General features: G+C 59.3%; 7 protein-coding genes and 1 pseudogene across 7 annotated transcripts; all 8 read right to left on the bottom strand.

Moving 5' to 3' along the window:
- Window positions 1–23,460: 23,460 nt before the first annotated feature.
- LOC142929521 (histone H2B type 3-B-like) lies at window positions 23,461–23,995 on the bottom strand. Its single transcript, XM_076070943.1, has one exon. The coding sequence runs from the start codon at window positions 23,887–23,889 to the stop codon at window positions 23,488–23,490; it is 402 nt and encodes a 133-aa protein (XP_075927058.1). The 5' UTR covers window positions 23,890–23,995; the 3' UTR covers window positions 23,461–23,487.
- A 77-nt stretch (window positions 23,996–24,072) lies between these two features.
- LOC142929522 (histone H4) lies at window positions 24,073–25,844 on the bottom strand. Its single transcript, XM_076070944.1, has one exon. It carries the CDS (start codon window positions 25,249–25,251, stop codon window positions 24,940–24,942), a length of 312 nt encoding a protein of 103 aa, XP_075927059.1. The 5' UTR covers window positions 25,252–25,844; the 3' UTR covers window positions 24,073–24,939.
- A 650-nt stretch (window positions 25,845–26,494) lies between these two features.
- Window positions 26,495–27,289, bottom strand: LOC142929520 (histone H1-like). The gene has a single exon (XM_076070942.1). The coding sequence runs from the start codon at window positions 27,207–27,209 to the stop codon at window positions 26,553–26,555; it is 657 nt and encodes a 218-aa protein (XP_075927057.1). The 5' UTR covers window positions 27,210–27,289; the 3' UTR covers window positions 26,495–26,552.
- A 3,832-nt stretch (window positions 27,290–31,121) lies between these two features.
- Window positions 31,122–31,581, bottom strand: LOC142929595 (histone H2A-like; annotated as a pseudogene).
- Window positions 31,582–32,315: 734 nt separating this feature from the next.
- LOC142929517 (histone H3) lies at window positions 32,316–32,816 on the bottom strand. The gene has a single exon (XM_076070939.1). It carries the CDS (start codon window positions 32,775–32,777, stop codon window positions 32,367–32,369), a length of 411 nt encoding a protein of 136 aa, XP_075927054.1. The 5' UTR covers window positions 32,778–32,816; the 3' UTR covers window positions 32,316–32,366.
- Window positions 32,817–33,814: 998 nt separating this feature from the next.
- On the bottom strand, window positions 33,815–34,349 carry LOC142929518 (histone H2B type 3-B-like). The gene has a single exon (XM_076070940.1). It carries the CDS (start codon window positions 34,241–34,243, stop codon window positions 33,842–33,844), a length of 402 nt encoding a protein of 133 aa, XP_075927055.1. The 5' UTR covers window positions 34,244–34,349; the 3' UTR covers window positions 33,815–33,841.
- A 77-nt stretch (window positions 34,350–34,426) lies between these two features.
- LOC142929519 (histone H4) lies at window positions 34,427–35,721 on the bottom strand. Its single transcript, XM_076070941.1, has one exon. The coding sequence runs from the start codon at window positions 35,608–35,610 to the stop codon at window positions 35,299–35,301; it is 312 nt and encodes a 103-aa protein (XP_075927056.1). The 5' UTR covers window positions 35,611–35,721; the 3' UTR covers window positions 34,427–35,298.
- A 1,135-nt stretch (window positions 35,722–36,856) lies between these two features.
- LOC142929516 (histone H1-like) lies at window positions 36,857–37,626 on the bottom strand. Its single transcript, XM_076070938.1, has one exon. It carries the CDS (start codon window positions 37,569–37,571, stop codon window positions 36,915–36,917), a length of 657 nt encoding a protein of 218 aa, XP_075927053.1. The 5' UTR covers window positions 37,572–37,626; the 3' UTR covers window positions 36,857–36,914.
- Window positions 37,627–59,575: the final 21,949 nt, after the last annotated feature.

Raw genomic sequence — 59,575 nt, 5'->3', positions numbered from 1 at the left:
ACGGCAGATCTCTCCCTGGACGGTACTAATCCAGGGTGGAGAGAGGGGCCGAGAAACGGTGGTTAACGTCCGCCGCTTAAAACCATGGAGGGCAGCCCCGGCGGGGGAGAACCTCGCTGCCCGAGTACCGCGAAATCCCGGTGCCCCTGCGCCACCCGTGCTCGGGGGCCTCGCGCACTACATGGGCCCCGCCGTGCCCCCAGCCCCGAGGCGTCCCGGCCCAGCCAGAGGACGGCGGGGACGCCGCCCCTTAAACCCCGCTGCCGCGGAGTTTGTCCCCCAGCCCCCAGGTGCCGAGGGATCGGAGGAGCCACTGGAGTGGAGAAGGAGACCGCTGCAGGAAACCCCGAGGACGGAGCCACCTCCCCCGAGGCCAGCCACGAGATCCGGGCGGATCCCCCGGACCCCGCAGCGCTACCTCGTGGGCGCGGCCCAGGCGAGGTGCTCCAGTCAACCCGGGACGGGGACTGGCACCTCGGGGGGCTATGTGATGCCGCCGCCACGGAGCCGATCGGCGGGTGGCCCACCTGCGATCTCGCCGCTCCGAGCGGCGAGGCCGACATTGCTCCACCCCACCACCTCCCCACCCCCCCCCCCCCCACCGGAACACACACGCACGCACTCCCCCCCACCATTAGAGCGCGTGGGGAGACACCCTGGCCGACAGGTTTTCACCCAGAAGCCCTCGTAAAGGGATAATCTTCACGGTTTCCTGCAGCCAGGGAATTGGACGGTCTCCCCCGATGCTAACACCCACCGCGGCGCCGTGACTTTGGTTGTAATTACATGGTCACGACGGGGCTGCCGAGCCACCGCGGGTAGACAGCACACACAACACACACGGGTCAGCAGGCAGGTAGGAGGGCAGAGCCACGAGCGGCGGGAAAGCAGGGTCGCCCTCTGGCTGGAGGGTCGCTGAGCAGGTAAATTTAGATGCGGACGTCGCTGAAAGCAACGGCCCGGGGGATGCTGGGATACAGATGGGCCTACCGATTGGCGGGTGATCCCAGCGAGCTGATTGGCCCGCGAGTCGGCACCAGGTAGCCCCTTTGATGTAGAAAGAATAAAGCGGGTCAGGGCGAAGGAAAAAGGCTCTCTGGCTACTCGAGTCAACCCCAGGCCCGTCAACTCCCGAGTCCAGCCGCGCGAACGTCCGTGGGACGTATCGACGTGCCGCGAGGACCAGACGGCAGTGACGACGAACCGTGAGTAAGAGAGAGAGAGAGGGAGTTGGGACTTAGCTTAAGAGCAAAACCGGAGAGGGTAAAGGGGAGAAGGACAGTAGAGTGTAGTGCCGACTATCGAGAGATAGATCGGTCCTGCCCCGCTGATCACGACTGACTCGGTTAAATAAGGGCTCGCCGACGCGGTGGAATAAATCGTCGGCGGTTACATAACGGACTGGTGTGGTTTTTGCGGAAGCGTGGGTGCGCTTGCTGTCGCGGTGGTCGTTACATAACAGACTGGTGTGGTTATTGCGGAAGCGTGGGTGCGCTTGCTGTCGCGGTGGTCGTTACATAACAGACTGGTGTGGTGGTTTTTGCGAGGGTGTGGAAAGAGAGTGGAAGCGTGGGTTCGCTTGCTGTTCTCGTTGGTCGCCGCGTGTGTGGAGCGGCGCCGCGTGGATTGTGTGCGCTACGAACCGTCGGCTGCGGACTCCTGCGTTGCGAGCGGATACCCGTCTCGCACGCATGCCCATCGCATAGCCCTTTAAACCCGTTTAAACCAATCCCCCCAAGCGTCGGAGTGAGCACGAACGACGTCGCTTACCCTCCGACCTTTGACCCCCTGTTACCCGCGTGTGATTGGTGCGTGGGACTGCGCGGGCGGGGAGCGTCGCGTTTGGGTGCCGGCGAAGCGCTAGCGGGTCCCAGGGAGGTCGAGTGTGATGCCCCACCGGCAGGAGACCCGGACTCGGGGGGGGACGGCACAGGGGGGGGAACAGGAGCGCGACGACCTTTCCCCGCCAGGGGAGGAGTGCGGCGGCGGCAGCTCCCACACTAGTGGAGAGTCTGGGAGCGTCGGTACTTCGCGGACAGGGTCGCAGGCAGGGGAGATCCCGGGGGCCGGCGACCCTAACATTATGGTGTCAGAAGCGGTACGAACCCCCGCGTTACCCCACGCGAAAATAAGGCATATATTCACTGGCCGGGGTACACCTTCGTGGAGAGCATTTGCCCGCAACGTCCTAGGGGCTAAGGAAATTAATGGGTGGACGGACGCGCAGACGCTACGTCAACTTAATATGAATCTGGATGGGCGAGCAGCCGATTTTGTGGAAGCCCTACCCGCAAGCGCGCAGACACAGCTAGAGGAGCTGATGCGCCGACTTGATCTGCGCTTCGGAACGCGCGATGAGGAGGAGGCAAAAGCGGCCTTAGAGGCACGCCGTCGCCAACCCGGCGAGGACCTGCGCGATTATGCCGAGGATGTGCGTGAGCTAACAAAGATCGCACGCCCGAGGCACACCACGGAAGCGATTGAGGAGCTGGCCACAGAGAAAATCCAGCGATACTTAATGCGCACGGCGTGGTGGCAGCCAGACGTGAACTGTACGCGCCTCTCCTTTGATGCCCTTGTCGAGCGCGCGCTCAAATGTGAAAGAATTTCTAGCGAACGCGCACAGCTCCGAGGACTGGGACGGGAGCGCACCATCGCAAGTCTGTCCACCGAGGAGGAAGAGGAGGAACAGGAGCTCACCAGGATGGTAGGGGGTCGGGAAAGGGGGCCTCCGGTATCCCGCGAGACCACCCCGGGATGGGTAGCGGGGATACAGGCGGGCATCGGGGGGATCGACAACAACGTAACCCAAGTACGGGCACATGTGACTACGCTGCAGACTACGGTAGAGACGACTCAGACCGAGTTGGGAGGGCTAGCTGGGAGGGTAGCCCGACTAGAAGCAGAGTCTGGGCAGCGGCGCACGGGGGGGAGAGGGAGCGGGCAGGGTGCCCACTATGGAGCCGCCACCCCCCCCCGGGCGTGTTATATGTGCGGCCGTCAGGGGCATCTCATGAGAGACTGCCCACAGATCGCCCGCGCTAGATATACCGAAGGGTTAAAACGCCAACGCCCCCTAGAGAGTGGACCACCTAGGGGTGCAATCACCGAGGTCCCGAAACAAAACGACGATAATAATAATGGTAAGCAAGTGACACCCACACAGGTCACGGCCACAACACCCAAGGACGCGGTGAGGACGGGCGACTGGCTACGGGAGCTGGTGGCAGGAATCACGGGGGCCACGTCACTGGTGGAAGGACAGGTGAACGGGCAGCGCACCCGGATCCTACTGGACACGGGGGCCGTAGCCTCACTCGGGAGCGCCGCGCACTGCAGCGTGCTCGGGGTTGACGTGAGCCGCCTGCCGGCCCCGGATTGCGCGCTGCACACAGCGAGCGGAGCCGGGATGGGTTTGCTGGGAAGGATCTCCCTCGAGGTCCGTCTCGGAAACCAGGTCTGCACTCAGGAGTTCTACGTCTCGAGTGTGCTGTGCCACGAGTGTATCGCAGGTACCGACCTCCTGGAAAAGTTGGGGCTCAACGTGCAGCCCCGACAGCGGTGCGCCACCGTGGAAGGCAGCGGGGAACGGATTCCATTCCTGGGACGGGAGCCGAATCGCCCCCGCTTCACACCTGTGGCCGCTACCCTGACGACGGCCGTCACCATCGGGCCGCTCGCCGAGATGCTGGTACCTGTGGCGACACCCTCCACCGACCCCGCGCACCGACCATCGGGGGAGGTAATGCTAACTCCTCACCCGGAGTTGGCAAAACGATACGGGGTTGTGGGGTCAGCCACGTTGGTAAACGCCGATGGGGGCCGATTGTTCATGCGTGTGTTTAACCCCCACGGCACCCCAGCAATACTACGACGGCGCACCACAGTAGCCACCGTGCACCCCCTACACGCGCGCCACTCCAGCGACTCGGTATTCGCACTCTGGGCGGAGGACCCCGGTCGCCCCGAGGACCAACAAGACCTGGCCTGGCGAGTCGGCCCGACTCCCCACGCCGAGGTCGTCCCCCTTCTTGACGCGGTACACGTACCTTGGGCAGATTTACCCAAGGGAGAGGCCGATCAGCTACGCGGGTTACTGCGGGAGTACGCCGACGTGTTCAGCGAACACGATTCAGACGTGGGTCGCACAGATCTCGTTAAGCACCAAATCGACACCGGGGCCGCCCGACCCATAAAACTCCCCGCGTACCGCGTGGGCGCACCCGAACGCGCCCAGATCAAAGAGGCGGTCAGGGACATGCTCCGCGATAACATAATTCAGCCCTCGGCGAGCCCCTGGTCTGCCCCGGTGGTGCTAGTAACAAAAAAGGACGGGTCAACCCGGTTTTGCGTCGATTACCGCAAACTAAACGCAGTCACCCTCGGCGACGCCTTCCCCATACCGCGCATCGACGACACCTTTGACAGCCTCGCCGGAGCGCGGTATTTTTCCACCCTCGATCTCGCGTCCGGGTACTGGCAGGTGGAGATGACGGAGGAGGATCGGCCAAAAACCGCATTCACCACCCCGATGGGGCTATTCGAGTTTCGAGTACTCCCGTTCGGGCTCACCAACGCGCCCGCGACGTTCCAGCGGCTGATGGAGTTGGTGATGCGGGGCTTGCAGTGGGAGCAATGCCTGATTTACCTGGATGATGTGATCGTGTTCAGTAGATCTCTGTCTGAGCACTGGTCCAGGTTACGGGAGGTGTTCCAGCGACTGCGAGCGGCTCATCTCAAGCTCCAGCCGCGTAAGTGTTACATCGCACAGCGCGAGGTGGGGTACCTCGGACATCGCGTCAGCGAGGCGGGGGTGAGCACCGATCCGGACAAGGTACGCGCCGTAGTGGATTGGCCACAGCCAAGAAACCTGTCGGAGATAAGGTCATTCTTGGGGCTCGCCACCTATTACTGTCGATTTGTAAAGGGATTCAGCGAGATTGCACGCCCCCTCACCCAACTCACTTCCCCCAAGAACCCCTATCAGTGGACGGAGGCCTGCCAGACGGCCTTCACCACCCTCAAAGACCACCTCACACACACCCCCACACTGGCTTTCCCCGATTTTACCACCGACTTTATTTTGGACACCGACGCCTGCAGCAGCGGGCTGGGTGCGGTGTTGTCGCAGGTGCAGGAAGGGGTGGAACGGGTGATTGCGTACGCCAGCCAGACCCTGAGCGGGGCCGAGCTGAACTACTGTGTGACCCGTCAGGAATTGTACGCTGTGATCTTCGCGTGTAAACAGTTTCGGCCGTATTTATACGGCAGGAAATGTCGAGTGCGCACGGACCATTATGCTCTGCAGTTCCTCCTCACCTTCAAGGAACCGCGGGGACAGATGGCCCAATGGCTGGCGCAGCTGCAGGAGTACAACCTGCAGATCGAATACCGGGCGGGGCGGACGCATGCAAACGCGGACGCATTATCACGGCGACCCGCGGTGTGTGCCGAGACGAGGGCGGAGGTGGCCTGCGCGTGCTTCACGGGGGGACGTTGCCGACAGGCAACGGACCCCCGGGAACCCGCTGAACCTAACCCCCCCCCGGCGAGAGAGAGTGCGGTATGCGCCACAGAGACCCCCACAGGTGGAGGCGCGAACCCAGTCGGCCGCCCGGCGAGCGCAGGGCCCACGACTCGGGACCCCGTGGACCACCCCGCCCCGATCGGACGGATCCAGGAGGACGTCGGCTGCGCCTTCCCGGGCCTGAGCGACGAGCAGCTGAGGCAGACCCAGCAGCGGGATCCGGATCTGGCGGCGGTGGAAGCGGCCCTGCGGGAGGGGAAAAGCACCCTACCAGGGCCCTGGAGCGGTTTGTATGCCCGGTTGTGTGTGCAGAACGGGGTGGTACGGGAGTTAACCGAGGCCGGCCAGCAAGGGTGCATCTGTGTTCCCGCCCAGGTGCGACCCCAGCTGCTACGGCTGGTACACGACCACCCGCTCGGGGGCCATGACGGGGAACGGCGCACTCGGGAGACTCTGCGTCGCCAGTATCTCTGGCCCAAATTGACGCAAGATGTGGCCGCCTGGGTACAGGGCTGCCGCGCTTGTCAGCAGTGCGGGCCGAAACCGGCACGATGCCAAGTACCCCTAAGGCCGTTCCGCGTCAGTCGGACTAACCAGCTGGTCGGCATCGATCTCCAGGGGCCATTCCCACGATCCCACCGGGGCAACCGCTATATCCTCGTAGCGGTGGAATACTTCACCCGCTACCCCGTGGCGGTGGCCATCCCCGATAAAACGGCCCTGGTAGTAGCCCGGGCGTTCGTGGAGCACTATGTACTTAAGCACGGGATCCCGGAGCGAGTCCTTACCGACCAGGGTAGCGAGTTCGAGGCCGAGTTATTTCAGGCGCTGTGCCGGGAGTTCGGGATCCAGAAAGACCGAACCACGGCGTACCACCCCCAGGCGAACGGTATGGTTGAACGTATGAATCAGACTCTGGCCGGAAAGCTCAAGCGTATGGCGGCCGCAAACCAACGGGATTGGGACGAACACCTCCCCTACGCCCTGTTCGCCTACGCCACCACGGTGCACACATCGACGGGACAAACCCCGTTCCTAATGATGTTTGGTCGTGAGTCTCGTCTACCCGCAGACTTGCTGTTCGGCATTCCTCCACCCCAAACGGAGGAAGGGAGTCGCCCCGTGGAACATCTGATGGAGACCCTACGAGGGGTCCGGGACCGGGCCTACCCGCAAGGGGAGGCCGCGCATCGGCGACAGGAACAGAGCACCCGACCCCGCGTGGAGCCCCCACTTTTCTTGACAGGTAGCAAGGTGTGGCTACACACCCCTCGCGTCGGGGCCGGACAGGTGGGGAAGCTGACCACCTAGTGGCGGGGACCCTGGACCGTGGTACGGCAGATCTCTCCCTGGACGGTACTAATCCAGGGTGGAGAGAGGGGCCGAGAAACGGTGGTTAACGTCCGCCGCTTAAAACCATGGAGGGCAGCCCCGGCGGGGGAGAACCTCGCTGCCCGAGTACCGCGAAATCCCGGTGCCCCTGCGCCACCCGTGCTCGGGGGCCTCGCGCACTACATGGGCCCCGCCGTGCCCCCAGCCCCGAGGCGTCCCGGCCCCGCCAGAAAACGGCGGGGACGCCGCCCCTTAAACCCCGCTGCCGCGGAGTTTGTCCCCCAGCCCCCAGGTGCCGAGGGATCGGAGGAGCCACTGGAGTGGAGAAGGAGACCGCTGAAGGAAACCCCGAGGACGGAGCCACCTCCCCCGAGGCCAGCCACGAGATCCGGGCGGATCCCCCGGACCCCGCAGCGCTACCTCGTGGGCGCGGCCCAGGCGAGGTGCTCCACCCCACCACCTCCCCACCCCCCCCCCCCCCCCCACCGGAACACACACGCACGCACTCCCCCCCACCATTAGAGCGCGTGGGGAGACACCCTGGCCGACAGGTTTTCACCCAGAAGCCCTCGTAAAGGGATAATCTTCACGGTTTCCTGCAGCCAGGGAATTGGACGGTCTCCCCCGACGATAACACCCACCGCGGCGCCGTGACTTTGGTTGTAATTACATGGTCACGACGGGGCTGCCGAGCCACCGCGGGTAGACAGCACACACAACACACACGGGTCAGCAGGCAGGTAGGAGGGCAGAGCCACGAGCGGCGGGAAAGCAGGGTCGCCCTCTGGCTGGAGGGTCGCTGAGCAGGTAAATTTAGATGCGGACGTCGCTGAAAGCAACGGCCCGGGGGATGCTGGGATACAGATGGGCCTACCGATTGGCGGGTGATCCCAGCGAGCTGATTGGCCCGCGAGTCGGCACCAGGTAGCCCCTTTGATGTAGAAAGAATAAAGCGGGTCAGGGCGAAGGAAAAAGGCTCTCTGGCTACTCGAGTCAACCCCAGGCCCGTCAACTCCCGAGTCCAGCCGCGCGAACGTCCGTGGGACGTATCGACGCGCCGCGAGGACCATACGGCAGTGACGACGAACCGTGAGTAAGAGAGAGAGAGAGGGAGTTGGGACTCAGCTTAAGAGCAAAACCGGAGAGGGTAAAGGGGAGAAGGACAGGTAGAGTGTAGTGCCGACTATCGAGAGATAGATCGGTCCTGCCCCGCTGATCCCGACTGACTCGGTTAAATAAGGGCTCGCCGACGCGGTGGAATAAATCGTCGGCGGTTACATAACGGACTGGTGTGGTTTTTGCGGAAGCGTGGGTGCGCTTGCTGTCGCGGTGGTCGTTACATAACAGACTGGTGTGGTTATTGCGGAAGCGTGGGTGCGCTTGCTGTCGCGGTGGTCGTTACATAACAGACTGGTGTGGTGGTTTTTGCGAGGGTGTGGAAAGAGAGTGGAAGCGTGGGTTCGCTTGCTGTTCTCGGTGGTCGCCGCGTGTGTGGAGCGGCGCCGCGTGGATTGTGTGCGCTACGAACCGTCGGCTGCGGACTCCTGCGTTGCGAGCGGATACCCGTCTCGCACGCATGCCCATCGCATAGCCCTTTAAACCCGTTTAAACCAATCCCCCCAAGCGTCGGAGTGAGCACGAACGACGTCGCTTACCCTCCGACATTTGTCCCCCTGTTACCCGCGTGTGATTGGTGCGTGGGACTGCGCGGGCGGGGAGCGTCGCGTTTGGGTGCCGGCGAAGCGCTAGCGGGTCCCAGGGAGGTCGAGTGTGATGCCCCACCGGCAGGAGACCCGGACTCGGGGGGGGACGGCACAGGGGGGGGAACAGGAGCGCGACGACCTTTCCCCGCCAGGGGAGGAGTGCGGCGGCGGCAGCTCCCACACTAGTGGAGAGTCTGGGAGCGTCGGTACTTCGCGGACAGGGTCGCAGGCAGGGGAGATCCCGGGGGCCGGCGACCCTAACAGTATCATTTCAGAATGCCGCATCACAATGCAGTAGTACCTTTGAGCGGAGTTGATGTCTTTGTTAGGGTCGCCGGCCCCCGGGATCTCCCCTGCCTGCGACCCTGTCCGCGAAGTACCGACGCTCCCAGACTCTCCACTAGTGTGGGAGCTGCCGCCGCCGCACTCCTCCCCTGGCGGGGAAAGGTCGTCGCGCTCCTGTTCCCCCCCCTGTGCCGTCCCCCCCCGAGTCCGGGTCTCCTGCCGGTGGGGCATCCCACTCGACCCCCCTGGGACCCGCTAGCGCTTCGCCGGCACCCAAACGCGACGCTCCCCGCCCGCGCAGTCCCACGCACCAATCACACGCGGGTAACAGGGGGTCAAAGGTCGGAGGGTAAGCGACGTCGTTCGTGCTCACTCCGACGCTTGGGGGGATTGGTTTAAACGGGTTTAAAGGGCTATGCGATGGGCATGCGTGCGAGACGGGTATCCGCTCGCAACGCAGGAGTCCGCAGCCGACGGTTCGTAGCGCACACATTCCACGCGGCGCCGCTCCACACACGCGGCGACCACCGAGAACAGCAAGCGAACCCACGCTTCCACTCTCTTTCCACACCCTCGCAAAAACCACCACACCAGTCTGTTATGTAACGACCACCGCGACAGCAAGCCCACCCACGCTTCCGCAATAACCACACCAGTCTGTTATGTAACGACCACCGCGACAGCAAGCGCACCCACGCTTCCACAAAAACCACACCAGTCCGTTATGTAACCGCCGACGATTTATTCCACCGCGTCGGCGAGCCCTTATTTAACCGAGTCAGTCGGGATCAGCGGGGCAGGACCGATCTATCTCTCGATAGTCGGCACTACACTCTACCTGTCCTCCCCTTTACCCTCTCCTGTTTTGCTCTTAAGCTAAGTCCCAACTCCCTCTCTCTCTCTTACTCACGGTTCGTCGTCACTGCCGTCTGGTCCTCGCGGCGCGTCGATACGTCCCACGGACGTTCGCGCGGCTGGACTCGGGAGTTGACGGACCTGGGGTCGACTCGAGTAGCCAGAGAACCTTTTTCCTTCGCCCTGACCCGCTTTATTCTTTCTACATCAAAGGGGCTACCTGGTGCCGACTCGCGGGCCAATCAGCTCGCTGGGATCACCCGCCAATCGGTAGGCCCATCTGTATCCCAGCATCCCCCGGGCCGTTGCTTTCAGTGACGTCCGCATCTAAATTTACCTGCTCAGCGACCCTCCAGCCAGAGGGCGACCCTGCTTTCCCGCCGCTCGTGGCTCTGCCCTCCTACCTGCGTGCTGACCCGTGTGTGTTGTGTGTGCTGTCTACCCGCGGTGGCTCGGCAGCCCCGTCGTGACCATGTAATTACAACCAAAGTCACGGCGCCGCGGTGGGTGTTAGCGTCGGGGGAGACCGTCCAATTCCCTGGCTGCAGGAAACCGTGAAGATTATCCCTTTACGAGGGCTTCTGGGTGAAAACCTGTCGGCCAGGGTGTCTCCCCACGCGCGCTAATGGTGGGGGGGAGTGCGTGCGTGTGTGTTCCGGTGGGGGGGGGGGTGGGGAGGTGGTGGGGTGGAGCAATGTCGGCCTCGCCGCTCGGAGCGGCGAGATCGCAGGTGGGCCACCCGCCGATCGGCTCCGTGGCGGCGGCATCACATAGCCCCCCGAGGTGCCAGTCCCCGTCCCGGGTTGACTGGAGCACCTCGCCTGGGCCGTGCCCACGAGGTAGCGCTGCGGGGTCCGGGGGATCCGCCCGGATCTCGTGGCTGGCCTCGGGGGAGGTGGCTCCGTCCTCGGGGTTTCCTGCAGCGGTCTCCTTCTCCACTCCAGTGGCTCCTCCGATCCCTCGGCACCTGGGGGCTGGGGGACAAACTCCGCGGCAGCGGGGTTTAAGGGGCGGCGTCCCCGCCGTCCTCTGGCGGGGCCGGGACGCCTCGGCGCTGGGGGCACGGCGGGGCCCATGTAGTGCGCGAGGCCCCCGAGCACGGGTGGCGCAGGGGCACCGGGATTTCGCGGTACTCGGGCAGAGAGGTTCTCCCCCGCCGGGGCTGCCCTCCATGGTTTTAAGCGGCGGACGTTAACCACCGTTTCTCGGCCCCTCTCTCCACCCTGGATTAGTACCGTCCAGGGAGAGATCTGCCGTACCACGGTCCAGGGTCCCCGCCAGTAGGTGGTCAGCTTCCCCACCTGTCCGGCCCCGACGCGAGGGGTGTGTAGCCACACCTTGGTACCTGTCAAGAAAAGGGGGGGGCTCCACGCGGGGTCGGGTGCTCTGTTCCTGTCGCCGATGCGCGGCCTCCCCTTGCGGGTAGGCCCGGTCCCGGACCCCTCGTAGGGTCTCCATCAGATGTTCCACGGGGCGACTTCCTTCCTCCGTTTGGGGTGGAGGAATGCCGAACAGCAAGTCTGCGGGTAGACGAGACTCACGACCAAACATCATTAGGAACGGGGTTTGGCCCGTCGATGTGTGCACCGTGGTGGCGTAGGCGAACAGGGCGTAGGGGAGGTGTTCGTCCCAATCCCGTTGGTTTGAGGCCGCCATACGCTTGAGCTTTCCGGCCAGAGTCTGATTCATACGTTCAACCATACCGTTCGCCTGGGGGTGGTACGCCGTGGTTCGGTCTTTCTGGATCCCGAACTCCCGGCACAGCGCCTGAAACAACTCGGCCTCGAACTCGCTACCCTGGTCGGTAAGGACTCGCTCCGGGATCCCGTGCTTAAGTACATAGTGCTCCACGAACGCCCGGGCTACTACCAGGGCCGTTTTATCGGGGATGGCCACCGCCACGGGGTAGCGGGTGAAGTATTCCACCGCTACGAGGATATAGCGGTTGCCCCGGTGGGATCGTGGGAATGGCCCCTGGAGATCGATGCCGACCAGCTGGTTAGTCCGACTGACGCGGAACGGCCTTAGGGGTACTTGGTATCGTGCCGGTTTCGGCCCGCACTGCTGACAAGCGCGGCAGCCCTGTACCCAGGCGGCCACATCTTGCGTCAATTTGGGCCAGAGATACTGGCGACGCAGAGTCTCCCGAGTGCGCCGTTCCCCGTCATGGCCCCCGAGCGGGTGGTCGTGTACCAGCCGTAGCAGCTGGGGTCGCACCTGGGCGGGAACACAGATGCACCCCGGCTGGCCGGCCTCGGTTAACTCCCGTACCACCCCGTTCTGCACACACAACCGGGCATACAAACCGCTCCAGGGCCCTGGTAGGGTGCTTTTCCCCTCCCGCAGGGCCGCTTCCACCGCCGCCAGATCCGGATCCCGCTGCTGGGTCTGCCTCAGCTGCTCGTCGCTCAGGCCCGGGAAGGCGCAGCCGACGTCCTCCTGGATCCGTCCGATCGGGGCGGGGTGGTCCACGGGGTCCCGAGTCGTGGGCCCTGCGCTCGCCGGGCGGCCGACTGGGTCCGCGCCTCCACCTGTGGGGGTCTCTGTGGCGCATACCGCACTCTCTCTCGCCGGGGGGGGGTTAGGTTCAGCGGGTTCCCGGGGGTCCGTTGCCTGTCGGCAACGTCCCCCCGTGAAGCACGGGCAGGCCTCCTCCGCCCTCGTCTCGGCACACACCGCGGGTCGCCGTGATAATGCGTCCGCGTTTGCATGCGTCCGCCCCGCCCGGTATTCGATCTGCAGGTTGTACTCCTGCAGCTGCGCCAGCCATCGGGCCATCTGCCCCCGCGGTTCCTTGAAGGTGAGGAGGAACTGCAGAGCATAATGGTCCGTGCGCACTCGACATTTCCTGCCGTATAAATACGGCCGAAACTGTTTACACGCGAAGATCACAGCGTACAATTCCTGACGGGTCACACAGTAGTTCAGCTCGGCCCCGCTCAGGGTCCGGCTGGCGTACGCAATCACCCGTTCCACCCCTTCCTGCACCTGCGACAACACCGCACCCAGCCCGCTGCTGCAGGCGTCGGTGTCCAAAATAAAGTCGGTGGTAAAATCGGGGAAAGCCAGTGTGGGGGTGTGTGTGAGGTGGTCTTTGAGGGTGGTGAAGGCCGTCTGGCAGGCCTCCGTCCACTGATAGGGGTTCTTGGGGGAAGTGAGTTGGGTGAGGGGGCGTGCAATCTCGCTGAATCCCTTTACAAATCGACGGTAATAGGTGGCGAGCCCCAAGAATGACCTTATCTCCGACAGGTTTCTTGGCTGTGGCCAATCCACTACGGCGCGTACCTTGTCCGGATCGGTGCGCACCCCCGCCTCGCTGACGCGATGTCCGAGGTACCCCACCTCGCGCTGGGCGATGTAACACTTACGCGGCTTGAGCTTGAGATGAGCCGCTCGCAGTCGCTGGAACACCTCCCGTAACCTGGACCAGTGCTCAGACAGAGATCTACTGAACACGATCACATCATCCAGGTAAATCAGGCATTGCTCCCACTGCAAGCCCCGCATCACCAACTCCATCAGCCGCTGGAACGTCGCGGGCGCGTTGGTGAGCCCGAACGGGAGTACTCGAAACTCGAATAGCCCCATCGGGGTGGTGAATGCGGTTTTTGGCCGATCCTCCTCCGTCATCTCCACCTGCCAGTACCCGGACGCGAGATCGAGGGTGGAAAAATACCGCGCTCCGGCGAGGCTGTCAAAGGTGTCGTCGATGCGCGGTATGGGGAAGGCGTCGCCGAGGGTGACTGCGTTTAGTTTGCGGTAATCGACGCAAAACCGGGTTGACCCGTCCTTTTTTGTTACTAGCACCACCGGGGCAGACCAGGGGCTTGCCGAGGGCTGAATTATGTTATCGCGGAGCATGTCCCTGACCGCCTCTTTGATCTGGGCGCGTTCGGGTGCGCCCACGCGGTACGCGGGGAGTTTTATGGGTCGGGCGGCCCCGGTGTCGATTTGGTGCTTAACGAGATCTGTGCGACCCACGTCTGAATCGTGTTCGCTGAACACGTCGGCGTACTCCCGCAGTAACCCGCGTAGCTGATCGGCCTCTCCCTTGGGTAAATCTGCCCAAGGTACGTGTACCGCGTCAAGAAGGGGGACGACCTCGGCGTGGGGAGTCGGGCCGACTCGCCAGGCCAGGTCTTGTTGGTCCTCGGGGCGACCGGGGTCCTCCGCCCAGAGTGCGAATACCGAGTCGCTGGAGTGGCGCGCGTGTAGGGGGTGCACGGTGGCTACTGTGGTGCGCCGTCGTAGTATTGCTGGGGTGCCGTGGGGGTTAAACACACGCATGAACAATCGGCCCCCATCGGCGTTTACCAACGTGGCTGACCCCACAACCCCGTATCGTTTTGCCAACTCCGGGTGAGGAGTTAGCATTACCTCCCCCGATGGTCGGTGCGCGGGGTCGGTGGAGGGTGTCGCCACAGGTACCAGCATCTCGGCGAGCGGCCCGATGGTGGCGGCCGTCGTCAGGGTAGCGGCCACAGGTGTGAAGCGGGGGCGATTCGGCTCCCGTCCCAGGAATGGAATCCGTTCCCCGCTGCCTTCCACGGTGGCGCACCGCTGTCGGGGCTGCACGTTGAGCCCCAGCTTTTCCAGGAGGTCGGTACCTGCGATACACTCGTGGCACAGCACACTCGAGACGTAGAACTCCTGAGTGCACACCTGGTTTCCGAGACGGACCTCGAGGGAGATCCTTCCCAGCAACCCCATCCCGGCTCCGCTCGCCGTGTGCAGCGCGCAATCCGGGGCCGGCAGGCGGCTCACGTCAACCCCGAGCACGCTGCAGTGCGCGGCGCTCACGAGTGAGGCCACGGCCCCCGTGTCCAGTAGGATCCGGGTGCGCTGCCCGTTCACCTGTCCTTCCACCAGTGACGTGGCCCCCGTGATTCCTGCCACCAGCTCCCGTAGCCAGTCGCCCGTCCTCACCGCGTCCTTGGGTGTTGTGGCCGTGACCTGTGTGGGTGTCACTTGCTTACCATTATTATTATCGTCGTTTTGTTTCGGGACCTCGGTGATTGCACCCCTAGGTGGTCCACTCTCTAGGGGGCGTTGGCGTTTAACCCTTCGGTATATCTAGCGCGGGCGATCTGTGGGCAGTCTCTCATGAGATGCCCCTGACGGCCGCACATATAACACGCCCGGGGGGGGTGGCGGCTCCATAGTGGGCACCCTGCCCGCTCACTCTCCCCCCCGTGCGCCGCTGCCCAGACTCTGCTTCTAGTCGGGCTACCCTCCCAGCTAGCCCTCCCAACTCGGTCTGAATCGTCTCTACCGTAGTCTGCAGCGTAGTCACATGTGCCCGTACTTGGGTTACGTTGTTGTCCACTTGGGTTACTTTGTTGTCGATCCCCCCGATGCCCGCCTGTATCCCCGCTACCCATCCCGGGGTGGTCTCGCGGGATACCGGAGGCCCCCTTTCCCGACCCCCTACCATCCTGGTGAGCTCCTGTTCCTCCTCTTCCTCCTCGGTGGACAGACTTGCGATGGTGCGCTCCCGTCCCAGTCCTCGGAGCTGTGCGCGTTCGCTAGAAATTCTTTCACATTTGCGCGCGCGCTCGACAAGGGCATCAAAGGAGAGGCGCGTACAGTTCACGTCTGGCTGCCACCACGCTGTGCGCATTAAGTATCGCTGGATTTTCTCTGTGGCCAGCTCCTCAATCGCTTCCGTGGTGTGCCTCGGGCGTGCGATCTTTGTTAGCTCACGCACATCCTCGGCATAATCGCGCAGGTCCTCGCCGGGTTGGCGACGGCGTGCCTCTAAGGCCGCTTTTGCCTCCTCCTCATCGCGCGTACCGAAGCGCAGATCAAGTCGGCGCATCAGCTCCTCTAGCTGTGTCTGCGCGCTTGCGGGTAGGGCTTCCACAAAATCGGCTGCCCGCCCATCCAGATTCATATTAAGTTGACGTAGCGTCTGCGCGTCCGTCCACCCATTAATTTCCTTAGCCCCTAGGACGTTGCGGGCAAATGCTCTCCACGAAGGTGTACCCCGGCCAGTGAATATATGCCTTATTTTCGCGTGGGGTAACGCGGGGGTTCGTACCGCTTCTGACACCATATTGTTAGGGTCGCCGGCCCCCGGGATCTCCCCTGCCTGCGACCCTGTCCGCGAAGTACCGACGCTCCCAGACTCTCCACTAGTGTGGGAGCTGCCGCCGCCGCACTCCTCCCCTGGCGGGGAAAGGTCGTCGCGCTCCTGTTCCCCCCCCTGTGCCGTCCCCCCCCGAGTCCGGGTCTCCTGCCGGTGGGGCATCCCACTCGACCCCCCTGGGACCCGCTAGCGCTTCGCCGGCACCCAAACGCGACGCTCCCCGCCCGCGCAGTCCCACGCACCAATCACACGCGGGTAACAGGGGGTCAAAGGTCGGAGGGTAAGCGACGTCGTTCGTGCTCACTCCGACGCTTGGGGGGATTGGTTTAAACGGGTTTAAAGGGCTATGCGATGGGCATGCGTGCGAGACGGGTATCCGCTCGCAACGCAGGAGTCCGCAGCCGACGGTTCGTAGCGCACACAATCCACGCGGCGCCGCTCCACACACGCGGCGACCACCGAGAACAGCAAGCGAACCCACGCTTCCACTCTCTTTCCACACCCTCGCAAAAACCACCACACCAGTCTGTTATGTAACGACCACCGCGACAGCAAGCGCACCCACGCTTCCGCAATAACCACACCAGTCTGTTATGTAACGACCACCGCGACAGCAAGCGCACCCACGCTTCCACAAAAACCACACCAGTCCGTTATGTAACCGCCGACGATTTATTCCACCGCGTCGGCGAGCCCTTATTTAACCGAGTCAGTCGGGATCAGCGGGGCAGGACCGATCTATCTCTCGATAGTCGGCACTACACTCTACCTGTCCTCCCCTTTACCCTCTCCTGTTTTGCTCTTAAGCTAAGTCCCAACTCCCTCTCTCTAGAAGCAGAGTCTGGGCAGCGGCGCACGGGGGGGAGAGGGAGCGGGCAGGGTGCCCACTATGGAGCCGCCACCCCCCCCCGGGCGTGTTATATGTGCGGCCGTCAGGGGCATCTCATGAGAGACTGCCCACAGATCGCCCGCGCTAGATATACCGAAGGGTTAAAACGCCAACGCCCCCTAGAGAGTGGACCACCTAGGGGTGCAATCACCGAGGTCCCGAAACAAAACGACGACGGCGCACCACAGTAGCCACCGTGCACCCCCTACACGCGCGCCACTCCAGCGACTCGGTATTCGCACTCTGGGCGGAGGACCCCGGTCGCCCCGAGGACCAACAAGACCTGGCCTAGCGAGTCGGCCCGACTCCCCACGCCGAGGTCGTCCCCCTTCTTGACGCGGTACACGTACCTTGGGCAGATTTACCCAAGGGAGAGGCCGATCAGCTACGCGGGTTACTGCGGGAGTACGCCGACGTGTTCAGCGAACACGATTCAGACGTGGGTCGCACAGATCTCGTTAAGCACCAAATCGACACCGGGGCCGCCCGACCCATAAAACTCCCCGCGTACCGCGTGGGCGCACCCGAACGCGCCCAGATCAAAGAGGCGGTCAGGGACATGCTCCGCGATAACATAATTCAGCCCTCGGCGAGCCCCTGGTCTGCCCCGGTGGTGCTAGTAACAAAAAAGGACGGGTCAACCCGGTTTTGCGTCGATTACCGCAAACTAAACGCAGTCATCCTCGGCGACGCCTTCCCCATACCGCGCATCGACGACACCTTTGACAGCCTCGCCGGAGCGCGGTATTTTTCCACCCTCGATCTCGCGTCCGGGTACTGGCAGGTGGAGATGACGGAGGAGGATCGGCCAAAAACCACATTCACCACCCCGATGGGGCTATTCGAGTTTCGAGTACTCCCGTTCGGGCTCACCAACGCGCCCGCGACGTTCCAGCGGCTGATGGAGTTGGTGATGCGGGGCTTGCAGTGGGAGCAATGCCTGATTTACCTGGATGATGTGATCGTGTTCAGTAGATCTCTGTCTGAGCACTGGTCCAGGTTACGGGAGGTGTTCCAGCGACTGCGAGCGGCTCATCTCAAGCTCAAGCCGCGTAAGTGTTACATCGCACAGCGCGAGGTGGGGTACCTCGGACATCGCGTCAGCGAGGCGGGGGTGCGCACCGATCCGGACAAGGTACGCGCCGTAGTGGATTGGCCACAGCCAAGAAACCTGTCGGAGATAAGGTCATTCTTGGGGCTCGCCACCTATTACCGTCGATTTGTAAAGGGATTCAGCGAGATTGCACGCCCCCTCACCCAACTCACTTCCCCCAAGAACCCCTATCAGTGGACGGAGGCCTGCCAGACGGCCTTCACCACCCTCAAAGACCACCTCACACACACCCCCACACTGGCTTTCCCCGATTTTACCACCGACTTTATTTTGGACACCGACGCCCGCAGCAGCGGGCTGGGTGCGGTGTTGTCGCAGGTGCAGGAAGGGGTGGAACGGGTGATTGCGTACGCCAGCCGGACCCTGAGCGGGGCCGAGCTGAACTACTGTGTGACCCGTCAGGAATTGTACGCTGTGATCTTCGCGTGTAAACAGTTTCGGCCGTATTTATACGGCAGGAAATGTCGAGTGCGCACGGACCATTATGCTCTGCAGTTCCTCCTCACCTTCAAGGAACCGCGGGGGCAGATGGCCCGATGGCTGGCACAGCTGCAGGAGTACAACCTGCAGATCGAATACCGGGCGGGGCGGACGCATGCAAACGCGGACGCATTATCACGGCGACCCGCGGTGTGTGCCGAGACGAGGGCGGAGGAGGCCTGCCCGTGCTTCACGGGGGGACGTTGCCAACAGGCAACGGACCCCCGGGAACCCGCTGAAACTAACCCCCCCCCCGGCGAGAGAGAGTGCGGTATGCGCCACAGAGACCCCCACAGGTGGAGGCGCGGACCCAGTCGGCCGCCCGGCGAGCGCAGGGCCCACGACTCGGGACCCCGTGGACCACCCCGCCCCGATCGGACGGATCCAGGAGGACGTCGGCTGCCCCTTCCCGGGCCTGAGCGACGAGCAGCTGAGGCAGACCCAGCAGCGGGATCCGGATCTGGCGGCGGTGGAACGTGCCCTGCGGGAGGGGAAAAGCACCCTACCAGGGCCCTGGAGCGGTTTGTATGCCCGGTTGTGTGTGCAGAACGGGGTGGTACGGGAGTTAACCGAGGCCGGCCAGCCGGGGTGCATCTGTGTTCCCGCCCAGGTGCGACCCCAGCTGCTACGGCTGGTACACGACCACCCGCTCGGGGGCCATGACGGGGAACGGCGCACTCGGGAGACTCTGCGTCGCCAGTATCTCTGGCCCAAATTGACGCAAGATGTGGCCGCCTGGGTACAGGGCTGCCGCGCTTGTCAGCAGTGCGGGCCGAAACCGGCACGATACCAAGTACCCCTAAGGCCGTTCCGCGTCAGTCGGACTAACCAGCTGGTCGGCATCGATCTCCAGGGGCCATTCCCACGATCCCACCGGGGCAACCGCTATATCCTCGTAGCGGTGGAATATTTCACCCGCTACCCCGTGGCGGTGGCCATCCCCGATAAAACGGCCCTGGTAGTAGCCCGGGCGTTCGTGGAGCACTATGTACTTAAGCACGGGATCCCGGAGCGAGTCCTTACCGACCAGGGTAGCGAGTTCGAGGCCGAGTTGTTTCAGGCGCTGTGCCGGGAGTTCGGGATCCAGAAAGACCGAACCACGGCGTACCACCCCCAGGCGAACGGTATGGTTGAACGTATGAATCAGACTCTGGCCGGAAAGCTCAAGCGTATGGCGGCCGCAAACCAACGGGATTGGGACGAACACCTCCCCTACGCCCTGTTCGCCTACGCCACCACGGTGCACACATCGACGGGACAAACCCCGTTCCTAATGATGTTTGGTCGTGAGTCTCGTCTACCCGCAGACTTGCTGTTCGGCATTCCTCCACCCCAAACGGAGGAAGGGAGTCGCCCCGTGGAACATCTGATGGAGACCCTACGAGGGGTCCGGGACCGGGCCTACCCGCAAGGGTAGGCCGCGCATCGGCGACAGGAACAGAGCACCCGACCCCGCGTGGAGCCCCCCCTTTTCTTGACAGGTACCAAGGTGTGGCTACACACCCCTCGCGTCGGGGCCGGACAGGTGGGGAAGCTGACCACCTACTGGCGGGGACCCTGGACCGTGGTACGGCAGATCTCTCCCTGGACGGTACTAATCCAGGGTGGAGAGAGGGGCCGAGAAACGGTGGTTAACGTCCGCCGCTTAAAACCATGGAGGGCAGCCCCGGCGGGGGAGAACCTCGCTGCCCGAGTACCGCGAAATCCCGGTGCCCCTGCGCCACCCGTGCTCGGGGACCTCGCGCACTACATGGGCCCCGCCGTGCCCCCAGCCCCGAGGCGTCCCTGCCCCGCCAGTGGACGGCGGGGACGCCGCCCCTTAAACCCCGCTGCCGCGGAGTTTGTCCCCCAGCCCCCAGGTGCCGAGGGATCGGAGGAGCCACTGGAGTGGAGAAGGAGACCGCTGCAGGAAACGCCGAGGACGGAGCCACCTCCCCCGAGGCCAGCCACGAGATCCGGGCGGATCCCCCGGACCCCGCAGCGCTACCTCGTGGGCGCGGCCCAGGCGAGGTGCTCCAGTCAACCCGGGACGGGGACTGGCAACTCGGGGGGCTATGTGATGCCGCCGCCACGGAGCCGATCGGCGGGTGGCCCACCTGCGATCTCGCCGCTCCGAGCGGCGAGGCCGACATTGCTCCACCCCACCACCTCCCCACCCCCCCCCCCCACCGGAACACACACGCACGCACTCCCCCCCACCATTAGAGCACGTGGGGAGACACCCTGGCCGACAGGTTTTCACCCAGAAGCCCTCGTAAAGGGATAATCTTCACGGTTTCCTGCAGCCAGGGAATTGGACGGTCTCCCCCGACGCTAACACCCACCGCGGCGCCGTGACTTTGGTTGTAATTACATGGTCACAACGGGGCTGCCGAGCCACCGCGGGTAGACAGCACACACAACACACACGGGTCAGCAGGCAGGTAGGAGGGCAGAGCCACGAGCGGCGGGAAAGCAGGGTCGCCCCTCTGGCTGGAGGGTCGCTGAGCAGGTAAATTTAGATGCGGACGTCGCTGAAAGCAACGGCCCGGGGGATGCTGGGATACAGATGGGCCTACCGATTGGCGGGTGATCCCAGCGAGCTGATTGGCCCGCGAGTCGGCACCAGGTAGCCCCTTTTATGTAGAAAGAATAAAGCGGGTCAGGGCGAAGGGAAAAGGTGCTCTGGCTACTCGAGTCGACCCCAGGTCCGTCAACTCCCGAGTCCAGCCGCGCGAACGTCCGTGGGACGTATCGACGCGCCGCGAGGACCAGACGGCAGTGACGACGAACCGTGAGTAAGAGAGAGAGAGAGGGAGTTGGGACTTAGCTTAAGAGCAAAACAGGAGAGGGTAAAGGGGAGGACAGGTAGAGTGTGTTAGGGTCGCCGGCCCCCGGTACCTCCCCTGCCTGCGACCCTGTCCGCGAAGTCCCGACGCTCCCAGACTCTCCACTAGTGTGGGAGCTGCCGCCGCCGCACTCCTCCCCGGGCGGGGAAAGGTCGTCGCGCTCCTGTTCCCCCCCCTGTGCCGTCCCCCCCCGAGTCCGGGTCTCCTGCCGGTGGGGCATCACCCTCGACCTCCCTGGGACCCGCTAGCGCTTCGCCGGCACCCAAAGGCGACGCTCCCCGCCCGCGCAGTCCCACGCACCAATCACACGCGTGTAACCGGGGGGTTAAAGGTCGGAGGGTAAGCGACGTCGTTCGTGCTCACTCCGACGATTGGGGGGATTGGATTAAACGGGTTTAAAGGGCTATGCGATGGGCATGCGTGCGAGATGGGTATCCGCTCGCAACGTGGGAGTCCCCAGCCGACGGTTAGTAGCGCACACACTCCACGCGGCGCCGCTCCACACACGCGGCGACCGCCGCAAACAGCAAGCTCACCCACGCTTCCACTCTCTTTCCACACCCGCGCAAAAACCACACCAGTCTGTTATGTAACGACCACCGCGACAGTAAGCGCACCCACGCTTCCGCAAAAACCACACCAGTCCGTTATGTAACCGCCGACGATTTATTCCACCGTGCCGGCGAGCCCTTATTTAACCGAGTCAGTCGGGATCAGCGGGGCAGGACCAATCTATTTCTCGATAGTCGGCACTACACTCTACCTGTCCTCCCCTTTACCCTCTCCTGTTTTGCTCTTAAGCGAAGTCCCAACTCCCTCTCTCTTTCTCTTACTCACGGTTCGTCGTCACTGCCGTCTGGTCCTCGCGGCGCGTCGATACGTCCCACGGACGTTCGCGCGGCTGGACTCGGGAGTTGACGGACCTGGGGTCGACTCGAGTAGCCAGAGAGCCTTTTTCCTTCGCCCTGACCCGCTTTATTCTTTCTACATCAAAGGGGCTACCTGGTGCCGACTCGCGGGCCAATCAGCTCGCTGGGATCACCCGCCAATCGGTAGGCCCATCTGTATCCCAGCATCCCCCGGGCCGTTGCTTTCAGCGACGTCCGCATCTAAATTTACCTGCTCAGCGACCCTCCAGCCAGAGGGCGACCCTGCTTTCCCGCCGCTCGTGGCTCTGCCCTCCTACCTGCCTGCTGACCCGTGTGTGTTGTGTGTGCTGTCTACCCGCGGTGGCTCGGCAGCCCCGTCGTGACCATGTAATTACAACCAAAGTCACGGCGCCGCGGTGGGTGTTAGCGTCGGGGGAGACCGTCCAATTCCCTGGCTGCAGGAAACCGTGAAGATTATCCCTTTACGAGGGCTTCTGGGTGAAAACCTGTCGGCCAGGGTGTCTCCCCACGCGCTCTAATGGTGGGGGGGAGTGCGTGCGTGTGTGTTCCGGTGGGGGGGGGGGGGGTGGGGAGGTGGTGGGGTGGAGCAATGTCGGCCTCGCCGCTCGGAGCGGCGAGATCGCAGGTGGGCCACCCGCCGATCGGCTCCGTGGCGGCGGCATCACATCTTTAACGGATTTTCTTTTCTCAAGCAAAAACCTTTCCGAAAACAACTTTACAGTGCTCTGCATCAATCTAAATAAAGTGAAGAAACTGCACTTTATTGTAAACAATAATACGCAAAAATGCCGGAAAGAGGTGATCACAAAAAATATATATATATCTATTCTCTTGGCATTGAGATGATCATCAGTTATACTGCACGAGTCATCCATGCTAGGCGCTTACTTTTATATATACGTGCAAAATGTTAGTTCGTGCCCGAAAATACATTTAAACTAGGTTGTATTTCACTTCTTGTAAAAATTAAAAATCACGATCACTGAAGTATAAATTCGCCCCATGAGAAATTGTCGCCTATTCCGATATCGCGTTCACACTATGCTTTTCCGTGACAACCAGGAATTAAATATATTGCAGTGCAAGGTTATGGCGCCACATATCCAATGTTATATCTGTATCGGCTGCAGATGAGATCAATGGTGAATATGATGTGGCATATATAGTTATTGCTTTTTTTCACGTGGGTACAGGTAAAAATGCGCTGGATCTCTCCATTTCACTCAATGAACGATGTCCGCGTGAACCGAGAGCGGGGCCCCTGCTGCATTCGGCAGCAGCAGACGGCGCCTCGCGTCACCGCGAGTCCCGAGCGCCCGGCTGCGACTCCAGCCCGGTCTACGCTGACGAGAAATCGGCGCTCAACGTCAAAACCCTGGACAAGTGCTCTATGTTTGAAGTTTCGTTTTGCGCTCCTGCTAACAATGGCACAAGCAGGTTCGGAGATGTGGGTGGCTCTGAAAAGAGCCTTTGTAATTAATGGTTGAGTCGAGGCTTCACTTGGAGCTCGTGTACTTGGTGACGGCCTTGGTGCCCTCCGACACGGCGTGCTTGGCCAGCTCGCCGGGGAGCAGCAGTCGCACTGCGGTCTGGATCTCCCGAGAGGTGATGGTGGAGCGCTTGTTGTAGTGCGCCAAGCGGGACGCCTCGGAAGCGATGCGCTCGAAGATGTCGTTGACGAACGAGTTCATGATGCTCATGGCCTTGGACGAGATGCCGGTATCGGGGTGCACCTGCTTCATCACCTTATAGATGTAAATTGCGTAGCTCTCCTTCCTGCGGTGGCGTCGCTTCTTGCCATCCTTGCGCGTAGCCTTGGTCACGGCCTTCTTGGAGCCCTTCTTGGGGGCAGGAACCTTCGCCGGCCCAGCGCTCTTTGATGCGGGAGGATCGGGCATGTCGCCGCGTACAGCTGTAGCACGTCAGAAAGGACGAGAACGAGTGTGCCTGTCGTACGCGCGTTGATCTCTTTTATAGGAGGCGAGATGCAAATCAGAGGATCGTAGTGCGCGGCGCTGCGGAGTGGCTCTTTTAGTACCATCCCTCTCCATCAGCCTCCAATGAGAAACGCGGACGCGATGTTCACTTTAATATCGTGAATTTTTTTACTGCAAAAAAGACTTGTGAATATAACACAATGTAATGTACAAACATGTATATTAGTGAATTGCAGCCATGGCATTGCTTTTGTTTTAAAAAGGATGACAAGAAAACCCAATGCAGTATAGTGTTTTTGTTTTTTAGCGTGGCTTTTTTGCTTCTTTTTTGTTTCTCAACTCGTCTAATACAGCACGGGCGTTTTATGAACGCAATTTGGAAAAATACATGCGCTCGGTGTGGAAAAATAACTTCGCTGTTGTGCTGTATTTTACGGGTGGAGATTAGCATTCTGGCGCGCTACGTCAATTAGGACGAGTGTGCTGTAAGATTGTGGCGCCAAATGTAATATCGTAATATAGGAATCGGCTGCAGCTGAAAATAATTCACGCAAAAATACCAGAAATGTGTACTGTATTAACGCGTTCAAGAATTGCGCCTTGTTAAATGTGACGTGTCTTGAATATTGTGATTTTTCATTCATTTGGAAGCAGATGAAGATTCGCTAACTCAACAAGCAAACGATCTCTGCGTGAACCTCAGTTCTCAGTTTCATTCATTTGGTAAAGCCCTGTGAGCCATTCGGCTCTTGAATCGAGTGCAACCGCAACACGCAAAAAAACATGAAGAAAACATCGTAACCGAGCAGAGCGGCAGCAGACGGCACCTCGAGCCACCGCGCGTCCACGAGAAGAGCCCGGTTCACGCTCACGAGGAATTGGCGAGCAACAACCCATTAATAAAGTGTTTCTTTCGTGAACGGTTTGGTAACACTGGCGTGCAAGCAGTTTAGAAGAGGTGGGTGGCTCTGAAAAGAGCCTTTGGTTTGGTTTAGTGCGTGAGATAGACACTCAGCCTCCGAAGCCGTAGAGAGTGCGGCCCTGGCGCTTGAGGGCGTAGACCACGTCCATGGCGGTGACGGTCTTGCGCTTGGCGTGCTCCGTGTAGGTGACGGCGTCGCGGATGACGTTCTCAAGGAAGACCTTCAGGACGCCGCGGGTCTCTTCGTAGATGAGGCCCGAGATGCGCTTCACACCGCCGCGGCGAGCGAGGCGGCGGATGGCGGGCTTGGTGATTCCCTGGATGTTGTCGCGCAGCACCTTACGATGGCGTTTTGCGCCTCCCTTACCGAGCCCCTTACCGCCTTTCCCGCGTCCAGACATTCCGACTAACTCTGCTTATCCTGCTGACAAAGCTCGCGAGAGATGGCGCGCCCAGCCTGCAGCAGCCGCCTTTATACCCGGAGCGTGGTGACGTCACCGTCCACCTCTGCCCTCTGCGATGGCTCCGCCTTAAACCTCTGACCTTTAACTCTGTGACGAAGTAAACCCTCTACCGTCGTCAATAACACTTCCTTGAAATGTATGAGACGTTTCGGGCAATGACCCTTCGAAGCACTGTAATGATTTCGGCACACCCGCAGCGAACGCGAGAGGGACGCGATCTGTTGCAAGATTGCACGTGGAGTGATTAATCGATCTAAGGTCTTGTTTTCAACTAGAACAAGATCTAACTAATCGGCTTCCAACACAATGGTTGAGTGAACGTCACCAACTAGTCCCAAAGTAAGAAAGGCATTTAATAGGGTTTTTTTCCCCTTTTTTTGCAACAAAGCTGAAACCTTATTACAATGATTCGTGTATGCACAATACCTGCAGTCAAAATGCAATCAAAAAACATACTATGATAATATATATAAACATTTTAGTACTGGCAAAGAAGGTCTAATGATGAAGATAAGACATTGCAAAAACAATGCGATAATTACGAATGGAAATTATTTTTAATTGAGAAGTGTAGATGGTGGACCGCAATTTTTACAAAACAAAAAAATAGTGAAAAGGCGCAACGAACGAAAGGAAGCGAATTGAGTTAAGTTGTCTGGAATCAATACATTTTTAGACTAAATACCATATTTGGCACCAGTAACATGATGACGGAATGAAGAGGTTCAACACATAATCAAAATTGGAGGTTCGTCAAGAATGCATCGATTTTGAATCTGGATTTAGATTAGAATCGGCAGCGAGAATGCGGACGTCGCTGAGATTACTCTGCACTCAGTTCGAGTGAGGGAGCTGCCACCTGCCTCGCCTGTTTATGATCCCTGCTTTCGGGCTCGATTACTCCCATCACATCAATGCTTAAAACACATCAAGTGGGTAAAATGTCAAGATAATTTGGCGAATGTACGTAACTTATCCAATCTACACAAATCCTCACGATTTAACTGCACCGTCGAGCTCCTTGATCAGGGCCGAGACACGGCGAGCAACCATCGCCACGCCGTAAATGGGTTTGACTTACAGAATATGGCACGCATAAAGCTTCAATGTAATACACTGTCAGGTGTTAACGATTAACTAATTGACGCGCAGCAACATATGGTTCACTTTTTGAACTAAGTGGGTGGCTCTGAAAAGAGCCGTTGGGGTGGAGGGAATCGAGCATCGTCCGATCGGATTCACTTCTTTAGCGCGGACTTCTTGGGCTTGGCCACGGCCTTCTTGGGCTTGGCCACCTTGGGTTTGGTGGCCTTTGCCTTGACGGTCTTGGGCTTAGCGACCTTGGGCTTCGCAGCCTTGGGCTTGGCTGGGCTCTTTGCCGCCTTCTTGGGCTTAACAGCCGACTTCACCTTTTTGGGGCTCTTGGCAGCCGCGGACTTCTTTGCTTTCTTAGGAGACTTCTTGGGCGCGGCCTTCTTGGCTGCCGCGGGCTTCTTCACCTTCTTGGCTGCAGCGGGCTTTTTAGCCGCGGGCTTTGCCGTTGACGATTTGGGCATCGCCTTTGCGGCAGCCTTTTCCTTCTTGTTGAGTTTGAAAGAGCCAGACGCGCCGCTGCCCTTCACTTGCGCTACGGCATCTTTGGCCACAAGCTTCTTGATGGCTAACTTCACGCGGGCATTGTTCTTCTCCACGTCGTATCCTCCGGCAGCGAGCGACTTTTTGAGCGCGGGAAGAGACACGCCGTTCCTCTCCTTGCTGCTGGCGAGAGCCTTGAGGATGAGCTCGGACACGCTGGGGCCGACCTTCTTGGCCTTTGGAGCGGTGCGCTTCTTTTTGGGGCTTTTAAGCGCTGAAGCAGCCGCAGCTGGTGGTTGAGCAGGAGCAGTTTCCGCCATGTCAAAACGTCGTTCTTATCGACTGGCCTCTTTGAAATCAGCGCTCTCACAAATTCGTGACGAGCATCCTCCAGGCCCGAGGTTTATTATAGAAGCGGCGTAGAGTATGTGCGGACGTCGCTGAGATCACCCAGCACTCAGCTCCGGTGAATGAGCTGCCACCATACTCGCCGTGTCAATCACCCCTGCCTTTGGGCTCGATTCCCGTAACGTTCATACTTAAATGCATCTAGTTGATAAATTACCACGAATATAATTTATTTAATGTACGTAACTTATGCAATCTACGACAATGTTCACGATTTAAATTCTAATTCAAAACAAGTGAACAACCAACAGTTGGGAGAAATTGTTCGGTCAGGGCAAGATACGATGATTGTCTTCACTATTTAAAACGCACTCGAATTTTTTGCAAAACAAAATGCTTCAACAGACTACTCATATTTAAGTCCAGCTAAATATTTTCAATTTAAATGTTGGCTCGCGCGCACGCGATTCCTACTCTCGCGCTATGGTGAGGACTGCACGTCATGTCAACCATCCCCTGTCACCGAACTTTTAGATTTAACGTTTTAATCGTACTTTAAAATGAATAAATACATGGATTTTGAGATGGAACACAAACTGAAGCAAATTACTCAAAATTTACCGACATTAAACACGTAGTTTAACATATTACGTGGCAAGAGGTGAGTGGCTCATGATCGCTATGCACTGCAGAATGATTGCGCGCTTTGAACAAGGTCGAGGCACGGCGCGCAATCATCACCACTCACATTCAACTCAAGTGACTCTTCTTCTTTGGTTCTTTCGGTAAAGTCACGTAGAATGAGAATAAAATAATACATTGATAAAATAACACAATAATATTCTCACGACGTTTCGGCCACAACACAAGCGGCCTCCATCAGGTGAAGGGACGAGACTGTCTGGTAGGACAGCGCTGGAGTGAAAGAGCCACGTTCAGATCACGGCCTTTAAGCCTCAACTTTAGCACCACGGATAGCTACGGGCCCCGTTCAGACGGACGAGTTCGTCCATGGTCGGAACAGAGGAGGGGGAGAGAGACAGCTGCGAGGCGCTATTATACTCCATGTTGACAAACCATACCATTAACCGTGGTGTGAGTGCTAAAGTTGAGGCTTAAAGGCCGTGATCTGAACGTGGCTCTTTCACTCCAGCGCTGTCCTACCAGACAGTCTCGTCCCTTCACCTGATGAAGGCCGCTTGTGTTGTGGCCGAAACGTCGTGAGAATATTATTGTTATTTTATTTTATCAATTTATTATTTTATTCTCATTCTACGTGACTTCACCGAAAGAACCAAAGAAGATGAATCATTGCAGTCACGAAAGCTTTAAATCGAAATTCAAGTGACTCTGTAGGGGCTGCTGCCCCCCGACTCCTCTCCCCCTTCCTCCTCTTCCTCCCTCCTCGCTGCTGCCGCTCGTAGCTTCTACCTCGCTGCCTCCGCATCCCCCCTGTGAGACGAAACTCTTGCCTGGCTCTCGGCCACCTCGGGTCATTCACACACACACTCCCAGACTCCTTGCACGGGAGCGCCCGTGCGCGCTGCTGCCCACACTCGGGTACGCGCAGCCACCCGCCCCTATTGGCCACCTCGTGCACGCGCTAAAAATTGCCTCATGAATAATCCCGTGCGTACCCGTGCGAGTCTACCGTCGCTCACCACGTACACGCGCAGAAAATAGACCAGCTGCGGCGCGGGCGCTGGCGTGGGTAAGGAGCTACTACGCAGCCTCATTCGCCCCCCCCCACGCTCAATTTACTAGGTAATGTTCGCGCGTCAATCCCCGGCACACTACGGGCGATAATGCCTGCGCGTTAATTCCCGAGCGAACACGCGTGGGTGAGCGCAAACACGTGGGAAAATACGCACTCGCGCACAAACACAGGGCACAATGACGCAGGAACTTCGGTCGGGTGCGCGCACACTGGCCGACTCAATAGAGTTATTTGCGCGCAAATCTTCGTTTTACGACTAGCGGACTCACACCGCCATGCGCTCTTCCCACACTCGCAGACACCACACGACAAGGTTATTGAACACTAACAGTTTATTCTCGGCGAGTCCGAGGCTAATTATTACGTAGCCCGGAGTCAATATTAGTAGAATAACTAACCTGTTCCCGACGGTCTAAGACCCAATCTGTCCCGCCTATTTCGAATTAACCTCCCTAGGCTTTTACGCTTAAATCCCAACTCTCTCTTTCGTACTTGTGGTGCCACAGCAGCGAAGCCGCTCCGTCGGAGCCGTGCCTGCAACTGTGATGACGCAGCAGCGAAGCCGTCCTGCCGACGCCGTGGCCGCAACGCCGCCACCTCCGAGCGACGGGGCCGACACTGCTCTTCCCTCACCACCCCCCACACATGAACACACACCCCCACATAGAGCGCCGAGGGGAGGTCACGTGGCCGACAGGTTTTCACCTAGAAGACCTCTCATGGGACCAAGTTTCACGATTTCCTGCGACCAGGGAATTGGGCGACCTCCCCCGATGCAAACGTGCACCGCGGCGCCGTGACTTTGGTTGTAATTACATGGTCACGACGGGGCTGCTGAGCCACCGCGGGTAGAAAGCGCACACAACACACACGGGTCAGCAGGCAGGTAGCGGAGGGACGGAGTCACGAACGACGGGAAAAACAGGGCCGATCCTCTGATTGGGAGGACAGATGCGCTTGTTTAGAGGGTAAAGAGCGGACGTCTTGAGAGAGCACCGGTCGCGGGAGAGTGGTGGGAAATCCGAGGCACCTGATTGTACGGGAGGCCAGCGGATTAGCACCGATTTATCTTTGATGTAGAGGACTTTAAAAAAAAATAGGAGAGAGGGTAGGGATAAGAGTTAGTTCGTATTGTACTCAAGCCAGGCTCGGGCCCGTCGACTTCCCAGCCACTCGAACGTCCGTGTGACGAGTCGAAGTGCAGCGAGGATCCGACCCATCATTTCAAGGAGTACGCAAGCAATCTGTTGATGGAATTTATTGTGTAAGGGATCTGCGAGCCACCCTTACGCACATGCACCACGCAGACACGACATCTCCGCTCTCAGGAACACGCACCAATCACACGCGCGGGAATAATCTGGACGAGTCAAAAGTTAAAGGGCAAATGACGTCACCAGGTCCAGAGGCGTATCAGACGTGGATGTGTATTGGGAGCAAGGGCGGAGAGGTTAAAGGGGGCTGTGGGACGGGTGTTAGGGGTTGGTTTGGAACGAGTGTTGCTGTGCATTGGTGAATTCAAGCAGTGTTTCAACTATTCTACGAATCCTCTTCATTTGTTTGAAGGCGAGAAAAGTACCAAGGTGTTCATAACGATGCAAAAAAACCTCGAAATCCTAGGCTACTTATGTCACGTGTCAATCATTAATTATAACTCTATACTGTGGTAAATTATTCATTGTGAAGGAGTTGTAGAATTGTTAAAGCACTTATTTATTGCACCAACGCACAGCAACACACGTCCCAGTCCCTTTTAAGCCCTCCATCGCTCATTTCCGGAAAAAAAAAACTTCAGTCAATTGGTGCGTGTGTACTGTAAGGTGATGGCGTCAAATAGCCTATGCAATCTGACCGCTCAAAAAGAACGGTTTTTTTTCTGAAAAAGACAATACTTTCTTAAAATACTAACGCCCTCAATTTATTCTAAACCATGTTTCATGATTGATGCAACGTTGGAATGCTGCTCAAACACCGTTACTAAATTAGAGAAAAGGGGTATCTATGAGCAGAGCATTCGTTTAATTGCGAGTAATATGGGACGAGGGCCACGAGACGACGGTGTCCTCACTAATAACACAACCCCTGTGTACGACTGTCCGAGCTCTTTGCAAGCAAGTGGGTGGCTCTGAAAAGAGCCGTTATTGTGGTGGTAGAGGCGGCGGCACGTTCACTTCTTTGCCTGAGAGGTCTTCTTGGGCAGCAGCACGGCCTGGATGTTGGCAACACACCGCCCTGGGCGATGGTCACGCCGCCCATGAGCTTGTTCAGCTCCTCGTCGTTGCGCACCGCGAGCTGCAGGTGTCGGGGGATGATCCTCGTCTTCTTGTTGTCGCGGGCGGCATTGCCAGCCAGCTCGAGGATCTCGGCAGAGAGGTACTCGAGCACGGCTGCCAGGTAGACGGGTGCTCCAGCGCCGACCCGCTGGGCGTAATTGCCCTTGCGGAGCAGCCTGTGAATGCGGCCCACGGGGAACTGCAGACCGGCGCGGGAAGAGCGGGACTTTGCCTTTGCGCGAGATTTGCCACCGGTCTTGCCGCGTCCTGACATGGTGAGGAAACCGAAACTACTAATAGCACTGGAGACAATGCAAGCACGAGTTGTGATGATCATCCACCCTCCTTGAGCGACTTTTATAGCTGATAAGAGGATCGTAGAGCGCGTCGCTGCTGAATGGCTCCTCTCGTTCGGTCCCGCCCTCTCCTGAGAGACCAATGAAAAGCCTGGACGCGAGGATTCCATGCTGACTTTAATTATATATATCCATATATAGTTTTTATACGGGAACAACTTATGAATGAAACAATGCGATACACGTTCTTAATAGGTTCAAGTTTTAAGCATGATAGAGTTAACCGTAAACAAATTCAACGGCAAGCTGATTCCGCCACTATCAATGTATTATTTATTATAATCATCATTTGAGGGACCTCATTGGTTATAAGAAATCATTGTGATAGCCTTGAGCTCATGATTGATATCCCACGCGCCTATACGGTGTATTTATATATTAATTTAACCGCCTCTTCGGGCAATGCCTAGAAATATATATGTGCGTGAATAACTCAGTCTCTTAGTTTGCAAAATGCGAACGTATTTTCAGCTTGAGCTTTAAACAGCGTTTAATAGTTCATGTATTTCACCGAAATCAGCCGTTTACTGTACATTATGTAGACATGGTTCCACAACGCTTAAATACAACACGGACTTGTGAAATTGCAAAATATGAGCAGAGGGGTATAGAAAATGAACTTGGTCGCTTAAGCCTTGCGACTCGTGATAGCCGTGACTGGCAAACGAAGGTCGCCGTAACAGGCATGCGGACTTTAAAGGACACACAAGTTAGCTTTTTCATGCGAAAGTGGTGGCTCTGAAAAGAGCCTTTGTGTTGTGCTTTGAGGGCCGAGTTGGGCGATCAAGCGCGCTCGCCACGAATGCGGCGGGCGAGCTGAATGTCCTTGGGCATGATGGTGACGCGCTTGGCGTGGATGGCGCACAGGTTGGTGTCCTCGAAGAGCGCAACAAGGTACGCTTCGCTGGCCTCCTGCAGAGCCATGACAGCGGAGCTCTGGAAGCGCAGGTCGGTCTTGAAGTCCTGCGCGATCTCCCTGACGAGGCGCTGGAAGGGCAGTTTGCGGATGAGCAACTCAGTGGACTTCTGGTAACGGCGGATCTCGCGCAAAGCGACGGTGCCGGGCCTGTAGCGGTGAGGCTTCTTGACGCCGCCCGTGGCCGGAGCGCTCTTTCGGGCTGCCTTTGTGGCGAGCTGCTTGCGTGGAGCCTTGCCCCCCGTGGACTTACGAGCCGTCTGCTTGGTACGAGCCATGGCTTGGTGAGAGCAAAGATATTCTCACAGGCGGGGAGAAGGCGGCTTATGTAGCGCAGAGCGCGCGCTCACTGGTCAGCGGAGTCGTGACGTGAGAAGAGGCGCGTGCTGGTTGGTTGGCAGCGTGCACTGATCTCGAGTCGTGAACTCCTCTTCTTAATCAACAAAATGTGCATAGTTTGTATCATTTCAGAATGCCGCATCACAATGCAGTAGTACCTTTGAGCGCCGTTGATGTCTTTAACGGATTTTCTTTTCTCAAGCAAGAACCTTTCCGAAAACAACTTTACAGTGCTCTGCATCAATCTAAATAAAGTGAAGAAACTGCACTTTATTGTAAACAATAATACGCAAAAATGCCGGAAAGAGGTGATCACAGGGATATATATATCTATTCTCTTGGCATTGAGATGATCATCAGTTATACTGCACGAGTCATCCATGCTAGGCGCTTACTTTTATATATACGTGCAAAATGTTAGTTCGTGCCCGAAAATACATTTAAACTAGGTTGTATTTCACTTCTTGTAAAAATTAAAAATCACGATCACTGAAGTATAAATTCGCCCCATGAGAAATTGTCGCCTATTCCGATATCGCGTTCACACTATGCTTTTCCGTGACAACCAGGAATTAAATATATTGCAGTGCAAGGTTATGGCGCCACATATCCAATGTTATATCTGTATCGGCTGCAGATGAGATCAATGGTGAATATGATGTGGCATATATAGTTATTGCTTTTTTTCACGTGGGTACAGGTAAAAATGCGCTGGATCTCTCCATTTCACTCAATGAACGATGTCCGCGTGAACCGAGAGCGGGGCCCCTGCTGCATTCGGCAGCAGCAGACGGCGCCTCGCGTCACCGCGAGTCCCGAGCGCCCGGCTGCGACTCCAGCCCGGTCTACGCTGACGAGAAATCGGCGCTCAACGTCAAAACCCTGGACAAGTGCTCTATGTTTGAAGTTTCGTTTTGCGCTCCTGCTAACAATGGCACAAGCAGGTTCGGAGATGTGGGTGGCTCTGAAAAGAGCCTTTGTAATTAATGGTTGAGTCGAGGCTTCACTTGGAGCTCGTGTACTTGGTGACGGCCTTGGTGCCCTCCGACACGGCGTGCTTGGCCAGCTCGCCGGGGAGCAGCAGTCGCACTGCGGTCTGGATCTCCCGAGAGGTGATGGTGGAGCGCTTGTTGTAGTGCGCCAAGCGGGACGCCTCGGAAGCGATGCGCTCGAAGATGTCGTTGACGAACGAGTTCATGATGCTCATGGCCTTGGACGAGATGCCGGTATCGGGGTGCACCTGCTTCATCACCTTATAGATGTAAATTGCGTAGCTCTCCTTCCTGCGGTGGCGTCGCTTCTTGCCATCCTTGCGCGTAGCCTTGGTCACGGCCTTCTTGGAGCCCTTCTTGGGGGCAGGAACCTTCGCCGGCCCAGCGCTCTTTGATGCGGGAGGATCGGGCATGTCGCCGCGTACAGCTGTAGCACGTCAGAAAGGACGAGAACGAGTGTGCCTGTCGTACGCGCGTTGATCTCTTTTATAGGAGGCGAGATGCAAATCAGAGGATCGTAGTGCGCGGCGCTGCGGAGTGGCTCTTTTAGTACCATCCCTCTCCATCAGCCTCCAATGAGAAACGCGGACGCGATGTTCACTTTAATATCGTGAATTTTTTTACTGCAAAAAAGACTTGTGAATATAACACAATGTAATGTACAAACATGTATATTAGTGAATTGCAGCCATGGCATTGGTTTTGTTTTAAAAAGGATGACAAGAAAACCCAATGCAGTATAGTGTTTTTGTTTTTTAGCGTGGCTTTTTTGCTTCTTTTTTGTTTCTCAACTCGTCTAATACAGCACGGGCGTTTTATGAACGCAATTTGGAAAAATACATGCGCTCGGTGTGGAAAAATAACTTCGCTGTTGTGCTGTATTTTACGGGTGGAGATTAGCATTCTGGCGCGCTACGTCAATTAGGACGAGTGTGCTGTAAGATTGTGGCGCCAAATGTAATATCGTAATATAGGAATCGGCTGCAGCTGAAAATAATTCACGCAAAAATACCAGAAATGTGTACTGTATTAACGCGTTCAAGAATTGCGCCTTGTTAAATGTGACGTGTCTTGAATATTGTGATTTCTTTCATTCATTTGGAAGCAGATGAAGATTCGCTAACTCAACAAGCAAACGATCTCTGCGTGAACCTCAGTTCTCAGTTTCATTCATTTAGTAAAGCCCTGTGAGCCATTCGGCTCTTGAATCGAGTGCAACCGCAACACGCAAAAAAACATGAACAAGAAAACATCGTAACCGAGCAGAGCGGCAGCAGACGGCACCTCGAGCCACCGCGCGTCCACGAGAAGAACCCGGTTCACGCTCACGAGGAATTGGCGAGCAACAACCCATTAATAAAGTGTTTCTTTCGTGAACGGTTTGGTAACACTGGCGTGCAAGCAGTTTAGAAGAGGTGGGTGGCTCTGAAAAGAGCCTTTGGGTTGGTTTAGTGCGTGAGATAGACACTCAGCCTCCGAAGCCGTAGAGAGTGCGGCCCTGGCGCTTGAGGGCGTAGACCACGTCCATGGCGGTGACGGTCTTGCGCTTGGCGTGCTCCGTGTAGGTGACGGCGTCGCGAATGACGTTCTCAAGGAAGACCTTCAGGACGCCGCGGGTCTCTTCGTAGATGAGGCCCGAGATGCGCTTCACACCGCCGCGGCGAGCGAGGCGGCGGATGGCGGGCTTGGTGATTCCCTGGATGTTGTCGCGCAGCACCTTACGATGGCGTTTTGCGCCTCCCTTACCGAGCCCCTTACCGCCTTTCCCGCGTCCAGACATTCCGACTAACTCTGCTTATCCTGCTGACAAAGCTCGCGAGAGATGGCGCGCCCAGCCTGCAGCAGCCGCCTTTATACCCGGAGCGTGGTGACGTCACCGACCACCTCTGCCCTCTGCGATGGCTCCGCCTTAAACCTCTGACCTTTAACTCTGTGACGAAGTAAACCCTCTACCGTCGTCAATAACACTTCCTTGAAATGTATGAGACGTTTCGGGCAATGACCCTTCTTCGAAGCACTGTAATGATTTCGGCACACCCGCAGCGAACGCGAGAGGGACGCGATCTGTTGCAAGATTGCACGTGGAGTGATTAATCGATCTAAGGTCTTGTTTTAAACTAGAACAAGATCTAACTAATCGGCTTCCAACACAATGGTTGAGTGAACGTCACCAACTAGTCCCAAAGTAAGAAAGGCATTTAATAGGGTTTTTTTCCCCTTTTTTTGCAACAAAGCTGAAACCTTATTACAATGATTCGTGTATGCACAATACCTGCAGTCAAAATGCAATCAAAAAACATACTATGATAATATATATAAACATTTTAGTACTGGCAAAGAAGGTCTAATGATGAAGATAAGACATTGCAAAAACAATGCGATAATTACGAATGGAAATTATTTTTAATTGAGAAGTGTAGATGGTGGACCGCAATTTTTACAAAACAAAAAAATAGTGAAAAGGTGCAACGAACGAAAGGAGGCGAATTGAGTTAAGTTGTCTGGAATCAATACATTTTTAGACTAAATACCATATTTGGCACCAGTAACATGATGACGGAATGAAGAGGTTCAACACATAATCAAAATTGGAGGTTCGTCAAGAATGCATCGATTTTGAATCTGGATTTAGATTAGAATCGGCAGCGAGAATGCGGACGTCGCTGAGATTACTCTGCACTCAGTTCGAGTGAGGGAGCTGCCACCTGCCTCGCCTGTTTATGATCTCTGCTTTCGGGCTCGATTACTCCCATCACATCAATGCTTAAAACACATCAAGTGGGTAAAATGTCAAGATAATTTGGCGAATGTACGTAACTTATCCAATCTACACAAATCCTCACGATTTAACTGCACCGTCGAGCTCCTTGATCAGGACCGAGACACGGCGAGCAACCATCGCCACGCCGTAAATGGGTTTGACTTACAGAATATGGCACGCATAAAGCTTCAATGTAATACACTGTCAGGTGTTAACGATTAACTAATTGACGCGCAGCAACATATGGTTCACTTTTTGAACTAAGTGGGTGGCTCTGAAAAGAGCCGTTGGGGTGGAGGGAATCGAGCATCGTCCGATCGGATTCACTTCTTTAGCGCGGACTTCTTGGGCTTGGCCACGGCCTTCTTGGGCTTGGCCACCTTGGGTTTGGTGGCCTTTGCCTTGACGGTCTTGGGCTTAGCGACCTTGGGCTTCGCAGCCTTGGGCTTGGCTGGGCTCTTTGCCGCCTTCTTGGGCTTAACAGCCGACTTCACCTTTTTGGGGCTCTTGGCAGCCGCGGACTTCTTTGCTTTCTTAGGAGACTTCTTGGGCGCGGTCTTCTTGGCTGCCGCGGGCTTCTTCACCTTCTTGGCTGCAGCGGGCTTTTTAGCCGCGGGCTTTGCCGTTGACGATTTGGGCATCGCCTTTGCGGCAGCCTTTTCCTTCTTGTTGAGTTTGAAAGAGCCAGACGCGCCGCTGCCCTTCACTTGCGCTACGGCATCTTTGGCCACAAGCTTCTTGATGGCTAACTTCACGCGGGCATTGTTCTTCTCCACGTCGTATCCTCCGGCAGCGAGCGACTTTTTGAGCGCGGGAAGAGACACGCCGTTCCTCTCCTTGCTGCTGGCGAGAGCCTTGAGGATGAGCTCGGACACGCTGGGGCCGACCTTCTTGGCCTTTGGAGCGGTGCGCTTCTTTTTGGGGCTTTTAAGCGCTGAAGCAGCCGCAGCTGGTGGTTGAGCAGGAGCAGTTTCCGCCATGTCAAAACGTCGTTCTTATCGCCTGGCCTCTTTGAAATCAGCGCTCTCACAAATTCGTGACGAGCAATTCTCCAGGCCCGAGGTTTATTATAGAAGCGGCGTAGAGTATGTGCGGACGTCGCTGAGATCACCCAGCACTCAGCTCCGGTGAATGAGCTGCCACCATACTCGCCGTGTCAATCACCCCTGCCTTTGGGCTCGATTCCCGTAACGTTCATACTTAAATGCATCTAGTTGATAAATTACCACGAATATAATTTCTTTAATGTACGTAACTTATGCAATCTACGACAATGTTCACGATTTAAATTCTAATTCAAAACAAGTGAACAACCAACAGTTGGGAGAAATTGTTCGGTCAGGGCAAGATACGATGATTGTCTTCACTATTTAAAACGCACTCGAATTTTTTGCAAAACAAAATGCTTCAACAGACTACTCATATTTAAGTCCAGCTAAATATTTTCAATTTAAATGTTGGCTCGCGCGCACGCGATTCCTACTCTCGCGCTATGGTGAGGACTGCGCGTCATGTCAACCATCCCCTGTCACCGAACTTTTAGATTTAACGTTTTAATCGTACTTTTAAATGAATAAATACATGGATTTTGAGATGGAACACAAACTGAAGCAAATTACTCAAAATTTACCGACATTAAACACGTAGTTTAACATATTACGTGGCAAGAGGTGAGTGGCTCATGATTGCTATGCACTGCAGAATGATTGCGCGCTTTGAACAAGGTCGAGGCACGGCGCGCAATCATCACCACTCACATTCAACTCAAGTGACTCTTCTTCTTTGGTTCTTTCGGTAAAGTCACGTAGAATGAGAATAAAATAATAAATTGATAAAATAACACGATAATATTCTCACGACGTTTCGGCCACAACACAAGCGGCCTTCATCAGGTGAAGGGACGAGACTGTCTGGTAGGACAGCGCTGGAGTGAAAGAGCCACGTTCAGATCACGGCCTTTAAGCCTCAACTTTAGCACCACGGATAGCTACGGGCCCCGTTCAGACGGACGAGTTCGTCCATGGTCGGAACAGAGGAGGGGGAGAGAGACAGCTGCGAGGCGCTATTATACTCCATGTTGACAAACCATACCATTAACCGTGGTGTGAGTGCTAAAGTTGAGGCTTAAAGGCCGTGATCTGAACGTGGCTCTTTCACTCCAGCGCTGTCCTACCAGACAGTCTCGTCTCTTCACCTGATGAAGGCCGCTTGTGTTGTGGCCGAAACGTCGTGAGAATATTATTGTTATTTTATTTATCAATTTATTATTTTATTCTCATTCTACGTGACTTCACCGAAAGAACCAAAGAAGATGAATCATTGCAGTCACGAAAGCTTTAAATCGAAATTCAAGTGACTCTGTAGGGGCTGCTGCCCCCCGACTCCTCTCCCCCTTCCTCCTCTTCCTCCCTCCTCGCTGCTGCCGCTCGTAGCTTCTACCTCGCTGCCTCCGCATCCCCCCTGTGAGACGAAACTCTTGCCTGGCTCTCGGCCACCTCGGGTCATTCACACACACACTCCCAGACTCCTTGCACGGGAGCGCCCGTGCGCGCCGCTGCCCACACTCGGGTACGCGCAGCCACCCGCCCCTATTGGCCACCTCGTGCACGCGCTAAAAATTGCCTCATTAATTATCCCGTGCGTACCCGTGCGAGTCTACCGTCGCTCACCACGTACACGCGCAGAAAATAGACCAGCTGCGGCGCGGGCGCTGGCGTGGGTAAGGAGCTACTACGCAGCCTCATTCGCCCCCCCCCACGCTCAATTTACTAGGTAATATTCGCGCGTCAATCCCCGGCACACTACGGGCGATAATGCCTGCGCGTTAATTCCCGAGCGAACACGCGTGGATGAGCGCAAACACGTGGGAAAATACGCACTCGCGCACAAACACAGGGCACAATGACGCAGGAACTTCGGTCGGGTGCGCGCACACTGGCCGCCTCAATAGAGTTATTTGCGCGCAAATCTTCGTTTTATGACTAGCGGACTCACACCGCCATGCACTCTTCCCACACTCGCAGACACCACACGACAAGGTTATTGAACACTAACAGTTTATTCTCGGCGAGTCCGAGGCTAATTATTACGTAGCCCGGAGTCAATATTAGTAGAATAACTAACCTGTTCCCGACGGTCTAAGACCCAATCTGTCCCGCCTATTTCGAATTAACCTCCCTAGGCTTTTACGCTTAAATCCCAACTCTCTCTTTCGTACTTGTGGTGCCACAGCAGCGAAGCCGCTCCGTCGGAGCCGTGCCTGCAACTGTGATGACGCAGCAGCGAAGCCGTCCTGCCGACGCCGTGGCCGCAACGCCGCCACCTCCGAGCGACGGGGCCGACACTGCTCTTCCCTCACCACCCCCCACACATGAACACACACCCCCACATAGAGCGCCGAGGGGAGGTCACGTGGCCGACAGGTTTTCACCTAGAAGACCTCTCATGGGACCAAGTTTCACGATTTCCTGCGACCAGGGAATTGGGCGACCTCCCCCGATGCAAACGCGCACCGCGGCGCCGTGACTTTGGTTGTAATTACATGGTCACGACGGGGCTGCTGAGCCACCGCGGGTAGAAAGCGCACACAACACACACGGGTCAGCAGGCAGGTAGCGGAGGGACGGAGTCACGAACGACGGGAAAAACAGGGCCGATCCTCTGATTGGGAGGACAGATGCGCTTGTTTAGAGGGTAAAGAGCGGACGTCTTGAGAGAGCACCGGTCGCGGGAGAGTGGTGGGAAATCCGAGGCACCTGATTGTACGGGAGGCCAGCGGATTAGCACCGATTTATCTTTGATGTAGAGGACTTTAAAAAAAATAGGAGAGAGGGTAGGGATAAGAGTTAGTTCGTATTGTACTCAAGCCAGGCTCGGGCCCGTCGACTTCCCAGCCACTCGAACGTCCGTGTGACGAGTCGAAGTGCAGCGAGGATCCGACCCATCATTTCAAGGAGTACGCAAGCAATCTGTTGATGGAATTTATTGTGTAAGGGATCTGCGAGCCACCCTTACGCACATGCACCACGCGCGGGAATAATCTGGACGAGTCAAAAGTTAAAGGGCAAATGACGTCACCAGGTCCAGAGGCGTATCAGACGTGGATGTGTATTGGGAGCAAGGGCGGAGAGGTTAAAGCGGGCTGTGGGACGGGTGTTAGGGGTTGGTTTGGAACGAGTGTTGCTGTGCGTTGGTGAATTCAAGCAGTGTTTCAACTATTCTACGAATCCTCTTCATTTGTTTGAAGGCGAGAAAAGTACCAAGGTGTTCATAACGATGCAAAAAAACCTCGAAATCCTAGGCTACTTATGTCACGTGTCAATCATTAATTATAACTCTATACTGTAGTAAATTATTCATTGTGAAGTTGTAGAATTGTTAAAGCACTTATTTATTGCACCAACGCACAGCAACACACGTCCCAGTCCCTTTTAAGCCCTCCATCGCTCATTTCCGAAAAAAAAAAAAACTTCAGTCAATTGGTGCGTGTGTACTGTAAGGTGATGGCGTCAAATAGCCTATGCAATCTGACCGCTCAAAAAGAACGGTTTTTTTTCTGAAAAAGACAATACTTTCTTAAAATACTAACGCCCTCAATTTATTCTAAACCATGTTTCATGATTGATGCAATGTTGGTGTGATGCCGCCGCCACGGAGCCGATCGGCGGGTGGCCCACCTGCGATCTCGCCGCTCCGAGCGGCGAGGCCGACATTGCTCCACCCCACCACCTCCCCACCCCCCCCCCCACCGGAACACACACGCACGCACTCCCCCCCACCATTAGAGCGCGTGGGGAGACACCCTGGCCGACAGGTTTTCACCCAGAAGCCCTCGTAAAGGGATAATCTTCACGGTTTCCTGCAGCCAGGGAATTGGACGGTCTCCCCCGACGCTAACACCCACCGCGGCGCCGTGACTTTGGTTGTAATTACATGGTCACGACGGGGCTGCCGAGCCACTGCGGGTAGACAGCACACACAACACACACGGGTCAGCAGGCAGGTAGGAGGGCAGAGCCACGAGCGGCGGGAAAGCAGGGTCGCCCTCTGGCTGGAGGGTCGCTGAGCAGGTAAATTTAGATGCGGACGTCGCTGAAAGCAACGGCCCGGGGGATGCTGGGATACAGATGGGCCTACCGATTGGCGGGTGATCCCAGCGAGCTGATTGGCCCGCGAGTCGGCACCAGGTAGCCCTTTGATGTAGAAAGAATAAAGCGGGTCAGGGCGAAGGAAAAAGGCTCTCTGGCTACTCGAGTCGACCCCAGGTCCGTCAACTCCCGAGTCCAGCCGCGCGAACGTCCGTGGGACGTATCGACGCGCCGCGAGGACCAGACGGCAGTGACGACGAACCGTGAGTAAGAGAAAGAGAGAGGGAGTTGGGACTTCGCTTAAGAGCAAAACAGGAGAGGGTAAAGGGGAGGACAGGTAGAGTGTAGTGCCGACTATCGAGAGATAGATTGGTCCTGCCCCGCTGATCCCGACTGACTCGGTTAAATAAGGGCTCGCCGGCGCGGTGGAATAAATCGTCGGCGGTTACATAACGGATTGGTGTGGTTTTTGCGGAAGCGTGGGTGCGCTTACTGTCGCGGTGGTCGTTACATAACAGACTGGTGTGGTTTTTGCGCGGGTGTGGAAAGAGAGTGGAAGCGTGGGTGAGCTTGCTGTTTGCGGCGGTCACCGCGTGTGTGGAGCGGCGCCGCGTGGAGTGTGTGCGCTACCAACCGTCGGCTGGGGACTCCCACGTTGCGAGCGGATACCCATCTCGCACGCATGCCCATCGCATAGCCCTTTAAACCCGTTTAATCCAATCCCCCCAATCGTCGGAGTGAGCACGAACGACGTCGCTTACCCTCCGACCTTTAACCCCCCGGTTACCCGCGTGTGATTGGTGCGTGGGACTGTGCGGGCGGGGAGCGTCGCGTTTGGGTGCCGGCGAAGCGCTAGCGGGTCCCAGGGAGGTCGAGGGTGATGCCCCACCGGCAGGAGACCCGGACTCGGCGGGGGACGGCACAGGGGGGGGAACAGGAGCGCGACGACCTTTCCCCGCCCGGGGAGGAGTGCGGCGGCGGCCGCTCCCACACTAGTGGAGAGTCTGGGAGCGTCGGGACTTCGCGGACAGGGTCGCAGGCAGGGGAGGTCCCGGGGGCCGGCGACCCTAACATTATGGTGTCAGAAGCGGTACGAACCCCCGCGTTACCCCACGCGAAAATAAGGCATATATTCACTGGCCGGGGTACACCTTCGTGGAGAGCATTTGCCCGCAACGTCCTAGGGGCTAAGGAAATTAATGGGTGGACGGACGCGCAGACGCTACGTCAACTTAATATGAATCTGGATGGGCGGGCAGCCGATTTTGTGGAAGCCCTACCCGCAAGCGCGCAGACACAGCTAGAGGAGCTGATGCGCCGACTTGATCTGCGCTTCGGTACGCGCGATGAGGAGGAGGCAAAAGCGGCCTTAGAGGCACGCCGTCGCCAACCCGGCGAGGACCTGCGCGATTATGCCGAGGATGTGCGTGAGCTAACAAAGATCGCACGCCCGAGGCACACCACGGAAGCGATTGAGGAGCTGGCCACAGAGAAAATCCAGCGATACTTAATGCGCACGGCGTGGTGGCAGCCAGACGTGAACTGTACGCGCCTCTCCTTTGATGCCCTTGTCGAGCGCGCGCGCAAATGTGAAATAATTTCTAGCGAACGCGCACAGCTCCGAGGACTGGGACGGGAGCGCACCATCGCAAGTCTGTCCACCGAGGAGGAAGAGGAGGAACAGGAGCTCACCAGGATGGTAGGGGGTCGGGAAAGGGGGCCTCCGGTATCCCGCGAGACCACCCCGGGATGGGTAGCGGGGATACAGGCGGGCATCGGGGGGATCGACAACAACGTAACCCAAGTACGGGCACATGTGACTACGCTGCAGACTACGGTAGAGACGATTCGGACCGAGTTGGGAGGGCTAGCTGGGAGGGTAGCCCGACTAGAAGCAGAGTCTGGGCAGCGGCGCACGGGGGGGAGAGGGAGCGGGCAGGGTGCCCACTATGGAGCCGCCACCCCCCCCCGGGCGTGTTATATGTGCGGCCGTCAGGGGCATCTCATGAGAGACTGCCCACAGATCGCCCGCGCTAGATATACCGAAGGGTTAAAACGCCAACGCCCCCTAGAGAGTGGACCACCTAGGGGTGCAATCACCGAGGTCCCGAAACAAAACGACGACGGCGCACCACAGTAGCCACCGTGCACCCCCTACACGCGCGCCACTCCAGCGACTCGGTATTCGCACTCTGGGCGGAGGACCCCGGTCGCCCCGAGGACCAACAAGACCTGGCCTAGCGAGTCGGCCCGACTCCCCACGCCGAGGTCGTCCCCCTTCTTGACGCGGTACACGTACCTTGGGCAGATTTACCCAAGGGAGAGGCCGATCAGCTACGCGGGTTACTGCGGGAGTACGCCGACGTGTTCAGCGAACACGATTCAGACGTGGGTCGCACAGATCTCGTTAAGCACCAAATCGACACCGGGGCCGCCCGACCCATAAAACTCCCCGCGTACCGCGTGGGCGCACCCGAACGCGCCCAGATCAAAGAGGCGGTCAGGGACATGCTCCGCGATAACATAATTCAGCCCTCGGCGAGCCCCTGGTCTGCCCCGGTGGTGCTAGTAACAAAAAAGGACGGGTCAACCCGGTTTTGCGTCGATTACCGCAAACTAAACGCAGTCATCCTCGGCGACGCCTTCCCCATACCGCGCATCGACGACACCTTTGACAGCCTCGCCGGAGCGCGGTATTTTTCCACCCTCGATCTCGCGTCCGGGTACTGGCAGGTGGAGATGACGGAGGAGGATCGGCCAAAAACCACATTCACCACCCCGATGGGGCTATTCGAGTTTCGAGTACTCCCGTTCGGGCTCACCAACGCGCCCGCGACGTTCCAGCGGCTGATGGAGTTGGTGATGCGGGGCTTGCAGTGGGAGCAATGCCTGATTTACCTGGATGATGTGATCGTGTTCAGTAGATCTCTGTCTGAGCACTGGTCCAGGTTACGGGAGGTGTTCCAGCGACTGCGAGCGGCTCATCTCAAGCTCAAGCCGCGTAAGTGTTACATCGCACAGCGCGAGGTGGGGTACCTCGGACATCGCGTCAGCGAGGCGGGGGTGCGCACCGATCCGGACAAGGTACGCGCCGTAGTGGATTGGCCACAGCCAAGAAACCTGTCGGAGATAAGGTCATTCTTGGGGCTCGCCACCTATTACCGTCGATTTGTAAAGGGATTCAGCGAGATTGCACGCCCCCTCACCCAACTCACTTCCCCCAAGAACCCCTATCAGTGGACGGAGGCCTGCCAGACGGCCTTCACCACCCTCAAAGACCACCTCACACACACCCCCACACTGGCTTTCCCCGATTTTACCACCGACTTTATTTTGGACACCGACGCCCGCAGCAGCGGGCTGGGTGCGGTGTTGTCGCAGGTGCAGGAAGGGGTGGAACGGGTGATTGCGTACGCCAGCCGGACCCTGAGCGGGGCCGAGCTGAACTACTGTGTGACCCGTCAGGAATTGTACGCTGTGATCTTCGCGTGTAAACAGTTTCGGCCGTATTTATACGGCAGGAAATGTCGAGTGCGCACGGACCATTATGCTCTGCAGTTCCTCCTCACCTTCAAGGAACCGCGGGGGCAGATGGCCCGATGGCTGGCACAGCTGCAGGAGTACAACCTGCAGATCGAATACCGGGCGGGGCGGACGCATGCAAACGCGGACGCATTATCACGGCGACCCGCGGTGTGTGCCGAGACGAGGGCGGAGGAGGCCTGCCCGTGCTTCACGGGGGGACGTTGCCAACAGGCAACGGACCCCCGGGAACCCGCTGAAACTAACCCCCCCCCCGGCGAGAGAGAGTGCGGTATGCGCCACAGAGACCCCCACAGGTGGAGGCGCGGACCCAGTCGGCCGCCCGGCGAGCGCAGGACCCACGACTCGGGACCCCGTGGACCACCCCGCCCCGATCGGACGGATCCAGGAGGACGTCGGCTGCCCCTTCCCGGGCCTGAGCGACGAGCAGCTGAGGCAGACCCAGCAGCGGGATCCGGATCTGGCGGCGGTGGAACGTGCCCTGCGGGAGGGGAAAAGCACCCTACCAGGGCCCTGGAGCGGTTTGTATGCCCGGTTGTGTGTGCAGAACGGGGTGGTACGGGAGTTAACCGAGGCCGGCCAGCCGGGGTGCATCTGTGTTCCCGCCCAGGTGCGACCCCAGCTGCTACGGCTGGTACACGACCACCCGCTCGGGGGCCATGACGGGGAACGGCGCACTCGGGAGACTCTGCGTCGCCAGTATCTCTGGCCCAAATTGACGCAAGATGTGGCCGCCTGGGTACAGGGCTGCCGCGCTTGTCAGCAGTGCGGGCCGAAACCGGCACGATACCAAGTACCCCTAAGGCCGTTCCGCGTCAGTCGGACTAACCAGCTGGTCGGCATCGATCTCCAGGGGCCATTCCCACGATCCCACCGGGGCAACCGCTATATCCTCGTAGCGGTGGAATATTTCACCCGCTACCCCGTGGCGGTGGCCATCCCCGATAAAACGGCCCTGGTAGTAGCCCGGGCGTTCGTGGAGCACTATGTACTTAAGCACGGGATCCCGGAGCGAGTCCTTACCGACCAGGGTAGCGAGTTCGAGGCCGAGTTGTTTCAGGCGCTGTGCCGGGAGTTCGGGATCCAGAAAGACCGAACCACGGCGTACCACCCCCAGGCGAACGGTATGGTTGAACGTATGAATCAGACTCTGGCCGGAAAGCTCAAGCGTATGGCGGCCGCAAACCAACGGGATTGGGACGAACACCTCCCCTACGCCCTGTTCGCCTACGCCACCACGGTGCACACATCGACGGGACAAACCCCGTTCCTAATGATGTTTGGTCGTGAGTCTCGTCTACCCGCAGACTTGCTGTTCGGCATTCCTCCACCCCAAACGGAGGAAGGGAGTCGCCCCGTGGAACATCTGATGGAGACCCTACGAGGGGTCCGGGACCGGGCCTACCCGCAAGGGTAGGCCGCGCATCGGCGACAGGAACAGAGCACCCGACCCCGCGTGGAGCCCCCCCTTTTCTTGACAGGTACCAAGGTGTGGCTACACACCCCTCGCGTCGGGGCCGGACAGGTGGGGAAGCTGACCACCTACTGGCGGGGACCCTGGACCGTGGTACGGCAGATCTCTCCCTGGACGGTACTAATCCAGGGTGGAGAGAGGGGCCGAGAAACGGTGGTTAACGTCCGCCGCTTAAAACCATGGAGGGCAGCACCGGCGGGGGAGAACCTCGCTGCCCGAGTACCGCGAAATCCCGGTGCCCCTGCGCCACCCGTGCTCGGGGGCCTCGCGCACTACATGGGCCCCGCCGTGCCCCCAGCCCCGAGGCGTCCCTGCCCCGCCAGTGGACGGCGGGGACGCCGCCCCTTAAACCCCGCTGCCGCGGAGTTTGTCCACCAGCCCCCAGGTGCCGAGGGATCGGAGGAGCCACTGGAGTGGAGAAGGAGACCGCTGCAGGAAACGCCGAGGACGGAGCCACCTCCCCCGAGGCCAGCCACGAGATCCGGGCGGATCCCCCGGACCCCGCAGCGCTACCTCGTGGGCGCGGCCCAGGCGAGGTGCTCCAGTCAACCCGGGACGGGGACTGGCAACTCGGGGGGCTATGTGATGCCGCCGCCACGGAGCCGATCGGCGGGTGGCCCACCTGCGATCTCGCCGCTCCGAGCGGCGAGGCCGACATTGCTCCACCCCACCACCTCCCCACCCCCCCCCCCCCACCGGAACACACACGCACGCACTCCCCCCCACCATTAGAGCACGTGGGGAGACACCCTGGCCGACAGGTTTTCACCCAGAAGCCCTCGTAAAGGGATAATCTTCACGGTTTCCTGCAGCCAGGGAATTGGACGGTCTCCCCCGACGCTAACACCCACCGCGGCGCCGTGACTTTGGTTGTAATTACATGGTCACAACGGGGCTGCCGAGCCACCGCGGGTAGACAGCACACACAACACACACGGGTCAGCAGGCAGGTAGGAGGGCAGAGCCACGAGCGGCGGGAAAGCAGGGTCGCCCCTCTGGCTGGAGGGTCGCTGAGCAGGTAAATTTAGATGCGGACGTCGCTGAAAGCAACGGCCCGGGGGATGCTGGGATACAGATGGGCCTACCGATTGGCGGGTGATCCCAGCGAGCTGATTGGCCCGCGAGTCGGCACCAGGTAGCCCCTTTTATGTAGAAAGAATAAAGCGGGTCAGGGCGAAGGGAAAAGGTGCTCTGGCTACTCGAGTCGACCCCAGGTCCGTCAACTCCCGAGTCCAGCCGCGCGAACGTCCGTGGGACGTATCGACGCGCCGCGAGGACCAGACGGCAGTGACGACGAACCGTGAGTAAGAGAGAGAGAGAGGGAGTTGGGACTTAGCTTAAGAGCAAAACAGGAGAGGGTAAAGGGGAGGACAGGTAGAGTGTGTTAGGGTCGCCGGCCCCCGGTACCTCCCCTGCCTGCGACCCTGTCCGCGAAGTCCCGACGCTCCCAGACTCTCCACTAGTGTGGGAGCTGCCGCCGCCGCACTCCTCCCCGGGCGGGGAAAGGTCGTCGCGCTCCTGTTCCCCCCCCTGTGCCGTCCCCCCCCGAGTCCGGGTCTCCTGCCGGTGGGGCATCACCCTCGACCTCCCTGGGACCCGCTAGCGCTTCGCCGGCACCCAAAGGCGACGCTCCCCGCCCGCGCAGTCCCACGCACCAATCACACGCGGGTAACCGGGGGGTTAAAGGTCGGAGGGTAAGCGACGTCGTTCGTGCTCACTCCGACGATTGGGGGGATTGGATTAAACGGGTTTAAAGGGCTATGCGATGGGCATGCGTGCGAGATGGGTATCCGCTCGCAACGTGGGAGTCCCCAGCCGACGGTTAGTAGCGCACACACTCCACGCGGCGCCGCTCCACACACGCGGCGACCGCCGCAAACAGCAAGCTCACCCACGCTTCCACTCTCTTTCCACACCCGCGCAAAAACCACACCAGTCTGTTATGTAACGACCACCGCGACAGTAAGCGCACCCACGCTTCCGCAAAAACCACACCAGTCCGTTATGTAACCGCCGACGATTTATTCCACCGTGCCGGCGAGCCCTTATTTAACCGAGTCAGTCGGGATCAGCGGGGCAGGACCAATCTATTTCTCGATAGTCGGCACTACACTCTACCTGTCCTCCCCTTTACCCTCTCCTGTTTTGCTCTTAAGCGAAGTCCCAACTCCCTCTCTCTTTCTCTTACTCACGGTTCGTCGTCACTGCCGTCTGGTCCTCGCGGCGCGTCGATACGTCCCACGGACGTTCGCGCGGCTGGACTCGGGAGTTGACGGACCTGGGGTCGACTCGAGTAGCCAGAGAGCCTTTTTCCTTCGCCCTGACCCGCTTTATTCTTTCTACATCAAAGGGGCTACCTGGTGCCGACTCGTGGGCCAATCAGCTCGCTGGGATCACCCGCCAATCGGTAGGCCCATCTGTATCCCAGCATCCCCCGGGCCGTTGCTTTCAGCGACGTCCGCATCTAAATTTACCTGCTCAGCGACCCTCCAGCCAGAGGGCGACCCTGCTTTCCCGCCGCTCGTGGCTCTGCCCTCCTACCTGCCTGCTGACCCGTGTGTGTTGTGTGTGCTGTCTACCCGCGGTGGCTCGGCAGCCCCGTCGTGACCATGTAATTACAACCAAAGTCACGGCGCCGCGGTGGGTGTTAGCGTCGGGGGAGACCGTCCAATTGCCTGGCTGCAGGAAACCGTGAAGATTATCCCTTTACGAGGGCTTCTGGGTGAAAACCTGTCGGCCAGGGTGTCTCCCCACGCGCTCTAATGGTGGGGGGGAGTGCGTGCGTGTGTGTTCCGGTGGGGGGGGGGGGTGGGGAGGTGGTGGGGTGGAGCAATGTCGGCCTCGCCGCTCGGAGCGGCGAGATCGCAGGTGGGCCACCCGCCGATCGGCTCCGTGGCGGCGGCATCACATAGCCCCCCGAGGTGCCAGTCCCCGTCCCGGGTTGACTGGAGCACCTCGCCTGGGCCGCGCCCACGAGGTAGTGCTGCGGGGTCCGGGGGATCCGCCCGGATCTCGTGGCTGGCCTCGGGGGAGGTGGCTCCGTCCTCGGGGTTTCCTGCAGCGGTCTCCTTCTCCACTCCAGTGGCTCCTCCGATCCCTCGGCACCTGGGGGCTGGGGGACAAACTCCGCAGCAGCGGGGTTTAAGGGGCGGCGTCCCCGCCGTCCTCTGGCGGGGCCGGGACGCCTCGGGGCTGGGGGCACGGCGGGGCCCATGTAGTGCGCGAGGCCCCCGAGCACGGGTGGTGCAGGGGCACCGGGATTTCGCGGTACTCGGGCAGCGAGGTTCTCCCCCGCCGGGGCTGCCCTCCATGGTTTTAAGCGGCGGACGTTAACCACCGTTTCTCGGCCCCTCTCTCCACCCTGGATTAGTACCGTCCAGGGAGAGATCTGCCGTACCACGGTCCAGGGTCCCCGCCAGTAGGTGGTCAGCTTCCCCAGCTGTCCGGCCCCGACGCGAGGGGTGTGTAGCCACACCTTGGTACCTGTCAAGAAAAGGGGGGGCTCCACGCGGGGTCGGGTGCTCTGTTCCTGTCGCCGATGCGCGGCCTCCCCTTGCGGGTAGGCCCGGTCCCGGACCCCTCGTAGGGTCTCCATCAGATGTTCCACGGGGCGACTCCCTTCCTCCGTTTGGGGTGGAGGAATGCCGAACAGCAAGTCTGCGGGTAGACGAGACTCACGACCAAACATCATTAGGAACGGGGTTTGTCCCGTCGATGTGTGCACCGTGGTGGCGTAGGCGAACAGGGCGTAGGGGAGGTGTTCGTCCCAATCCCGTTGGTTTGCGGCCGCCATACGCTTGAGCTTTCCGGCCAGAGTCTGATTCATACGTTCAACCATACCGTTCGCCTGGGGGTGGTACGCCGTGGTTCGGTCTTTCTGGATCCCGAACTCCCGGCACAGCGCCTGAAACAACTCGGCCTCGAACTCGCTACCCTGGTCGGTAAGGACTCGCTCCGGGATCCCGTGCTTAAGTACATAGTGCTCCACGAACGCCCGGGCTACTACCAGGGCCGTTTTATCGGGGATGGCCACCGCCACGGGGTAGCGGGTGAAGTATTCCACCGCTACGAGGATATAGCGGTTGCCCCGGTGGGATCGTGGGAATGGCCCCTGGAGATCGATGCCGACCAGCTGGTTAGTCCGACTGACGCGGAACGGCCTTAGGGGTACTTGGTATCGTGCCGGTTTCGGCCCGCACTGCTGACAAGCGCGGCAGCCCTGTACCCAGGCGGCCACATCTTGCGTCAATTTGGGCCAGAGATACTGGCGACGCAGAGTCTCCCGAGTGCGCCGTTCCCCGTCATGGCCCCCGAGCGGGTGATCGTGTACCAGCCGTAGCAGCTGGGGTCGCACCTGGGCGGGAACACAGATGCACCCCGGCTGGCCGGCCTCGGTTAACTCCCGTACCACCCCGTTCTGCACACACAACCGGGCATACAAACCGCTCCAGGGCCCTGGTAGGGTGCTTTTCCACTCCCGCAGGGCCGCTTCCACCGCCGCCAGATCCGGATCCCGCTGCTGGGTCTCCCTCAGCTGCTCGTCGCTCAGGCCCGGGAATGCGCAGCCGACGTCCTCCTGGATCCGTCCGATCGGGGCGGGGTGGTCCACGGGGTCCCGAGTCGTGGGCCCTGCGCTCGCCGGGCGGCCGACTGGGTCCGCGCCTCCACCTGTGGGGGTCTCTGTGGCGCATACCGCACTCTCTCTCGCCGGGGGGGGGTTAGGTTCAGCGGGTTCCCGGGGGTCCGTTGCCTGTCGGCAACGTCCCCCCGTGAAGCACGGGCAGGCCTCCTCCGCCCTCGTCTCGGCACACACCGCGGGTCGCCGTGATAATGCGTCCGCGTTTGCATGCGTCCGCCCCGCCCGGTATTCGATCTGCAGGTTGTACTCCTGCAGCTGCGCCAGCCATCGGGCCATCTGCCCCCGCGGTTCCTTGAAGGTGAGGAGGAACTGCAGAGCATAATGGTCCGTGCGCACTCGACATTTCCTGCCGTATAAATACGGCCGAAACTGTTTACACGCGAAGATCACAGCGTACAATTCCTGACGGGTCACACAGTAGTTCAGGTCGGCCCCGCTCAGGGTCCGGCTGGCGTACGCAATCACCCGTTCCACCCCTTCCTGCACCTGCGACAACACCGCACCCAGCCCGCTGCTGCAGGCGTCGGTGTCCAAAATAAAGTCGGTGGTAAAATCGGGGAAAGCCAGTGTGGGGGTGTGTGTGAGGTGGTCTTTGAGGGTGGTGAAGGCCGTCTGGCAGGCCTCCGTCCACTGATAGGGGTTCTTGGGGGAAGTGAGTTTGGTGAGGGGGCGTGCAATCTCGCTGAATCCCTTTACAAATCGACGGTAATAGGTGGCGAGCCCCAAGAATGACCTTATCTCCGACAGGTTTCTTGGCTGTGGCCAATCCACTACGGCGCGTACCTTGTCCGGATCGGTGCGCACCCCCGCCTCGCTGACGCGATGTCCGAGGTACCCCACCTCGCGCTGTGCGATGTAACACTTACGCGGCTTGAGCTTGAGATGAGCCGCTCGCAGTCGCTGGAACACCTCCCGTAACCTGGACCAGTGCTCAGACAGAGATCTACTGAACACGATCACATCATCCAGGTAAATCAGGCATTGCTCCCACTGCAAGCCCCGCATCACCAACTCCATCAGCCGCTGGAACGTCGCGGGCGCGTTGGTGAGCCCGAACGGGAGTACTCGAAACTCGAATAGCCCCATCGGGGTGGTGAATGCGGTTTTTGGCCGATCCTCCTCCGTCATCTCCACCTGCCAGTACCCGGACGCGAGATCGAGGGTGGAAAAATACCGCGCTCCGGCGAGGCTGTCAAAGGTGTCGTCGATGCGCGGTATGGGGAAGGCGTCGCCGAGGGTGACTGCGTTTAGTTTGCGGTAATCGACGCAAAACCGGGTTGACCCGTCCTTTTTTGTTACTAGCACCACCGGGGCAGACCAGGGGCTCGCCGAGGGCTGAATTATGTTATCGCGGAGCATGTCCCTGACCGCCTCTTTGATCTGGGCGCGTTCGGGTGCGCCCACGCGGTACGCGGGGAGTTTTATGGGTCGGGCGGCCCCGGTGTCGATTTGGTGCTTAACGAGATCTGTGCAACCCACGTCTGAATCGTGTTCGCTGAACACGTCGGCGTACTCCCGCAGTAACCCGCGTAGCTGATCGGCCTCTCCCTTGGGTAAATCTGCCCAAGGTACGTGTACCGCGTCAAGAAGGGGGACGACCTCGGCGTGGGGAGTCGGGCCGACTCGCCAGGCTAGGTCTTGTTGGTCCTCGGGGCGACCGGGGTCCTCCGCCCAGAGTGCGAATACCGAGTCGCTGGAGTGGCGCGCGTGTAGGGGGTGCACGGTAGCTACTGTGGTGCGCCGTCGTAGTATTGCTGGGGTGCCGTGGGGGTTAAACACAAGCATGAACAATCGGCCCCCATCGGCGTTTACCAACGTGGCTGACCCCACAACCCCGTATCGTTTTGCCAACTCCGGGTGAGGAGTTAGCATTACCTCCCCCGATGGTCGGTGCGCGGGGTCGGTGGAGGGTGTCGCCACAGGTACCAGCATCTCGGCGAGCGGCCCGATGGTGACGGCCGTCGTCAGGGTAGCGGCCACAGGTGTGAAGCGGGGGCGATTCGGCTCCCATCCCAGGAATGGAATCCGTTCCCCGCTGCCTTCCACGGTGGCGCACCGCTGTCGGGGCTGCACGTTGAGCCCCAGCTTTTCCAGGAGGTCGGTACCTGCGATACACTCGTGGCACAGCACACTCGAGACGTAGAACTCCTGAGTGCACACCTGGTTTCCGAGACGGACCTCGAGGGAGATCCTTCCCAGCAACCCCATCCCGGCTCCGCTCGCTGTGTGCAGCGCGCAATCCGGGGCTGGCAGGCGGCTCACCTCAACCCCGAGCGCGCTGCAGTGCGCGGCGCTCACGAGTGAGGCTACGGCCCCCGTGTCCAGTAGGATCCGGGTGCGCTGCCCGTTCACCTGTCCTTCCACCAGTGACGTGGCCCCCGTGATTCCTGCCACCAGCTCCCGTAGCCAGTCGCCCGTCCTCACCGCGTCCTTGGGTGTTGTGGCCGTGACCTGTGTGGGTGTCACTTGCTTACCATTATTATTATCGTCGTTTTGTTTCGGGACCTCGGTGATTGCACCCCTAGGTGGTCCACTCTCTAGGGGGCGTTGGCGTTTAACCCTTCGGTATATCTAGCGCGGGCGATCTGTGGGCAGTCTCTCATGAGATGCCCCTGACGGCCGCACATATAACACGCCCGGGGGGGGGTGGCGGCTCCATAGTGGGCACCCTGCCCGCTCCCTCTCCCCCCCGTGCGCCGCTGCCCAGACTCTGCTTCTAGTCGGGCTACCCTCCCAGCTAGCCCTCCCAACTCGGTCTGAATCGTCTCTGCCGTAGTCTGCAGCGTAGTCACATGTGCCCGTACTTGGGTTACGTTGTTGTCGATCCCCCCGATGCCCGCCTGTATCCCCGCTACCCTTCCCGGGGTGGTCTCGCGGGATACCGGAGGCCCCCTTTCCCGACCCCCTACCATCCTGGTGAGCTCCTGTTCCTCCTCTTCCTCCTCGGTGGACAGACTTGCGATGGTGCCCTCCCGTCCCAGTCCTCGGAGCTGTGCGCGTTCGCTAGAAATTCTTTCACATTTGCGCGCGCGCTCGACAAGGGCATCAAAGGAGAGGCGCGTACAGTTCACGTCTGGCTGCCACCACGCCGTGCGCATTAAGTATCGCTGGATTTTCTCTGTGGCCAGCTCCTCAATCGCTTCCGTGGTGTGCCTCGGGCGTGCGATCTTTGTTAGCTCACGCACATCCTCGGCATAATCGCGCAGGTCCTCGCCGGGTTGGCGACGGCGTGCCTCTGTTAGGGTCGCCGGCACCCGGGACCTCCCCTGCCTGCGACCCTGTCCGCGAAGTTCCGACGCTCCCAGACTCTCCACTAGTGTGGGAGCTGCCGCCGCCGCACTCCTCCCCGGGCGGGGAAAGGTCGTCGCGCTCCTGTTCCCCCCCCTGTGCCGTCCCCCCCCGAGTCCGGGTCTCCTGCCGGTGGGGCATCACCCTCGACCTCCCTGGGACCCGCTAGCGCTTCGCCGGCACCCAAACGCGACGCTCCCCACCCGCGCAGTCCCACGCACCAATCACACGCGGGTAACCGGGGGGTTAAAGGTCGGAGGGTAAGCGACGTCGTTCGTGCTCACTCCGACGATTGGGGGGATTGGATTAAACGGGTTTAAAGGGCTATGCGATGGGCATGCGTGCGAGATGGGTATCCGCTCGCAACGTGGGGGTCCCCAGCCGACGGTTGGTAGCGCACACACTCCACGCGGCGCCGCTCCACACACGCGGCGACCGCCGCAAACAGCAAGCTCACCCACGCTTCCACTCTCTTTCCACACCCGCGCAAAAACCACACCAGTCTGTTATGTAACGACCACCGCGACAGTAAGCGCACCCACGCTTCCGCAAAAACCACACCAGTCCGTTATGTAACCGCCGACGATTTATTCCACCGCGCCGGCGAGCCCTTATTTAACCGTGTCAGTCGGGATCAGCGGGGCAGGACCAATCTATCTCTCGATAGTCGGCACTACACTCTACCTGTCCTCCCCTTTACCCTCTCCTGTTTTGCTCTTAAGCTAAGTCCCAACTCCCTCTCTCTCTCTCTTACTCACGGTTCGTCGTCACTGCCGTCTGGTCCTCGCGGCGCGTCGATACGTCCCACGGACGTTCGCGTGGCTGGACTCGGGAGTTGACGGACCTGGGGTCGACTCGAGTAGCCAGAGAGCCTTTTTCCTTCGCCCTGACCCGCTTTATTCTTTCTACATCAAAGGGGCTACCTGGTGCCGACTCGCGGGCCAATCAGCTCGCTGGGATCACCCGCCAATCGGTAGGCCCAACTGTATCCCAGCATCCCCCGGGCTGTTGCTTTCAGCGACGTCCGCATCTAAATTTACCTGCTCAGCGACCCTCCAGCCAGAGGGCGACCCTGCTTTCCCGCCGCTCGTGGCTCTGCCCTCCTACCTGCCTGCTGACCCGTGTGTGTTGTGTGTGCTGTCTACCCGCGGTGGCTCGGCAGCCCCGTCGTGACCATGTAATTACAACCAAAGTCACGGCGCCGCGGTGGGTGTTAGCGTCGGGGGAGACCGTTCAATTCCCTGGCTGCAGGAAACCGTGAAGATTATCCCTTTACGAGGGCTTCTGGGTGAAAACCTGTCGGCCAGGGTGTCTCCCCACGCGCTCTAATGGTGGGGGGGAGTGCGTGCGTGTGTGTTCCGGTGGGGGGGGGGGTGGGGAGGTGGTGGGGTGGAGCAATGTCGGCCTCGCCGCTCGGAGCGGCGAGATCGCAGGTGGGCCACCCGCCGATCGGCTCTGTGGCGGCGGCATCACATAGCCCCCCGAGGTGCCAGTCCCCGTCCCGGGTTGACTGGAGCACCTCGCCTGGGTCGCGCCCACGAGGTAGCGCTGCGGGGTCCGGGGGATCCGCCCGGATCTCGTGGCTGGCCTCGGGGAGGTGGCTCCGTCCTCGAGGTTTCCTGCAGCGGTCTCCTTCTCCACTCCAGTGGCTCCTCCGATCCCTCGGCACCTGGGGGCTTGGGGACAAACTCCGCGGCAGCGGGGTTTAAGGGGCGGCGTCCCCGCTGTCCTCTGGCAGGGCCGGGACGCCTCGGGGCTGGGGGCACGGCGGGGCCCATGTAGTGCGCGAGGCCCCCGAGCACGGGTGGCGCAGGGGCACCGGGATTTCGCGGTACTCGGGCAGCGAGGTTCTCCCCCGCCGGGGCTGCCCTCCATGGTTTTAAGCGGCGGACGTTAACCACCGTTTCTCGGCCCCTCTCTCCACCCTGGATTAGTACCGTCCAGGGAGAGATCTGCCATACCACGGTCCAGGGTCCCCGCCAGTAGGTGGTCAGCTTCCCCACCTGTCCGGCCCCGACGCGAGGGGTGTGTAGCCACACCTTGGTACCTGTCAAGAAAAGGGGGGGCTCCACGCGGGGTCGGGTGCTCTGTTCCTGTCGCCGATGCGCGGCCTCCCCTTGCGGGTAGGCCCGGTCCCGGACCCCTCGTAGGGTCTCCATCAGATGTTCCACGGGGCGACACCCTTCCTCCGTTTGGGGTGGAGGAATGCCGAACAGCAAGTCTGCGGGTAGACGAGACTCACGACCAAACATCATTAGGAACGGGGTTTGTCCCGTCGATGTGTGCACCGTGGTGGCGTAGGCGAACAGGGCGTAGGGGAGGTGTTCGTCCCAATCCCGTTGGTTTGCGGCTGCCATACGCTTGAGCTTTCCGGCCAGAGTCTGATTCATACGTTCAACCATACCGTTCGCCTGGGGGTGGTACGCCGTGGTTCGGTCTTTCTGGATCCCAAACTCCCGGCACAGCGCCTGAAACAACTCGGCCTCGAACTCGCTACCCTGGTCGGTAAGGACTCGCTCCGGGATCCCGTGCTTAAGTACATAGTGCTCCACGAACGCCCGGGCTACTACCAGGGCCGTTTTATCGGGGATGGCCACCGCCACGGGGTAGCGGGTGAAGTATTCCACCGCTACGAGGATATAGCGGTTGCCCCGGTGGGATCGTGGGAATGGCCCCTGGAGATCGATGCCGACCAGCTGGTTAGTCCGACTGACGCGGAACGGCCTTAGGGGTACTTGGTATCGTGCCGGTTTCGGCCCGCACTGCTGACAAGCGCGGCAGCCCTGTACCCAGGCGGCCACATCTTGCGTCAATTTGGGCCAGAGATACTGGCGACGCAGAGTCTCCCGAGTGCGCCGTTCCCCGTGATGGCCCCCGAGCGGGTGGTCGTGTACCAGCCGTAGCAGCTGGGGTCGCACCTGGGCGGGAACACAGATGCACCCCGGCTGGCCGGCCTCGGTTAACTCCCGTACCACCCCGTTCTGCACACACAACCGGGCATACAAACCGCTCCAGGGCCCTGGTAGGGTGCTTTTCCCCTCCCGCAGGGCCGCTTCCACCGCCGCCAGATCCGGATCCCGCTGCTGGGTCTGCCTCAGCTGCTCGTCGCTCAGGCCCGGGAAGGCGCAGCCGACGTCCTCCTGGATCCGTCCGATCGGGGCGGGGTGGTCCACGGGGTCCCGAGTCGTGGGCCCTGCGCTCGCCGGGCGGCCGACTGGGTCCGCGCCTCCACCTGTGGGGGTCTCTGTGGCGCATACCGCACTCTCTCTCGCCGGGGGGGGGTTAGGTTCAGCGGGTTCCCGGGGGTCCGTTGCCTGTCGGCAACGTCCCCCCGTGAAGCACGGGCAGGCCTCCTCCGCCCTCGTCTCGGCACACACCGCGGGTCGCCGTGATAATGCGTCCGCGTTTGCATGCGTCCGCCCCGCCCGGTATTCGATCTGCAGGTTGTACTCCTGCAGCTGCGCCAGCCATCGGGCCATCTGCCCCCGCGGTTCCTTGAAGGTGAGGAGGAACTGCAGAGCATTATGGTCCGTGCGCACTCGACATTTCCTGCCGTATAAATACGGCCGAAACTGTTTACACGCGAAGATCACAGCGTACAATTCCTGACGGGTCACACAGTAGTTCAGCTCGGCCCCGCTCAGGGTCCGGCTGGCGTACGCAATCACCCGTTCCACCCCTTCCTGCACCTGCGACAACACCGCACCCAGCCCGCTGCTGCAGGCGTCGGTGTCCAAAATAAAGTCGGTGGTAAAATCGGGGAAAGCCAGTGTGGGGGTGTGTGTGAGGTGGTCTTTGAGGGTGGTGAAGGCCGTCTGGCAGGCCTCCGTCCACTGATAGGGGTTCTTGGGGGAAGTGAGTTTGGTGAGGGGGCGTGCAATCTCGCTGAATCCCTTTACAAATCGACGGTAATAGGTGGCGAGCCCCAAGAATGACCTTATCTCCGACAGGTTTCTTGGCTGTGGCCAATCCACTACGGCGCGTACCTTGTCCGGATCGGTGCGCACCCCCGCCTCGCTGACGCGATGTCCGAGGTACCCCACCTCGCGCTGTGCGATGTAACACTTACGCGGCTTGAGCTTGAGATGAGCCGCTCGCAGTCGCTGGAACACCTCCCGTAACCTGGACCAGTGCTCAGACAGAGATCTACTGAACACGATCACATCATCCAGGTAAATCAGGCATTGCTCCCACTGCAAGCCCCGCATCACCAACTCCATCAGCCGCTGGAACGTCGCGGGCGCGTTGGTGAGCCCGAACGGGAGTACTCGAAACTCGAATAGCCCCATCGGGGTGGTGAATGCGGTTTTTGGCCGATCCTCCTCCGTCATCTCCACCTGCCAGTACCCGGACGCGAGATCGAGGGTGGAAAAATACCGCGCTCCGGCGAGGCTGTCAAAGGTGTCGTCGATGCGCGGTATGGGGAAGGCGTCGCCGAGGGTGACTGCGTTTAGTTTGCGGTAATCGACGCAAAACCGGGTTGACCCGTCCTTTTTTGTTACTAGCACCACCGGGGCAGACCAGGGGCTCGCCGAGGGCTGAATTATGTTATCGCGGAGCATGTCCCTGACCGCCTCTTTGATCTGGGCGCGTTCGGGTGCGCCCACGCGGTACGCGGGGAGTTTTATGGGTCGGGCGGCCCCGGTGTCGATTTGGTGCTTAACGAGATCTGTGCAACCCACGTCTGAATCGTGTTCGCTGAACACGTCGGCGTACTCCCGCAGTAACCCGCGTAGCTGATCGGCCTCTCCCTTGGGTAAATCTGCCCAAGGTACGTGTACCGCGTCAAGAAGGGGGACGACCTCGGCGTGGGGAGTCGGGCCGACTCGCCAGGCTAGGTCTTGTTGGTCCTCGGGGCGACCGGGGTCCTCCGCCCAGAGTGCGAATACCGAGTCGCTGGAGTGGCGCGCGTGTAGGGGGTGCACGGTAGCTACTGTGGTGCGCCGTCGTAGT

This window comes from Petromyzon marinus, chromosome 31, assembly GCF_048934315.1.
Source record: "Petromyzon marinus isolate PM22_M1 ecotype Great Lakes invasive population chromosome 31, UKy_Petmar_22M1.pri1.0, whole genome shotgun sequence".
NCBI lineage: Eukaryota > Metazoa > Chordata > Hyperoartia > Petromyzontiformes > Petromyzontidae > Petromyzon > Petromyzon marinus.
The sequence above is the reverse complement of the archived record's forward strand: the minus strand, read 5'-3'. Positions and strand labels throughout refer to the sequence as shown.

Excerpts from the sequence above, each read along its gene's own strand:
- LOC142929519 (XM_076070941.1), bottom strand. The coding sequence starts at position 35,610 with ATGTCTGGACGCGGGAAAGGCGGTAAGGGGCTCGGTAAGGGAGGCGCA.
- LOC142929517 (XM_076070939.1), bottom strand. The coding sequence starts at position 32,777 with ATGGCTCGTACCAAGCAGACGGCTCGTAAGTCCACGGGGGGCAAGGCT.
- LOC142929518 (XM_076070940.1), bottom strand. The coding sequence starts at position 34,243 with ATGCCCGATCCTCCCGCATCAAAGAGCGCTGGGCCGGCGAAGGTTCCT.
- LOC142929520 (XM_076070942.1), bottom strand. The coding sequence starts at position 27,209 with ATGGCGGAAACTGCTCCTGCTCAACCACCAGCTGCGGCTGCTTCAGCG.
- LOC142929521 (XM_076070943.1), bottom strand. The coding sequence starts at position 23,889 with ATGCCCGATCCTCCCGCATCAAAGAGCGCTGGGCCGGCGAAGGTTCCT.
- LOC142929522 (XM_076070944.1), bottom strand. The coding sequence starts at position 25,251 with ATGTCTGGACGCGGGAAAGGCGGTAAGGGGCTCGGTAAGGGAGGCGCA.
- LOC142929516 (XM_076070938.1), bottom strand. The coding sequence starts at position 37,571 with ATGGCGGAAACTGCTCCTGCTCAACCACCAGCTGCGGCTGCTTCAGCG.